Source organism: Convolutriloba macropyga, chromosome 4 (assembly GCF_964194025.1).
Source record: "Convolutriloba macropyga chromosome 4, txConMacr16.3, whole genome shotgun sequence".
Taxonomy (NCBI): domain Eukaryota; kingdom Metazoa; phylum Xenacoelomorpha; order Acoela; family Convolutidae; genus Convolutriloba; species Convolutriloba macropyga.
The window spans coordinates 52,331,065-52,403,153 of NC_134471.1; the positions used below are offsets into that span (position 1 = coordinate 52,331,065).

The 72,089-nt window shown below is 37.6% G+C and overlaps 4 protein-coding genes across 4 annotated transcripts in view; 3 read left to right on the forward strand and 1 right to left on the reverse strand.

Moving 5' to 3' along the window:
- Window positions 1-20,559: 20,559 nt before the first annotated feature.
- LOC142337740 (cyclin-dependent kinase 7-like) lies at window positions 20,560-38,315 on the forward strand. The gene is made up of 9 exons (XM_075387219.1): window positions 20,560-20,748; window positions 25,665-25,778; window positions 25,878-26,007; window positions 27,123-27,207; window positions 31,782-31,906; window positions 32,321-32,464; window positions 32,793-32,987; window positions 37,354-37,509; window positions 37,841-38,315. The coding sequence occupies exons 1-9, from the start codon at window positions 20,694-20,696 to the stop codon at window positions 37,965-37,967; spliced, it is 1,131 nt and encodes a 376-aa protein (XP_075243334.1). The 5' UTR covers window positions 20,560-20,693; the 3' UTR covers window positions 37,968-38,315.
- Window positions 38,316-48,000: 9,685 nt separating this feature from the next.
- LOC142337741 (dnaJ homolog subfamily B member 12-like) lies at window positions 48,001-55,447 on the forward strand. Its single transcript, XM_075387220.1, has 3 exons — window positions 48,001-48,703; window positions 49,078-49,233; window positions 54,638-55,447. Exons 1-3 carry the CDS (start codon window positions 48,034-48,036, stop codon window positions 54,994-54,996), a joined length of 1,185 nt encoding a protein of 394 aa, XP_075243335.1. The 5' UTR covers window positions 48,001-48,033; the 3' UTR covers window positions 54,997-55,447.
- A 1,571-nt stretch (window positions 55,448-57,018) lies between these two features.
- Window positions 57,019-63,843, reverse strand: LOC142338499 (uncharacterized). The gene is made up of 4 exons (XM_075388281.1): window positions 62,863-63,843; window positions 58,596-58,729; window positions 58,054-58,180; window positions 57,019-57,353 (listed from the first exon to the last, which is right to left on the reverse strand). The coding sequence occupies exons 1-4, from the start codon at window positions 63,009-63,011 to the stop codon at window positions 57,137-57,139; spliced, it is 627 nt and encodes a 208-aa protein (XP_075244396.1). The 5' UTR covers window positions 63,012-63,843; the 3' UTR covers window positions 57,019-57,136.
- Window positions 63,844-65,048: 1,205 nt separating this feature from the next.
- LOC142338500 (large ribosomal subunit protein bL12-like) overlaps window positions 65,049-72,089 on the forward strand; it is a 21,149-nt gene continuing 14,108 nt past the window's right edge. The window contains exon 1 of the mRNA XM_075388282.1: window positions 65,049-65,321. Within this exon, the coding sequence (XP_075244397.1) occupies window positions 65,100-65,321 (222 nt within the window). The 5' untranslated portion in view covers window positions 65,049-65,099. The remainder of the gene's footprint in view (window positions 65,322-72,089) is intronic.

The following is a 72,089-nucleotide window of genomic DNA, read 5'->3' on the forward strand; positions in this document are numbered from 1 at the left end:
GATTCCTTCAGAGCAGATGCCTCACACAATTTTTCAAATTTTTCTCTTGAACATGTTGCTCAAAGCATAAGAAGCACAACAAACGAGAGCCAGGACTCTTCAAAGAAGAGTTCAGATGTACAGAATTGATTTGTCTCTGCAGCAAAACCTATTGTTGCTACGACGTCATGTCTGACAAGAAAAATTTAGTAGCAAAAGTCGGAACAAAAGAACTCTGGAGGAGACTGGAGACGAGCCAATGGAAAAACATTGACGAGTGATGGATAAAATTCTCAATTTTACTTCGACAAACAGAAGGTTTGGAACAATAAATCATTTTGTTGCTACATATGAACAGACAAAGAAAGGGCTATCCTATTTTTATCCCAAACGAGTAGTTCTAGCCGGCGGTATTCCTACCGAATCTCTCAAATTGTAGACCTTTTAAAATAATTTTTCTATTTGTTCTTTTCTAATATGTGAGATTTTTTAAATTATTTTGTCTTGTTTTGTTTTTGAGAATTTTTATAATAATCTTTATAATTTTTATCTATTTTATTCTGCTATGATTTTGTAGTTTGATGTGCATAATTTATACTCTGTCGGTTAGTTATAACTTTTCCAATACATTTTTTTAAAAAAAAACGCTGTCATTATTAACCAATCAAAAGAGAATAATTAGAACACTTTGGAAAAAATATTGTAACATTGTACAAAATGCTCAACATTTTTCAAAATATATCCCTGATCCTATACCTAATCCTAATACATGTCATCGGCTTTAACTTATCATAATAAATGTCAGCGGCTATACATAATCCTAATGGCTATAACTAATCTTAATACAAGTCGTTGGCTATAACTAATCCTAATACATGGCGGCTAAAAATAATCCTAATACATGGAGATTCTATTCCTATTCTTAATACATGTAGATTCTATTCCTAATCTTAATGCATATGTTTTCTACTCCTATCCCTAAAACATGTCGGCTTTACTTAATCCTAATACTTGGGGATTCTATTCCAAATCTTACTACAAATAGCCTATACTTAATCTTAACACATGGAGCTTGTTTTCCTAATATTAATACATGTAGCCTAAAATCTAATTTTAATACATTGCGCCGGCGATACCTAATCTTAATACATGCAGATTCATTCCGAATTTTAATACATTAGGGAGGACCCAAATTCCGAGAAAGCCGCTATACCTTATCTTAATTCATGGGTCCTCACCCCCCCCCCCCCTTCACCCGGGAGGGTCGCTCACTATATTACTTCTGGTAAAACACTCAGTTGGATACTGATTTTTAGTCCAGATCTCTTCGATTTTTCTTAAGAGCTTGATCAAAGTAATGCTAGTACTGTTTGCAATGGAAAACTTATGTACCGTCCCTTGAATCACATTTTTCTTATGTTTTAATGGTGTACAGCTCCGGAAATTTAAGTTTATGCCCGTATCAGTCGATTTTTGATACCAATGACAGCTAATTTTTACACTTGTGTTCACATCTCAGAACCCCAATTCTCCATTACCGTTTACAATTAAGTTCAGATTTCGGAACGCCCGTACTCCATTACCGTTGGGTGTCTCAAGCGTGAATTTACAAACAATTGCATACAATTATTTATAATTTACTTACAATTAAAATATAAGTTTTTGTGAGGAGAATTTTCATACTGAAGTTAATCCCTAGGGTTCACCTTTACAGTGCAAACTATGTCATTCACTTACCTCTTGAAATATTTTAATTCCTTTGATTTGTGTCCTCTGTTGTACCTTTTTCTGCACAAAAGGAACAGAGGCTTACAATTTCCTGTTTGTTTTGATACTCCGTGTCAGTGGTATTTTGGCATTTTGCATGTAGTAATAGTAGTAGTAAAAGACTTAATTTTTAAAAAAATAATGTTTTAGAAAACACACATGTATGAATTATGCAAGACAAAATGTACAAAGACACTTGATAAAAAGTGAACACGATTAGTTCTTATCATAATAAATTGATATCGTGGATTTCAGGTAATTGCCGAGACAATTTTTCTTAGTTTTCAATAACAATCCAAATGAAACGATTTTCAACTAGATGAGCCCGTTTGCAGCTCGAGTTGCTCGGATGAAAACAATTTCTTCTGAAGATACCTTGCGTGCTGTAGGGACGCGAAATTGCCCATTCGAGGAAGATCGTGTTGGCAAAGATGCAAAAAGAAAGCTACAATACATCATTGGCCCAGTTGTAAAGCTTCCACGGGAAAACAATGTCATCTATGATTAAGCGGTAATACACAGGCAGTAACTGAAGGGATTCTAAACCTGAAAAATATGATGAGCGGCGTATTATCCAACGAAGAACGTTATACTGAAAACGTTTAATTTTGCGTAGAATAGTTCAGGACGGAGAGCAATCAGGAGCACTGTATAATAAATTAGACAAGATAAGAGATCAATATAGCAAAAATTTCCTGTGAATCGACAGTGAAAAGGGGATATTGCGCTACAGGAATTCGAAAATTTTGTTGCAATTTAGATACTTTGAATCTAGGTGAGCTTTACAGGATAGCGTACTAGACACAATAAAACCCAAATCTTTGATTTGTTTGTTGAAAGTTAGGTAGTCAGACCCTAGAAGAAAATGATCAGACTCATCATTCCCACCAAAATTAAGTTTCACATTTTGATGGGTGTAATTGTAGACCATTCAAATTACACCAATTAAATTAGGAGTTTATGTCTTCTTGCACAATGAAGATTGATGAGATGCTGAATATTTTCAGGTCATCAGCAAAAAAATAAAAACATTTGTTTGCTACTATCTTTAACAAAAATAATGAATAACAAACGACCAAACACGTTGCCCTGAGGAACTTCAGAAGTAAATTTTAAAGGCGAAGAAAGGTTTTGATTAATATTTGCACATTGAGAACGGTTCGTTAGATAAGCGATAAAAAGTTTGAGAAATGTTGTGTTGAAACCAAAAGTCGAAAACTTGAATAAAAGTATTTGATAGGTCATAGAGTCAAAAGTTTTTTTTTACGTGGAAGTAGATAGAAAGGGCAGAAGAATTGGTATCATGTGCTGAAAAAACAGAATCAAGATAGATTATCATCTCACTTATTGCAAAACGTGATTTCATAAATCCATGTTGTTCACGTTTGATTTGATGCCCTTTTTTTTGGGTAAATAAAATTAAACAATAATCTTTTAAGTAACAAGGAAAGATTAGGAGGGATGCTAATGGGACGATAATTAGCAATATCATTATGAGGACCAGATGTATGTAAGGGAGTAACCTGTGCCATTTTCCAAAAATCAGGCCTATATTTGGTTTTGACAATCCATAAGAATGCTCGAAAACCGGCGCACAAAGAATCTTCGCACCTTGGTGAAGGAGGAATGAAGGTAATGCATCAGCATCAGCAGCACTAGAATCATGACACGACTCTAAGAGGAGGAGAACATTCGATAAAGAAAAATCAAGTATCATCAATTTGATGGAAGGTTCTTTCAATTGATCACGAAGAGTATGGGAACTACTGTCTTGAAAGACAGAAGCAACGAGTTTATTGAATCCCAAGGTTTTAATTGAATTGGTGAAGAAGGATTCATTTACATGAAACTTAACAAGAGCAAAAGACAAGTTAAAACAAAGCATCTCAGCAGCTTGTAACATTGTCAAGTTGAAGAAGGATCAAATTGTTTGGTGAATAATTCTTTATCTAATTCGATAGAATCTAATCTGAAATCAATAAGTTGAGTTCTTTCAGTTTTAAGGCGAGTAAAAAGCAAGGAATACTACTTAATTGCCTAAAAGTGGTCTCTCTTTGATTATTGAGATGAATAGTATGTGATGAATAAAACAGTGGAGATTTCAGACAAACAGCGTGTTTCATTTTAATTGCATAAACAAAAACGTCAAAAATTAGACTGTACCAAGTATCAGGAAAGATAGAATTAACAGAATTAACATGCGAGAGGACCGTAAAAAGAGGTTGCTGATTAATATTGAATAAAAGGGCATTGAAAAAAGCCTTTGAATAAACGTTCCGAAAAGATATTGTCCTTTCCGGGAGTTATGGTAGAAATAAATAGTAAAATGGTCTGAGAAAATTTGTTTTGCTACCGTAACTGATAGATTAACAACGTTAATTAAAACAAGATCCACGATGCTGTTAATTTAATGTGAAGGTTCAGCGACGAACTGAGTCAGATTTTTCTCAAAGACCATTTCAAAGAACCAACATTCATGACATGAGGATGACCAGTAGTTTGCTCAATTAATGCTGGGAAAAGGGAATTCCTCTATAAGATAAGAATCATGATCGCAACCGTAACCAAATTGACCCAGTAACAAGTCGAATCTAGTATTGTAGTACTGAATACATGCCAATAATTAGTAGTATTTGTAGTAGTAGTAGTAGTAGTAGTAGTAGTAGTCGTAGTAGTAGTAGTAGTAGTAGTAGTAGTAGTAGTAGTAGTAGTAGTAGTAGTAGTAGTAGTAGTAGTAGTAGTAGTAGTAGTAGTAGCAAAGACTTTAGGGATATAACATGGGTTTTCACCCTTTATGTCATTAGTGAGTAATTTTGGAACTATGATTACAGTTCGTGCATTGGCAGAGTATCCTCCAGGTACATAGATTGGCTTCGTTGAACTTTTCAAAGAATTTCCAAAATTGCTGCGTTATTCGTTGGAGTTGGAGCCTTGTCTGGTTCGTTCGTTGGTATTACGTGATATGTAGTCTGCTTTTTTTATATCATTTTGTGGTCATTGATGACGCAGTACAGTAGGAGACTGTGGAGTTCGAAGTACATTGAGAGTGGCAATAAGTTGAGTTCTTTGAGTCTTTCTTTGAGTATTTCTTTGAGTCTAAGTTAGAGATGTCCACTGAATAGTTTGATGGTTTTGGCTGGTTGTAGATAAGCACAAAGAAGACAGTTTCTTACATAAAACAGCGCAAGAATTAGCAAAATCGAAGAGAGAAATGATAATATAAGGAACTTTGACGGCTGAATTAGAGGATTGTGCAATCCGCAGGCCCCCATGCTGGCAGCGATTGCAATCTAATCTGGCAATAATATTGATGACCGACCACAAAAATACTTCAGAGTTAATGATGTCCGTTTTTAACCAAGTTTCGGTCAGACACAGTGAGGAGATAGAGTTCGAAGCGCATAGTTTCAAAATATCGTAGCGTTTTTCTGGATTGCATATTAAATCACAGTTTTTTGGGAGCACAATTATAAGTATGTAGTCAGTTGGATGTTTTATCAATAAGCGTATTTTTGTAGTTCAATTTTAAATTGTTGTTCTGAAAGTCTTGTCTATCTTTTCACTTAACTGTGATCATATGATAACGTTTAGGCAAAACAGCCTTTTCCATTTGACGAACTGCAGAAGATCAGAAATTCTTGAAATACACCAGATGTTTGTATTTCTGTAAATAATGACAGTGGGCAAAACAGTCTTCCCTAAAATAAGAATTTCAAGTTGCAACAAGAATAAGACGACAACCTCTTTGACTAGAAGGAATATTATTGTTGTGTAGTTTTTGCACGATTTGCGCTCGACTCCTTTTTGCACGATTCGCACGCGAATTTTGCATTTGAGCTAATACTTCCAGGTATACTTTTGAATTTTTTGCATTTGAACTAATACTTCCAGGTATACTTTTGCACTTATAATTTTGCCTCTGAACTAATACGTGCATTGGCTTGATTTCTTAATTATAGCAGATCTCACAATTTTATTTTCTGAGCAAGCTTCAAATTCAGTCTTAAGAACAGAATTTCGGAATTTAAATGAAGTTAGGCATCAAGAGTTTAAAAAAGTTTCAGGTTAAATGTTTCATCAGGGCAGCCGTAATGGCCCTTTCTAAATGGTATAAATCTTTGGACCTAGCTCTCTTCACTACGCCCTGGGAAGAAACATCCGAGAGAGCCGACAACTTCCAGAAGTCATCACGAAGTCTGGCTACAACCTGCATCCTCAAGCGAAAGATGAGTTGACTCAATCGACTCCCCAAATCGGCGGAAATCATCCTCTGGCACGATTTGATAAACAACTCCATGAACAATCCAATGTCTGACCCCCAGAAGCCCCCTAACTGCGGAACGGCTAGTCACCGAAGTACCGAAGTTAAAGCGAAAACTTGTTGAAATAGTTTTTTGTGAACGAGCGGGAGCTCCCAACGTTTACAAGGAGCTAAAGGAAACAAGAATCCCCACTCTAAACGTCGTTTGTCACCTTCTGTCGAGACGAAAACAGAAGGATCGACAGCTGATAACCGAATACAGAATACTCCGTCAAAAACCAGCCCTTGAAATTAAAACCCTCTCTTTTGTCAAGAAAAATGACAGCAACTTGACAGCAATCATCAAGAAACGACAAAGCCCGTCGCAAGCCCAAAGAGGATAGAAGAAAGAGCAATCGAAGAGGTACTAAGTAAGTGCTTCATATTAGAAGTTTTTGCTGGTTTTGTGAAGTCCTAGTGATTAAGTTCCTTGGCACTGATCAAAACCAATCTACAACTTTACACCAGTTGTCAATTCTAAGTTTCTTTTGTAAGTACCTAGTGATTAATTTCCTTGGCATCCATCAAATTGAACCTAGAAGCTGAAATAGAAGATCTCACGTCATGGGTAGAAACTGCAAAACATGCAAGCGAGGCATACCGGCCCAAGAGAAAACTTACTTCTGCGTATCTTGTAACACCCACATGCATCTAACCACTGAATGAAGCGCCCTTTCACCTGCTGCTATAAATGGAATAATAGAATTGGGAATGAATGCGATGCTACTGTGCAACACCTGCGTTGAAAACAACGAGCGAGACAATTTCATCAAAGGACGCGCGCTAGAAAGTATCTCTGAGAAGCTGGAATGCCTTGACGTAGGTGATAAGTTAAAGAACATGGAAAAACGACAAAAAGGACTTAGTTGATTCTAAAATCGGAGAATCATTGCCGACCACTTGCCACAAAGTGGAGAAAACATACGCAGCTGTCGTCGCCGTGGAAAAAACCACGAGCGGGTAACCCAAAGGAGCACAAAATGCGGAGGCCCAAAAATCAAATCACAATATCAACTAAAGTTTCAGAATCCAAGGGTTAATAGAAGACCCATCGAAATCTAACTCCAAAAATTTTGTCCCAACGAACTCTGAACTGGTCGAAATACTGTTTACGATTGGAGCTGAGCCACATGTTATCGAGTTCAAAAGACTTGGCAAATTCGACCCCGAGCGCAAGAAACCTAGACCCTTTCTGGTCACGGTAGCGAATGAACATCAAGCACCCCTGACATTGGCGAAAAGTCATGAACACAGGGAAGATCTCACTAAGCGAAAAATTTACTTCCTGCCTGCTCTCCCGCGAGAAGATGCAATGAAGGAAAACCTCATTCTGAAAACAAGACGTCAACTACTCAACCAAGGCGTTCCTCGAGAGAAGTTGCGAATTCAAAATTTGGAGCTGCTCAATGACGGAAAAAAAGTTCACCTAGAATCTGAGAAGACCGAGTCTTCATGACAAGGTTTCCTCAACATTCTTCAACTCAACACACGAAGTCTGGTAAACATCGACCGAAGAGCAAAACTTGCCAATGCAGTCCGAATAGCGGACTACACTGTCATATGTCTCTGCGAAACCTGGCTGAACGAATTGATCAGCGATTTGGAACTACTTATAAATGACTACAACATATATCGAACCGACCGTACACTCTTGGGAGATAAAAACGCCCACGGCGGTAGCCTCATAGCAGTAAAAAACTCTCTAAACTCTGAGAAGATCAATGCGGATCTTCCCAACTCATGCCTAGCCTGCAAAATTTAACTTGACAGATCTGAGGTGATAATCTGTTTGTTCTACAACCCACCAAATGGCAGTGTATACCGATATAATATCAACAATTTCCAAAAACTCCTTAAAACCCTTCCAAATTCAAAACCGGCCCTAATCTGCGGGGACCTAAACTTCCGGGATGCAAACTGGAAAACAGCAAGCAGCTCTAATGAAGAAGAAAACGAAATCATCGAAATCATTGACGAAGCTCTATTCAGACAAGCCATTGACTTTCCGACCTGTTCAAATATCACCCTTGACGTGGCCTTCTATCGCAACTGTATTCTCTTTGCCGAAAAGGATCAGTCTTTCAATAGGACATACGACTGCACTGATCACGATGCGATCCATCTTTCGATCGAATGCCCAGTAACTGAACCGAGACCCGTACTCCAATCATTCAGGAATTTTTGGAAACGCTGACTACAATGAAATGAATAAATTTCTCAAAGACAAACCATTCCAACTTATTTGCCATACAAACGTCAACACAACGTGTGAAGAGTTTTACCAATAAGTCAACAATGTGGTTGAGACATATTTACCTCGAAGAACCAATCATCGCCAAAGCCTCCCCCCATGGATCTCTGTTTTCACGTCAAATCTTATGAAAAAACTGAAAAAACGCAGAAAAAACTCCTTGTAAAGAAACCAACGAGTTACCAGAAAGCAGCAGTCATGAAGCTGGAGAACTTGGTAACCGAGTCAGCCGAGGCAGACAGGAAAGACTACCAGGAGAATTTAATGTCCACAAGAAACACCGACGTTATATTTAAACATCTGAAAAGTCTCAATAAATCTCCCAGCCTTCCGAAGCAAATCGTGAGGGGTCATAAAGTGAGCACACTTGTCCAACAAGTCGACATTGTGAACAAGTTCTTCCATTCAGTTTTCTCTCCAAAACAACTATTCAGTATTTCTGACATCAAAACGAAAAATCCTACATTGTGAAGCTTTAACATATCGGTTGAAACAATACATTCCTTTGTGTCCAAATTGGACATTACTAAATCCAGTGACCCGAATGGATTCCCTCCGGCCTTCTTCAAGAAAACGTCACGGCAAATTTCGGTCGTCCTGAATAAGCTTCTGAAGGTGATAAAGAAGCGAAGAAGGATACCGGACACGTGGAAGACAGCCGCTTTGACGCCAATCCACAAGAAGGGAGACAGACGCTTTGTACAAAACTACCGTCCAGTGTCCCTGCTGGACATAGAAGGTAAAATCCTGGAAAAGTGCTTCTACGTGGCTCTTTACGACCACTTTGCCACTTTCTTGACAAAGCACCAGCATGGATTTGTTAAAAATCGGTCTGTTTTCACAAACATGATTACTTTCCTGAAAAAAATCCACGACACACTCGATAACGATCCAAACTCAGAAGTTATTGCATTCTACGTGGACTTCTCGAAAGCCTTCGATTAAGTACATCATTTTGAGCTATTAAAAAAATTGCAAATATTGGGGTAAGAGGATGTCTCCTACAAGTTCTCATGGACTACCTAAGCAACAAGAAACAGTTCGTCAGAATCGATAACACATGTTCCGGTGTTCGAAACGTTACTAGTGGAGTTCCTCAGGGCTCACTACTAGGCCCGCACTTGTTTTGCATCTTAATCAACGACTTACCCGACGCGCTGAAGTTCTCAGACCCATTCATCTTCGCAGACGACCGGAAAATCCTGGCGATTGGTAAAGATCATTGGACCATCCAGGAAGACATAGACAGCATTGCAACGTGGGTCAGATCAAACAAGATGGAGCTGGCACTGGACAAATGTGCTCAGATAACATTTCGAGGGAAAAAACGGAGTTTCGATATTGTGGGTGAAGATTTGACAAATGCAGATACAGAAAAAGACTTGGGAATTCACATCAACGATTACCTGGGCTGGAAAAAACATATAGAAGAGCGACTCAGGAAAGCTAACAAAGTACTGTACCTCAGACGAAACGTCGCAGTATAAGTTAAACCACTCATCAAACTTGAGCTATACAAATCACTAATCCTAACCGTTTTGCTTCACCTGCATAAACCCATCACAAAGCGAGCTACAAAACCTCGAACGCTTTCAGAAGAAAGCAGTGAAATGGATCACGGGAAACAAAGGAGTGCTTTACATCAGTCAATTTCGGCTGCTCAACATTCTCCCCTTGCCTATGTTTCTCCAAGTGAACGAACTACTTCTACTTGTAGTAAACCATTGAACTTAATGTATGACATGCTCATAAAATACATAATGAACACACAATTCAAAATTTTTACAATAAATGGGAGAACAAAAAGATATGGCTGCTAAGAGTAAACCGGATTTTAATAAAATAAAGAAAGCATCATAAATAATGATCGGAATCGTCACGGAATGTCATCTTGACGGGAGACGTCAAGGAAAGTTTGTTCTTGACGGGATTTGTCAGGCAGGTACACCGGTTATCTGTTAGTTTAACTAACAAGGACCCTTGCAGTAGAAAATAACTTTGAGAAAATCCCAAAGAGATTAAAGAAAATGGGTAAAAATAACCTAAGATTAATAAACCATTGATAAGACTGAAACCAAAGACCATATTCATAAATAAACCTTACACAATCGTGCTGCCTCTCTGTAAATGCTTTACATCTCTCATCTTCACAAAACTTCTAATATTTACAAGCAATAGATCTAACTTTGTATTAAACTGATTGTACATTTACATCTGCTCAATTAAATTCAAATCTGAAACTTGGAAAATTTTCCTCAGTAACTCCAAGGTTTAAAGTGCTTTAGAAAAATCCCCAACGCAACCCGTAACTGTACACAATGCACGGTTATTACACTGGCGACAGAGATTTAAAAAAAGTTAATATTTTGAAAACTTTAATAAAATTGTCAGTAGGAAGACGCAAATAAAAAATACTTTAACCCCGAGAACCTGAGAATCAAATTATTCTCGAGAAAACACAAGATTTGGGATAACAAATCAACAGTTCTACCTATTTCCACCAAAGTTTGTGGGAGTCAGTTCCAGAAGTCATAACAGAATCAGTCGCAAGTGAGAATTTACTGAAGTGGGGCTAACTATTACTCGTTGGTGAATAGAGAAAATTGGTTGTGTGGAAAAACCGCATGATGCCAAGTGAGTACAAAAAAAGAGTTTTCTCTAGTTGTTGTCGTTGGTAATCGAATCTGATCGCCACTGCGTTAGTCTTGTTAATCTAGGTTAATCTTTTTTTTCATTCGATCTTAGTTGCGAAATTGACTTGTAGATAACGAGGGGCATAGCAATCGAAAAAAAACTGCAGGATATTTGCGTTGTAAAATGAAATAAAGCAGTTGCGTTGTTTTGTACTCTGAAAGTTATATATCGACTTTTTCTGAAACTACCATTAATTGAAAAAAAAACAAAAAGCAAAAAAAAGTTGATCAGGTAACATTAAGCAGGAGAAAGTAAAAAAAAGAGAATTTAGGTGGGACAGTCATCTATAAGACTGTAAATTAAAACTTCCTTAAAAATTAAGAAAAATAAATAAATAAGTAAAAAAAGAAATACCGTATTGAAATAGGCGTTAGATTTTTATAAACAAAAGTTTTTAAACATTGAAATAAAGAGAGTGCTATAGGAATTCAAAGATAAAAATAGAAAACACCTTCCAGTGACAATCTACATGATAATTATTTTAAAGAAACTATTAATTTCAACAAACTTAACAAAGTTTTAAAAGGGCACGATACAAGTAGGGGAAAAATAAAATGGCAACGGGCTCAAACTGTAGAATGCTTTTACCGGAACCATTTACCGGTTCAAACGACTTGGAAAGTTACGTGACGCGTTTTGAGCTATTAGCGGAAATACAAAAGTGGAAAAGACTCTATCGCACTCTACCGCAAGCTACAGGAGAAAATTATGATGAATGCATTAAAGCTTTTCGAGAACACTACGGCGAAAAACCGGTCGTTTTCCGGGGACGGCTAGCTCGCCGCGTACAGCAATCAGGAGAAAAACTGACAGATTTTCTGGGAGATTTAAAGCAGTTGGCTTTGAAAGCTTACCCAACGGAGTCGCAAGGCATTAGAGACCATCTCGTTCTGAGAAGATTTCTAGAAGGAATCAACCATAGTCAGGTGAAGTTAGATCTCGGAAAGCAAATCGGCGACAAGGATATGACAATTCAAACAGTTTTGGAAAGAGCATTGCATCTGGAAGCTGTAACAGGAATAGAGGAGGACGAGCAAACACCAAAAGTTGCGGTAATTAGACGAGATGAAACAAAAGATTTAGTGGAGGCCGTCACTAAGCTTGTGAACCAATTGTCAGTAGATGACAAACAGCGAGAAAACCGTCAAAACCAATTTAGGGAGGAAGAGGTTCCCGGGGACGGTGGGGTGACGACAGAGGTGACAGAGGACAGCAACAAGATCGTAGGTTTAATGATCGGCGGCGATTTCCAACGCCAGGACCTAGTCACCGAGACAGATCTTTTGGAAGAGAGGAACCGTCTAGGAGGAACGACAGGCAGGGTTTCAAGTGCAGAGCCTGTGAACAAGAGCAACACTTTTTGAGGAGTTGTCGAAATTGTTTCCGATGTGGAAGTTCCCAACACTTGAAAAGAAAATGTCCTTTTAAAAAGAAAACCACCGAGAACTGCAATGTCATTAGAGTTTGTTCGACAAACACAATTAATGTCTAAACGCAGAATTTATACTTCATGGGAACAGATGTGTTGGATTAATAGACATGGGAAGTAATTTATCGCTTTTGATATGGTCCACATACGAAAAACTGGGAAAACCGGGAATTGTACAAACATACACAAAACGAGTGTTAACAGCCAATAACTCAGCTGTCAAAATAATAGGCAGAGTAACGCTTTTGGTACAGTTGCAACCAATACTACCGGAGGCTGAACAAGAGTTTGTGATAACGGCAGACGAAGGTATTGAATGTCTGCTGGGAATTGATTTCCTGAAAACCAATAAATGTGTATTGAACTTACACTAAGAGAAACTATATTGCAGTCACTTTAAAATTTCAATACCGCTCACCACAGAGAAAACGAAAGGTGTTCAAGTTTTTGCAATTGCGGGACAAACCACTTATATACATGTAAAAACGAAAATCTAATGAAAATTAGATTAGCTGATGAAAACAGAGAAGAAATTCCGGGAGTGGAAAGATTAGTGGAAGCAAATGAAGATTTTGAATTAAAGATTGGTTTGCTTTTAGCCGCCTGTATGATATCAATGAAAGATGGTTGGAGTTTGATGAAAGTGTTAAATCTAACGGACGTACCAGTAACCGTGTATAAAAGCACTAAAGTGGGAACTTACTTTGAAAACAAACAGAACTTAGTTGTGAATGGAATTTTCACAAATCAAAATAAGCCAAAAACATTGGAAACATTTCAAATGGGAAAACACGCAAACTTGGAAGGTTCTAAACTAAATGACCATCAGAAAGAGAAAGTACAAAAATTGTTCACGAGACATCAACAAGTCTTCTCACGAAACTCAAATGACTTAGAATATTGTGACAAAATTAAACACCAGGTTAAACTCAACAAAGATGCACAGCCGTGAGGATCTAGAGGATGCAAAATTTATTGAACCAACCCATTCGTATTGGGCAGCACCATCAATAGTGGTGAAGAAGAAAGATGCCCGCTACAGACTAGTTGTCGATTACAGAGGTTTGAATAAACAAATCGAGAAAACCAGTTATAAATACCGCTACCAAGAATAAATGACGTTATTGATTCTCTAGTCGGAAATTGTTACTTTTCCAATATCGATTTGACATCGGGATATTTTCAAATGGCACTCGATGAAGAGTCAGAGAACGTGACAGCTTTTGTAACTCCAATGGGACTCTACAAATGGAAGAGACTACCTATGGGTTTGGCGTCAGCGCTAGGAGTTTTCCAAAATTTAATGGAGTTGATCATGTCGGGACTCTCCAATGGGGTGGCTTTAGTATACCTGGATGACATAATCATCTTCGGTAGATCCTTTGAGGAGCATCTCAACCGCCTAGATCTTGTACCTGGGCGACTTAAAGACGCTGGATTGAAAATAAAAGGCTCAAAATGCAGGTTTTTTCAGGAAAAGATTCATTTCCTGGGACAGAGTGTATCAAATAAAGGCGTTGAAGTGGATCTGGAGAAAGTAGCGGCAGTCAGTAAAATGAAAAGCCCACGAACAAAAAAACAATTGAGAGCTATATTAGGACTAGTAGGCTTTTACAGAAGATTCATACAAGATTTCGGAAAAATGGCAGAGCTGCTTTATAAGCTATTAAACAAAAAAGAACGTTTTACTTGGAGCAAGGAATGTGAATCAGCAGTTGAACAACTAAAACAAGCTTTACAGAAAGCACCAATTTTGGGTTTTCCGAATGACACGGATCCCTATACGTTAACCACCGACGCCTCCTTGTTTGGCATTGGCGCAATTATTTCCCAAAGACAACAATGGGGTGAAAGAGTTATTGCATACGCAAGCAAAACGCTCAGCAAAAGTCAACGAAACTATTCTGCGACAAAACGAGAACTTTTTTGCAATAGTTTATTTTACTCGACACTTCAGAAATTATCTTCTGGGACAAAAATTTTTAATTGTTACTGTCCATAGGGCCCTCACGTGGTTATATGTTTTTATGGAACGGATTATTGGCCAGATGGATAGAAAAGCTCGGACATTTTTACTTTGAAATCACACACGAAGCGGGAAAAAAGATCCCTCACGCTGACTGTCTGTCAAGAGTTCCACAGACTGAAGACCAAGTCAAAGAGTGCGATCAAGTGAACCAAATAAATACGGAAGAAAAAAATATCTGGTCCATTGGACTAGGGAAATCTGTTGAAAAACTAGTTGAACATCAGAAAAATGCAACCGACCTCATTATACTGAGAAACTGGATTGAGAACGGGAAACGCCCTCAAAAAATATACATGGCAGGAGCCTCTAGAGCCCTGTGGAAACTTTGGACTGATTTCAGAAACTTACAAATTGATAATGATCTAATCAAAAGATAGAAACGTATTGACGACTTTAACAACTTAACACAAATAGTCATTCAGAGATCACTTATAAAAGAAATTCTACCTTTCCTTCATGAACATTGCTGACATTTTGGTATGGCCAAGACATTTGATCGGGTTCGAGAACGGTTCTACTGGCCCGGGATAGAAAAAGATGTTCACGAGTGGGTAAGTTCTTGCAAAGTATGCTCTCAAAAGAAGTCTCCGCACCAGAATCACATTCACAGCCTGACAACGTGTACACCAAGTCATCCGGTTTGGCAAGTCGCCTTGGACATTATGGGACGTTTACCTGAGTCCATTGGAAACAAATACATCTTGTTAATTGGAGATCAGTTTACAAAATGGTATGAAGCAATTCCCATGAGCAACCAAGAAGCTTCAACGGTAACTAAGGCTTTTGTAAACGTATGGGTTTCAAGGTTTGGTTGTCAGGCAAATCTCCATAGCGACAAGGGCAGTAACTTCATGTCGAATCTTTTCAAGAATATGTGTAAAGAGCTGGGAATTGACATGACATCAACAACAGCTTATCATCCTCAAGGAAACGCAATGATAGAGCGCACCAATCGCACAATTGAAGAGAGTCTTGCAAAATATGTGGGTGAACATCACAACACCTGGAGCGACTATCTTCCGCTAGTAATGATGGCGTACAGATCATGAATTCACTCTGTTACCAAGTACAGCCCCTTTTACCTCCTTATTGGACGATCATGCGCGCTACCGATTGATTGCATGAATCAAACAATACAAACCAAAATCTACCCAACCTTGAGTGATTACGTTGGTTGCTTGAAAGATGAACTACAGACGTGCCATGAACTGGTTCGGGAAAGCATGGACGTGGAGCAAGAAAGACAAAAAACCTAATATGACCGTAGCACATTTGGACCACAATATGAAGTAGGTGATTTAGTAATGGTGTTCAACCCCACAATGAAAACTGGCCAGACAAAGAAATTTACATCCTTTTACAGTGGACCGCAAGTAATACGTGAAATAATCAACGATCTAAACTTTGTTATTGAGGATGTGAAAACTAAAAAACAAGAAAAGGTCCACTACGATCGACTCAGACGTTTTAACAGTAGAAGTGCTACCACTGATAAAAAAGAACCTAAGAAGGCGAAGAGTGAACCGAGAACATCCCAAAACGACGTTACAGAGGACAATGATTTTGTGGAAATTGAGGTAGTTGCTCCAAAATTGAATGACACAAGAAGAAGAGAAGTGAATCCTGAGGAGAATAATAGTCAAATTAACCATAGTACTGAAGCTCACAATGAGACAATCAAGGAGGAATTGTTTGAAACACCAATGGGTAGGAGTGCAAGAAAATCACTAAATACTAACACAAACAACAAAAGCAGAAGCACAAAGATACCTGCGCCTAAACTAGCCACACAGCAGAAACGGGATAGCCTGGTGGCAACATCCGAAAGGAGTGAAGGCGAAGAATTTCCAAACAGAAGCACGGCTTTTACTTTGCAAAGTGTTACCGAACGACGATATCAAACAAGAAGTACGTCGGGAATAACAAAACCACGGAAATTCAAAGACTATTTTTTATTCAAGGATAACTATTCAGATGGACAATTTGATAATGATGTATTTTTTTTTTAAAAAGGTGATACGACAACATGCATAGGGCATGGAACCAACATTGGAACGTGCAGCTGAACTGGAAACTTCTCCAATTGGTTAGCATAGTAGGTTTTTCACAATCCTTGGAGATTGTGGGCTATGATTTTGAGAGCATTCTGCAGACGCAAAAATTTGCCATGACGGAACGAAAAAGCGAAATGTCACACATAAATGAGGAGCAGGTAAATAAAGGAGGAATCATCTACGCCGAGATCAGCAGGAGTAAACTAAAATACTGCATGTACAGGGCTGCATATACGGTAACTGTGCTGAAAAAAAGTGGTTGGTATGACGACGCAACTTACTTAAACGAAAAATCACAAATAATTCCAACGTTTTACCCAATAAAAGAATCAATCTGCCAAAACCTATGGCAGGGCCACAAAGCGCGGTTACCGGGTCTCGGTGATTTTGAATTCAATGCTCCTAAAGAAGTCCTTTATGAGATGAATAATGACAGAACCGACGCAAAGTTGGTTTAGAAGGTATCAAAAACATTCATGAAAGGCGGAGATGAAAAAGGAGTGAATTATGTCTACCCCGTGGAGTTGATCAATCCAAAAGGTGAAACACAGAAAGGTAATATCATGATAAAAGCTGAAATTTTCTTGGGGACTTTGTTCATTGAAACTAGAGAAGCGAATGAAGGAACATGGTTATGTTTTAAAGACCCTTTGAAACAGGAGTAGACCTTGTTATATCAAGGAGACACATTCGAAATAGATTCAGTACAATATTTTTCCGACCAAGACAAAAAACCAAAAGTACTTGACGAGCACATTGGACAGAAAAAGAAATTTAGTTGTTCAGTTGAAAAACAGGACAGAACAGATAGACAATTTTCAGCTTTTTGAAACAAACCACAGAAATTTGTTATTAGTTATTAAATTATCACAAAGAAATACTGCACAGAGCTATGATTTTAACGACACCAATTAATGGAAACTGACATCAAATTTTCCTAAATCAACAAAACGCTCTGGGTACACACGCAGAAAGAACGGGAGGAACACTTTATGTCCATAGGTGCGCTAAAGTTATCGTACTTGTTGTAGAAAACCAGTTTTGTACCGAGGAAGTACCAATTAGGTTATCTTCTGACAATAGTTCAGAAGGAATTAGATACACGGACCCTATTTCTAGAGTATTCTATAAAAATTTCACGCTAATTAATTGCAGCCCTATGTACCCGAACGCTTTTGAACTGCAGAATGGGTCATAGATAACATATGGCAGACGAATACAACTGATTGATAAACCCAATGATGTGCCTAATTACAGAGTTAACGTCAATTGGTCAACCTCCGCGACAATGGAGGGTTTTTCAATGACAATGACCTTGAACTCAGCAAGAGGGCCCAAAGATTAAGGCATTTGAGAAAAACGATTACAGGAAGAGAAGTTTTCCTGGGACAAGGAGGTTTATATGAGCATGAGACTCTAGAGTCTTTCAACGCGGACTTAAAGTACACTCATCAGTGGCATGAATTGCTGAATTTTGAATAATTGGGTATTGAAGTGAAACAAATCAGGCATGTGGCCATGGAAATAACCATCAGTTTGATGACTATTTTTATTGGATCTAATACCATATTTTGTTTGGTACGCGTGTTTTTTTCAATCGATATGCTACGCAGTGGCACCAATCCTGTAATTGCACTGCAACCCATTAACCCAATGGGGGAACTAGGTTATTTTCATCATCTAAAACAACGTACTAAGGAAAAAAATTGACTAGAAAAAGAAAAGTGGAACTGTGTGATGGTAATACAGACATTGTAATTATAAAAGCAAAAAAGGTTAAATCTGTACCAGATAGGACAGAAATTGAGATCGACACATTAAATTAAGTTAAATGTATGATATGTATGAATGACAGAACCAAAAATTTGCGATTATTGCTACAATCTACCCGAGTTGGCGGAGGTTTGGGATGTAGCCGAAACAAAGACAAGGTCAGGTCAATAGTCAGGCACCAAGTGTATCGGATTGTTGGAGTAACCTCAAGTAAAAGATACGTGGTGCCATTGACGCAGCTGGAACCACCCAATATAGTGGATAGAGCCGCAATTAGTGTTATGGAATTAAATGGGATGCATCAGAGAATCGAGGAACAGCAGAAGAAATTTGAAAAAAGCGAAATGCTGGGAACTGCCGGGGCTCGGCTCGAAGAGGAGCTCCGGCAGTTAAAACTTGAAAGTCAAAGTTTAAGCGATCAATTGCTTGAGACCAAACGACCGCTTGAATACGCTGGGAATTAGCTGGAGTCCTGTAGGAGGCAGGTGGAAATATTGAAGAAAGAGTTGGCGGAGGTTTGGGATGTAGCCGAAACAAAGACAAGAGAATGTATCGCTATGGTGGATGAGCGGGAGTGTTTAGCTCGGGAGTTGGAGAATGCCGAGATAGATATAAGAAAACTAAGGACCAAGGTAAGAACAGAACAGACCTCAAAGAAGGTCATCCAGAAGAGACTGGAGACGATCAACAAGCAGAGCCCTTTCAGTCGACCTCTGAATTTTAATGAGCTTCTATTCCTGCCACAGGGGGCCACAAGACTATCCAGTACTATCCAGAAACATTTCAAAACGTTGGCAATGCTCTGTCATCCGGAGAAGTGTGGTCGGGAGGAACTGTTCAAAATTATTCTCCAGGCAAAGAAAATTATGAAAGATGAGGAGGCCCGTAATATTTATGACAAGCACGGGATTGAAAAAACAGAGGAATATATGAACTCGAAAATGGACCTTTGAAACTCTTGCTTGTGAGTGAGTGGAACACTCACATTTTCAAAGAGGGAGGCATTGTAGTAAACCATAGAACTTTATGTATGACATGCTCATAAAATACATAGTGAACACGCAATTCGAAATTTTCACAGTTAATGGGAGAACAAAAAGAGATGGTTACTAAAAGTAAACCGGATTTTTACAATATAAAGAAAGCATCGTAAATAATGATGGGAATCGTCACGGAATGTCATCTTGACGGGAGACGTCAAGGAATGTTTGTTCTTGACGGGATTTGTCAGGCAGGTACACCTGTTATCTGTTAGTTTAACTAACAGGGGCCCGTCCGGTAGAAAATAACTTTGAGAAAATCCCAAAGAGATTAAAGAAAATGGGTAAAAATAACCTAAGATTAATCAACCATTGATAGGATTGAAACCAAAGACCATATTCATAAATAAACCTTACACAATCGTGCTGCCTCTCTTTAATTGCTTTACATCTCTCATCTTCACAAAACTTCTAATATTTACAAGCAATAGAACTAACGTTGTATTAAACTGATTGTACATTTACATCTGCTCAATTAAATTCAAGTCTGAAACTTGGAAAATTTTCCTCAGTAACTCCGAGGTTTAAAGTGCTTTAGAAAAATCCCCAACCCAACCCGTAACCGTACACAGTGCACGGATATTACATACTTGTAAAAGTCATGAATGAAAGCTCGCACTGCATCGAACTACCTGACCTCACCAGCGCCAATGGAGGCACGAAAGAAGTCTTTCGGCTACAGAAAACAAGAACGGAAAAAGCTAGAAGTGAATTCACCTTCCGAAACTGCAGACTCGCAAACCGATTAGAGGAACATGTTGAATTCAGTAGACCTCACGGACTCAAGAAGAGACCTAATATGGGAGTTTGTCAATAAACGATTTTGCGATAAGAACGTCTGCACTTGGCAAACCTTTTGCGACTGCCATGTATGCAGAAATAAATGGACTCTTTTAACAACTGACGACTGGGCATAAATCAGCCCTGCAGCAAACCCGCTGCGAATCCCCAACAACAACAACAAAAACAAAATAACATCTGAATTTGGCAAGTTGCTTGCAAGTGCAGCCGTTGCAAACATCATTTACACTTATTCCTGGGTATGCTACACTAATCAATAATAGTGTCTCTCTTTCTCAATGTTTTAAATCTGAAGTGAGGGAGAGACGCCTATCAGCTGGATCGTCAACAACAGCAAGAACTGTATAAAGGAAAGGGCTCAGCAGTGATGTGGCGTTTTGAAACTTGCGTGTGAGGGTTCCAAGTTAGAAAACAAAATCTCGGTTTGCAAACTTATTCTTGTTTTTCAGATAAGTTGATCCACGTTCTCTTGTTTTATTCGACACGTAAATTGTTTTGGAGTGCCAGTGTTTCTTCAGATGTTTATACCGGCTTATTCTGTTTGCTTCAATTGGTGATTGTAGGCTTTCTGTGGGCATGGACTCGAAGCAGATTAGTCTGCCTGAAACTGAAGACGGTGATCGTCTCGAAGGTAAGAGGCACTCCAAATTTAGTTAATAATTTAAGACTGAATACGATCTACCCACTCTCTAATTTACTCCAATATGTCTTCTGACCGTATTCGAAAGATACCTCGTTTATGTGCCATGCATGATAAAATAATAGAGAATTACCAGATAAAATTAGATTCAGGACAATAACTAGAAAGGAACTTTAACCGGCAATTGATCTATGGGCGTTGAACTATCCGGGTTTATGAGATAACAGATATAATAATGCTCTGAAATTACAATTTGAATTATCTCATCAAGTAAGAGAAATAAAAATTGGAAAACGTTGCATAAATTCTATCAAGTCTGTCTTTAAATGCAAGGAGATACTAACCAAGCTTCAGACAAATTAAGCTTGTGGACCTGATAATGTTGGAAATACAATCCTGAAAAACCTGCCAACCCTCTCAAAATCATTGCATATAGTTTTCCAAGCCGCTTTAAGTGAAAAAAGCTTTCGACAGCGTACCACACGACAGGTTACTAGAAAAAGTTGAAGAGCTGCAAATCGGCGGAAATTTCTTGAAAATCATTGCAAGTTACCTCACTGAAAGAAAACAATATGTAAAAATTAATGAATGTAAATCTGAAATTTTCCCAGTTACTAGTGGAGTCCCGCAGGGGTCACTCTTAGGTCCTCTCCTATTTATTATATACGTGAACGATCTGCCAACTCGAGTCAAATTATGTGACGCTTTTGGGTATGCTGATGATTTCAAGTTAGTATCAACTCAGCCAGCTGATATCCGAACAGATCTAGAAGCCATAGAAAGCTGGTGTGAAGTGAACAAAATGAAGCTGAATGAAAACAAATGTTACGTCTTACCAGTAAAACAACAGCAAAACAGCGAATACCCTTTCCAGCTAAATTCTAATTTCCTAGAGAGCAAGTTTGAACAAAAAGATCTGGGTGTCATATCTGCAAAACTCTCTTGGAGAGCAAATAGTCTAAAACGATGTCAAAAAGCTTCGAAAGCTTTCTATTTTCTCAAGCGAAACGTATCGGTTTTAGCAAACACTAGAACAAAACTTAATGCTTACTTGGGAAATGTCATACCAGTAATAATTTATGCCTCAATGGTTTGGTTTGTTAACAAAACAGAATGCAAAGAAGTAGAACGTATCCAAAAGAAAGCCACGGCATGAATTCTCAGTAGTTGGGAAATGAACTATAAAAGTAGAATGGCAAAACTCAAGCTTCTGCCACTATCATACTACTTCGAACTCCATGATTTACTAATTCTTTTAACTTTGTTGGGAGGCAATTAACATCAATTTGCCAATAAAATTAAACGAATGTGCAGTAAATACACGACGAAATGAGCTCATAGCAATTGATAAAACTCGTACCAAAAACGGATGAGAATTTTTGGATTAGATCCAGCAAGCTACTGAATATCATTATTAAAAGCGCTGACATTGAAATAAAGCAGGTTGACAAACAATATCTAACAAAAGTTTACTGGAATTACTTCGAAAATTGCTACTCTGAAGTCAACTCCTGTTCTTGGACCTTGCTCTGCAATTGTGGCAGCTGTAACACAATTCAGAAAGTGGTCAACTCTACCCCTCAATGATGGGTGCAAACCCTTGTGCACACTACACAGAAGCCTAAACTCTCTCTCTCTAAACACAGAATCCAACTAGATGCACTGAAACAAGTCAATATCTAATCGATCATTGTGTTGCCTCGAAAAATCAAGTTACTAGGCACCTTACTAACTCACCGGGTGATAAAAATGTGTTTCCAGAAAGATTTGTACGCTTAACTACACAACAGGAATCAATTTCTCAAAGTTGACGATGGGTTTTCTAGTGTCCAAAGTTTCAAAGAATGTGTTCCCTTGAAGATTTCTATGATTACCTACAAAACAGAAATCAATTTCTCAGAGTTGATGACGGTTTTTCGAGTGTCCACTCGAGCAAGAAATTCGTCACCAATGGAATGCCAGACCGCTATGGCGCACCAGGACGTTATAATCGAAGGCTCATTTCCTGAACAGTGAAAAGTGGGCCAAATAACTCCTGTACAAAAGGGGGCAGCGGGGACGTTTATGAGATAACAGATATAAAAATGCTCTGAAATTACAATTTGAATTATCTCAGCAAGTAAGAGAAATAAAAATTGGAAAACGTCACCTGCTACCGACCTATTAGTCTCTTGTGCTGTGTGTCGAAGGTATTGTGCGTCGAGAGACTAATCGTCAACGAATTGTACCACTTTACTCAACCTAAATTGCAACCAAGTCTGTTGGATTCCGAAAAAAGAGGTTAGCGAGATGGCAAATGCCGATCTATCAAAATGCACAAACTATAGGACGATGGAACAGTAAAGGAGCTAGGAATTATCGACCTTGATTTCGCAAAATCATTTGATACGGTGGTACACAAAGTACTCATTCATAACAAGAGTTTGGAGTCGGCGGGAAACTACTGAGACTCTTAGCTTCATACCTCTACCAGCGCGAAGAACAAACCCAAGTAAATTGAACGGTATCAAATTTCCTACCAGTCACAATTTCCATAAGGCTCCTTGCTTGGGCCTTTACTGTTTCTAATATTCATCAACGACTTACCCGAAGAAATAAGCAACGGCTTTGGATTTGCTGATGACTTTAAAATTGTCGTTACCAGCAAACACTAGTCAATCAAAGAGAGAAGCAATAACAAAGTGGTGCAAATCAAACGGCATGAAACTGAACGTCAAAATTGCCCAATTCCAAATCTGAAGGGGGACCTTGATAATACCTTGTGTGACCTTGCGCGACACTACGCAAATAACGCGACAAAGCACCAGGAGTAAACTCAGCATCCCAAAAATTAACTACAGAAAATGGAGACAACTTCTTTGCCAGATCAATTTCCTTTAATGTTCTGTCAGGACACCTTAGCAAACAGAACCAACAAAGGAACCCTCACGAAAATATTCTGGAGCTTCTTTATCGACAAATATGATGGAAACAACCCCTGCACCTGGAGACTTCTGCAGATGCAACAACTGTAACCACAACGGAAAGCTGACATCAATCAATGCAAACTTCAAATTAAGCAAACTTGTCTGAGTGCAAAACCTTGAGTAATCTCTAAATAATATTCTACTACTACTAGTACCGCAGGGGTCCGTGCTATGTTCGTTATTTTTCTGCATCTTTATCAATGATTGGTTCTCAAACGGTGTGTTCAACTTGCTTGTTTACCTCGTTCTTGTATAGCGTTCAGTATCTATATCTCATGATCCAGCCTTCAAGATCTTGATGTCTTCAAAAAAAATGATCGGATGGATCTGTGACTCTCTAGGAGAGTATGTTACCCAGCTGAGAGTATTGAAAATCCTACCTGTGCCCCCTATATGTTCAGGCGAAAGAGACTCCTTCAGTCACTCTCTTGTGGAGTCGAGTCAATGACGTGATAATCTCGCCTGAGAAAAAAATTGAGGTCAATAGAACCAAGGACTTCTTTAATCTTCCGATAGTTCGAACTCAGAAGGCAAAAAGCGAATTCAACTCCAGCCAATATGTCTGAAGAACAGAATCATGAAAACAATGTGAAATTTTGTTGAAGAAAAATTCTCTGAAATCAGTGTCTGTCTGCACAGCAGCTTCTGTGTGTCCGTTCCAACCGCAGGAACAAGTGAACAGTTCTCTATAAGAATCTCAGCGGAAATATCTTCAGAAAGCGGCTAAATCCTCAACAAAAGCAGCTTCTCAAGAGTTTATCCAAAGAAACATGAGTGCAAAGTTAACAAAGATCTTGCTGCAATAGAATGGAGGAAACAACCATTGTAATGGTGCTGACAATTGCTTTGGATCTTTTCCTGCTGTTTTTGAGAAATGTTCAACCATGCAAACATGGTTGACAGAATAGCTCAGAAAATTATTATTGAAAAAGTGTTGGGCGTCTATGATTCTGACACATAAGAACAGGTTAAATATATACTAGAATTAGTAAACAGAAAACTGACAAAGGAGCACAACATTTTTTATTGAGCTTTTCAAAAACGTACTATTCTTTGAGCTTTTTGTTGCCCACGTACTAGGAATAATGAAAACTGATATCAGAAAAGGAGTAATTATACTGATAAGAGTAAACATAACCGAAGTCAGAACTGAGAATGAATATTTTTTCAACAGTTCGTGATGAAATAGTAATCTTTAACACATTTTTCGCAACGCTGGGAATAAGCAATTATCCAGATGTTGCTAGTAATGTTTTGACAATATATTTTACCGGTTAATTTCGCGTTCAGGACGTTAATTAGAAAAGAAACCTACACTATATCGATCTACTCTTGATTAATTTCTTCAAATCGTAAGTTTGTATTCGCAGTTTGCCTTGAATGAATGCCCGCGCACATTATCTTTTTTCAAGGATCTGTTTCCATACCTACATATAATACGCAATGTGCATTTGTCATTGATATTGAAGGAGGTGAGCTTTGATATTTTAATTTTGCAGTCGTAAACTCGAGATTTATCAAAAACATTGAAATTCGTTTTCAGTATATTCAACAAAAATTGCCTGCTGTGGTGCCCCTGCTGTGTTTGCTGCCGGTAAAGAAAAATCTTTCCTTATCAAAACGCAATCAGTTGTGACCGAATACTGCTAATAATACTGCCCGTATTTATAAGCAGCATCTCTGATCATTATGAAAAGATACTCATTATCAAAGTATAATAAGAATTGCTTTAATACTATTTGTATCTCAAAGAACTATATAATGGCAGTCCTCGAGGACCGAGTTTACGAGAGCCGCCATAAGTTTTACGCTTTTGCGGGGCTGCGACCTTTGTCTCCGGTGATGTAAATATTCTATAAGGCAACACTTTGCAGCTTCCAACTTCTGTAGCGTGATGCAACTTTCAACTCATCGGATTTATCAATTTTGACTCATTCTCAGGGAAAAATACTTCTGTGGCTGGGGCTGTAGCCGATTGGGACAAATGGGAGGAAAAAGAAGACGAGATTGAGTCGGAGGGACACTCACTGAGATACGAAAAGATACAGTTCCTTGGTTAGCTCAATTCGACTGATTGAAACGCATTGTCGTGCACAATCCTGCATTAATACACAAGTTGTTGAACAATATGAATAGTGCGAATTTTGTTACAAGGTGAGGGTCAGTACGCGACTGTGTGGAAAGCAAAAGATTTAGAGAATGACAACAGGATAGTTGCAGTTAAGAAGATCAGTCAAGGCTCCAGGGAAGAAATGAGGGACGGGATCAATCGTACTGCGATAAGGCTAGTAGCATTTGCTTTTCCATCCTCCAAATGTTTAAAACTTCAACGGATTAGGCGTCACAAAATACGGTGTCCAAGTGCAAATTTTTAGTGCTTAAATATTTTTGCAGACAGTTTTATTCTCTTAGTTAATGCAGGTTTTTCATTATTCGATTTTGTTAGGTTCTCTGACCGTGTTTGAAAAACAATCTTGGAAGCGCTTTCAAATTTTAATATCGAAATATAGAAAAGTGTAGTTATTGGACATTGAACGCACATGTAACCTCTCTTCATGATGAATATAGTGTATTGATGTATAATGCGCTTCGAATTGAGTAATTGCGGAATTTTACAGCCCAAGTTTTTTATATTAATAATGATTTTGGGGCCATCCACAAAGAAGCAGCTGGGCAAAAAAGCAAAGAATGATGATACAGATATTATAAGGTGACACTAAAGTGTTCTACATACCCTAGCTATTTTACCAAAAAATTTTTGATGGCTGTCATTAAAAACTCGGTACTGTGATCTGTATGGAAGGTTAACCTCATCATAGCTTGAAGCCTTAAATGTTTTAGTAGGAAGTTAGACATAGTTCATGACTCCGGATGTTACTGTCTGGAAGCAGCATAATTTTTAATACTATATACTCCAAGTTCAGCAGAGTAGCGCCATCTGCACAGTAACTGCGTTAAAATGGCTGAAACCAACCACTATGCAACCAATGTAAATTACTGCTTTTAAAAGCTCATTCAGAAAAAATAGCGAAGCATTTCTAGCTCACCAGTCATCAGAGTCACTGAGAATATCATCGAACTACCGTCACCTTCGTACCATATGGTACTGGTGCTTTTTGGTACGAAGGTGCTGCTTTTTAGAAATCAGGTCCCTTTTCGTTTCTTGAATTTTAAGCGGATGGATCAATCATGCGCCGAAATTATTATAAAATATGAGATTGGGTGGTCGTATTTGCTAGGTTTTAGCATATTAAACGGTTGGACTCGTACAATGAAATCTCGCGTTTTCGAAACAGGTGATTTTCAAATGATTAAAGGTGGTTAAAAATTCGAATGATAGTAAGTTTGTCGTCATGAAATGTTCAAGAGCTTTAGTTAATGTGTTTTATTCCATTACAGGGAGATCAAATTCATGCGTGAACTGAAACATGAAAATGTTCTGGGACTTCTGGACGTGTTCGGAGGAAAATATAATATGAATTTGGTGAGTGGAATATATCTGGATAACATAGAAAAGAGTAAATGCCTAACATACACATCGTTAGGATAATGAATGAATGAAACAGGACTCGGCTTCTTGATCTAGCTTTATTGCAACTCTCTACATTTTAGTCCCAAAATTTCCGTATAAATTGGCGTATACATTTCAAATCAAAAGCGACAAAATTGGTTTCTGTTTTCGATTTATCCTATTGTAGTGGCCACCAATGATTAGCTAGTCTTGGTTGCAATATGATTTTGCTGTATTTAATTCAACGGCTCAAAATTGACTGATTGCATCGCAGCCTAATGCAAAACGTTTTGAGGTGTGAACTCGTTAATGTAAAAAATCGGACACGTACGGTACATTTTTTAAACCACTGACATACGGAAATTTTTTTCTTCAGTTTTGTTTTGCGAATTATAGCTGTTTTTTGGGGATCTGCGAGGTGTATTTAAGCTTGCGTTGAATCAAAAATTTTCATTGATTCTGGTAAATTAAAAGACCAATTCGGTTTTTGTGCCGCGGTGTTTGCGCTAATTTAAACAGAGATTTTAAATTTAAGTGCGTTCCTCGTTGCTGCTGCGGTTGTATTTAATTTGAATAGTTTATACTGGAACTGTGAAGTACGACTGACTTTGATTCTGATGTGTTATACAGAAATTTTGCAATGGCTGAAATCAGTAGCTTGGTTTTGTCCCTCAGTTGGAGGGCTTATGGCAGGTTGTTCTTGTGAATTTTTTTGTAGTTTCTTTAAACAAATAATGTTTTGAGCGTTTTTGCCAATCAACGATGCAGATTTGTTAGAGATTCAATAGTCTCTAATTGACGTCTCACCAAAACTGTAGGGTATGTTCGGACTGGACCCCCACCTTTTTGACTCTACCTATTTCTTAATGAGGATATCGTCTTTAAGTTTATGCTTGGTAGTTTCCTCAAGTGGTTGGAGAAAGTCCTTCGACGTTAGTAGATATTATACTGTGAAGTCTGTTGTATTATCAGACAGCCATGTTGAAGCGTCCTGAACGCCGTGCTCATTTGCATTGATCAGGAACAGTTGCGTTTTCTTTCTGAGCATTTGCTGGCAATATTTATTATAGCTGCGAAGCTGTAAGCTGAGCGTAGCTATATTGCGGTGCTCTTGGTTTTTTTTGTTTCGTCGTCTGACGCTTCATTTTCGTTTTACATTTGTTCTAGAACATTCTGTCTCGTCACTGCTTAAATGGCTTTTTCGCGCTTGATTTCACGCTTTCTGCGTGACCTAAATTGCGGTTATTCAGAAACAGAATCTGTTCCTAAAACAAAGTTGATTGTAAGAAAAAAGATTGTATGGTCCGATAGCCGAGTGGTTAAGGCGACTGGCTGTTAATCCGGAGATCGCCGGTTCGAGACGCGACAGGGAAAATTTTTTTGCACCCAAAAACAACCTCCTTTGAAATAAACTTGTAAGTGTTATAGGCGGCGGCGATAACTATTATCAACTCACTTCTGTATCTTTTTCCATCTGTATTTTACGGCACGCAAGTCTATTTCGCAGCTATTCCGGCAATCTGCCGGCTATGTTTATTAATAGCTGCCGTCAGCCTCTCAACGGCTATTATTTAGGCGCAAAGAATTTCAATTGTATTTGGGCGCTGTCTTTTTTGAAGTCAAATTGGAGTAGTGATTTTGGTCACGCCGAAACAGGAAGTGGAGCGAAAAAGCGAGTAGTTTTGCGGCGTGAAATTTTTTCACTCTAATTTTGAAGTAGAGTGAGAAAACGGTGTTTGAACGAAAAATCGCTAGTGGTTTTTGGTTCACATGCAGCCATTTCACTTTTATTTATTGCTCTCAAACGAAGTTTGCAGCAATTATATCAGTCCTGTCGGTCTTTTTTAATGCGATTTTTTGCTTGACCAATTTTTCGTCTAACGCATTTGACTTTTCGTCCTGAAAAACGATCATTTGACTTTTCGTCTCGTTGATTGGTGCTAAATGTTGATACTCATCTAATATTAGAAATTTATATTGTACTTTGTTTCCTAAATTGTATCCAACTTTCTATGCTTTGTTTATAAAGGCATTAGATATTTACAATCTATCTTTTTGCCAGTTGCGCTAGAGTTCTCTACTTAAAAAGATAATCTTTACATGTTTAATTACTCTGCAACGAATTTTGAAGCAATTATAATAGTCCTGTTGGTCTTTTTTACGACTCGAAGAGGAGTATTCGTAGTCTACAGGTTTTTAATTGCTCTCAAGCGAAGTTTGTAGCAATGATATTAGTCCTGTCGGTCTTTTTTATGCGATTTTTCGCTTGACAGATTTTTCGTCTGACGCTTTTGACTTTTCGTCCTCAAAAACAGGATAAACAGGTAGCGCCCAGCGGGCATTAAGTGCTCTCAGAGCCTTTCAGCTTTGTTTCACCTCAAAATGTTTTCGAGATTTATACTTATGGTGTGAAGGGCGGTTCTTGAAGGGAGATTGAAGACACCCCCACTGATGACCCCCCCCCCCCCCACTGTTGCCCCACCCCAGTGTTGCCCGCCCATCCCCCATCAGCCCCTGTTTTTGTTTGAAGCAAATTTCTTTTTCTCCCTATTGCATTTTTCACATATGGCATTTTGACTTTGATTTATTTTATTATGATCTGATTTTACGATTTTCTTCGAAACGGTTTTCCCAATTCACTCATAGTCCGTTTTAGGTCTAGTTCTTTGTTTAGTCAAAGAAATTTCTTTGATTTATTCATACGTCGAGCATTGCATTACCGCCCCATCAGCTGCCAACCCAATCCACTCTCCCACGTACCCCAAACTCACCTACCCACCCATCAACCCCCACACTTACCCTCCCACCTAACCCACACTCACCTACCCGCCCACAAACCACTATGTACCTACCCCATAGTCACCCCTCTAACCCCTGCCTTCATACCCCACACAAACTTAACCCCCTCCATCTACCTGCACAGTTATTCTTAGTTTCATTAAGCAAATGTTTTTAATTGCTCTTAACGAAGTTTAGCAATTATATTAGTCCTGTGGGTCTTTTTTAATGCGATTTTTCGCTTGACCGATTTTTCTTCTGACCAGTTTGACATTTCTTTAAAAACGGGGTAAGCAGGTAGCCCCCAGCGGGTGTTAAGTGCTCTTAGAGCCTTTTAGCTCACTAGCTTCCAAGTATGCGATTCACAGAAACTGTTTGGGAGACTTATTTTTATGGTGTGACGAGCGGTTCTTAGAGGTTGACCCCACTTTTGCCCCACCCGCTTTTAAACACGGTTGCCCCACAACCCCCCTTCAGCTCCCGGTGCACCCCACCCCCCCCCCCCCCCCGCTGCGCTCAACTCGCGCCCCTTCATTTAGGCTAAAGCTAGCCTGGCTATACCGTGGCTAGCTGCTGACAAAGCCAACTGCTCGCCGGTCGTTTGAGAGCAATTTGCCCGACGTTAGTCGGTTATGTTTTGGGTTTTCTTTATTTGATTTTTCTGATTAGGCTGCTCTGTGGATTATGTTCTACGACTATTCGCGTTATTTTTTGTATTTTACTGGTTCCTGTTTTAATGCAAATCTTCGCTTAACCGAGTTTTTAATCGACTTTTACGCCCTTAAATTTTTGACCAATCTGACCTGAATTTCTCTGATTTCTTATTTTAAGCAGCTGAAGTTTAGAGGCGGAAGTTTTCTACTATAAATCAAATGAAAAATGCGCTAAAATTAGTTTTTTTTTTACTTTAAGTCTTAGTAGTGGTATGAGAATGACGTCATTTGAGGCACCTTAGTGAACTTCAAGCCCCTGCTCCTTCCGACTACCCCCGCCCCCTCCCCCACCGGCTGAAACGGTCTGTAATAGATTAGAGCTCCTACTTGTCGTTCGAAAGCAATTCTTCCAACGTTATTCGATGATGTTCTAAGTGCTTAATTGCTCTTGAACGAGGTTTGAAGCGATTGCGGTAAACGTGTGTTTTTAATAGAAAATTTGGATCTATTCTGTTCCCCCACCCAGCTTAGTGAAATGTATTATTTATGACCCCCAGGCACACGTGCATTATTTGTACATAGTAACGTGCTATATAACAACACATAATTTGTAACTGGAGATCATAAAAAACACGGGGGGGGACAGATTAGATCCGAAAAATTTTGCTTGACCGTTTTTGCGCATTTGCTCTGAACATTCTTTGATTTGAGTGACATTTCCACACTTTAGTTCATAATATTTGAGTGATCTAAGTTGCTCTCGTTTTGAAAGAATGTTTGTTGTTTAAAGCACTTGCGAGCGAACAGAAAATGAAGGCACTGTAAATGAGGGGTTAAGATGTCAGACTGCCAACTTGGAGGTCAGGGGTTCGAATCCCTGTGGGGTCTTTTTTTGCACCCATAAAAAGTTTCTAAGCTTCGCCCCCTCTAAATTAAACTGCCCTCCTCTGTCGTTCGAGAGAAATTCAGCTGACGTTAGTCAGTTTGTTTATATTTTGCCTAGCAACGTGAGATACTCTCCAATTTCATCGAATTCAATTCAGCCATTAAAAATTGATTGTTTTAATAAGAAAATGCTTAAACCGTTTCAAGAAAAGAATCCGTGTTATGTTGCAGGTGTTTGAGTTTATGGAGACAGACCTTGAGCATATCATCAGAGAGTCGGATATCATCATAACAGAAGCGAATATCAAGAGATACCTCATCATGATACTCCACGGACTGGAGTATCTATACGCCAGGTTTCGAATCTCATATTTTACACTGTTGATAAATTGAATTTGATCACCTGTAATTGCTGTATTTGAACCCTTGTAGTATATGGTTATTGCAATGGATAGTAGTAACTCTTCACAGACTATAAAAACCACTATTAGTGAAATATCGAGTATTAGTTTGTTCAAACAAGCTTATTAAAACAAAAAACAGTTTTTAGAAGAGAAGTGAATAGTTTCTATAGCCCCTGTATATTGTATTTAAACAAGAGAAATTAGTTTAATTACCAGCGATTATCACCTAAAAGGACGTGCGGGAAAAATTGACAGATCTGAAGGCCAATAGATATGTTTGAAGGCGTAGCGTATAGGGGGAAATAACGGAAACAATGTAACTTTTTGTTGTTTTTGACCATCTGCTTAATATAATCTTTTGTTTAGATGGTTGTTGCACCGCGATTTAAAGCCAAACAATCTCTTGATAGATCCAAATGGTGTTCTGAAGTTAGCTGATTTTGGATTGGCCAGATTCTTCGGCAGTCCCTCCAAACTCTTGACGTCAGAAGTTGTAACCAGGTGGTACAGGTGAGCAATAAAGCTATAGTTTATAGGGCTATTTTTTGTTGTTTTGTGTTGTAAATGATTTTTGTTGAGGAAGCGATGAGTTCTTTATGTTTAACAAAAACAATGAAGATTGTAATCTAGATCCCTTATTTTGTAAAAGCCAGCCAGACTTTTTATCTATAAGTCTATAATCCTGATCTTAAAGTCTTTGAAAGTTGCGTCAACATTGCCCACTACAGCTATTAATTCATACGTTGTGTGAGAACGGGAGAGGAAAAAGTTTCTCTTTTTCTGTATTAAGCTTCCAGAATTCACTTTATTCATCTCAAGCTTCCTTGTCTAATTTCAGAGCGCCTGAGCTTCTTTGGGGCGCACAGCATTACGCTACTGGTGTGGACATGTGGGCGGTCGGGTGTATTGTGGCTGAATTACTGCTGAGGGTACCGCTTTTCCCCGGTGATTCGGACCTGGAACAGCTAAATAAAATTTTTTCACTTAGGGGAACGCCGACTGATGAGGAATGGCCAAATCATAGAAAACTCAGGTGAGATACCAGTAGATGTATTAACAAATCTTTGTGCCCCTTTGCAACAAACAGTACCCGTTCTATATTAAAACATAATGATATTCTGTCTAATAATACATCTTAAGTAACTGTGAGGGCGGGGGGGGGGGTCCTGTTCATATTGATGTAAATCAAATCTTTAAAGTAAACCAGGAGGCTCGTTCTTGTGCGTTTGAACATGATGTTCCGACCCGCGCTCATCTACATTTTTGAAATAACTGTCAACCAAATGAAGAGATAATCAAAAATAGATCTTTGATTTTTAAAAAAATGTTACACAGACTACTGAATGAATTGCATAATGCCATACCTCATTACAGCGCTCACGAGATCTCACGCCATTGATAAGACCACGGGAGAAAAAATTAAACAATAAAATAAGCAATAAAAAAAGAAAAAAAAATCGTTTTACGGCAAAAATTCAACATCTTAACTTAAAAGAACCTAGTAACAACATAAAAATACAATCAGAAAAAACCTTAACTACGCAAATTTATTCTTTCGTCAATACAAAACAGATGGGACTTTATATTAAAGAGACTAGGTTACAAATCGACAAAAAGAGGCAATAATGAGGCGAAATGCAAAAATCAACCAATATTTTTTAAACCAAATATTTACAAACATCTTAAAAACCATTAGCTTCTAACAGAAAAAATTCTTCATAAATTTACTGAAAAACATTATAGAATACTAAAAATATTTCTAAAACCAATAGAATCCGTCTTTGGTTAGATTAAGCCACAGAAACGGACTAAAGATTAAGAAAAATTGAAAAAATTACAAAAAATTTGCCAAAACAAATTATTGAAGCCATTAAGATCTTTCGCTTTCATCAGAATATTATGTTTTTTATTTCAAAAGTTAATTAATCTTTTTCAGTTAAAACTGTACTAAAAGATAAAGTATGTTCACTCAGACCTCATTTGGAAATTATTGGGTTCTGTTATTACGTTACGAAGTAATATCAAAAACCACTTCAATTTTCGTACTATATGGAAGTGGATGTGGCCCCTCAGTTATGCGAATTAGAAACAAATTGACAAATATAACAACAAAATTAAAAAATTTTGAAAACAAATAATATCAAAAACTTAAGTCTATTTGCCATAAACTAACTGCATTGAGTATTTTCATTCGTTTGACGCTCAGTTAGAAGCTTATGATACCTCTCAGCGCTCTACGACTACATCATCAATAATTCATCACAATATGTCGTATGACTATGAAAACGACAACAATTAAGGCAAAAACCAAAAAATCAGTAAAGTGCGAGAAGACAGTGTAGAAGCCATTAAAAACCATACGGTTTTCTCTGCAATTTTTATCAAAAGTCTATTGAAAGTCTTCTCTATGCCAATGGGAATTGCCATTAATACGATAATGTGATGAGATTTCAAAAGTTAAAGAAATTTATGAAAAGTCGTGGAATCCAAGTCATGATGAGAATAGTTAGAAGATAAAACGCTAACCAGAATAATATTGCTTGAAGTAGAAAGGAAGTGGGTCTTGTCAACAGTGAGACTGACTTAAAGTTCACAGAAATAAGTTAAGATTGGTTATTTTTTGAAAAAAATAATTTTTGAAAAATATATTAAAAGTTTTCGAAGATATTCTTTCGAAAAAAAAGTGTTTTCGACAAGTGTTAACTGCCGTTAGCTCTCTAATCAGATTACTACATAGGTTCGGATACTGCTCTTTGGGAATCCTATTGCACTTTTAGTCAAGGAATCTGTGTCATAGGACTACAAAATTTTAAAATCAGGATCTATAAGTCTGATCCTGATCTTAAAGTCTTTGAATGTCGCGTCAACATTGCCTACTACAGCTATTAATTCATATGTTGTGTGAGAACGGGAGAAGAAAATTGTCTGTTTTTCTGTATTAAGCTTCCAGAATTCACTTTATTCATCTCAAGCTTCCATGTCTAATTTCAGAGCGCCTGAGCTTCTATGGGGACGCACAGCATTACGCTACTGGTGTGGACAGTGGGCGTTCGGGTGTATTGTGGCTGAATTACTGCTGCGGGTACCGCTTTTTCCCGGTGATTCGGACCTGGAACAGCTAAATAAATTTTGAAAAAATATTTTTCAAAGAAAAATTTTCAAAAATATTTTTTCAAAAAAAAAGTTTTTTTTCGAAAAGTGTTAACAGCCATTAGCTGTCTGCTCAAATTACTACATAGGTTCGGATACTGCCATTTGGGAATCTTATTGCACTTTTAGTCAAGGAATCTGTGTCATAGGACTACAAAGTTTTATTTAAATCTCAAAGAAAATCAAAATTTCATTAAAAACTAGTCGCAGCCATAAAAAGAGTGGTTTCTTAAAACCAAACTATTTGTTCATTGGGCATCAATTGACTTCAAATAAGGTTTGCCATGAAGAAAACCTGGACTTGAAAGGAAACTAGTCTCAAAGTGACTTCAAAAAAATTATAAAAAAAAATTTAAAATTGTTTTTAAAATATCAGCTCTCAAAAGGAAATCGATTTTTTTTTATAGAAAACTTCTTTATGAGACGATACTAGCCTTTTAATGGCCGTTCGTCTGTTAGAAACACAAGATTGTTTCATTTTGTAGCATAAAAAGTAATTTTGAATTGATATTTTTATAGGAAAAAATTTTGAATTTGAGCAAAAAAGTGAACAAAATCATGCCAAACATCACGTGTTCACACAAAACTTTAAACCTCGATAACTCCTCGAAAAACACGAAATTCAAAAACCCTTTTCATTCCGAACTTTACGCTGGACGAGCTTTTTAATGATATAACTCACATTTCTCTACGATGAATATATCGATCGGCCAAAATTGTCTGTACAAAAAAAATCCTTTTGAGTATATAGTTCCTCCCCCCACAAGTGGGGTCGGAACGACTAGGATAAGAAACTTTCAGTGTATCTGAGCGTCAAAATGTTAAATGTTTTGCTGCTTATTGGCAGTTCTGTGGTCAAGTTAAAAAGCGTAGACATCACCCAATGAATTCAATAAAAAATGCAGCTTTGTAGCTTTTTGTCTTTTTGGATCTATTTTGTTTTGACCCCCCCCAGATTTGTTTTTTGACTTTCAATTTAAAATCTTTCATTAGTTCCTGGCAATAATAAGGCTGTAATTCTTCAGACGTCAGTCGAAGACCATAATTACTGGGAGCTATTTGACCTTAAGTAATTTGATAAAAAGTGCTTCGGTTATTTTTAGTAACTACCCTCCGCCAACTGCTTGCAGTAGACTGCCAAAGAGACCCACAGTTGGTCAGAAGAGGAAGAAGTTCCAGGCTGAACACGGCTCAATTGCCAAACGTCTCTTCAGTGATGACAGTGGTTGACTTGTGCACTGGCAATAATTCAAGCTTATGTTTTTATGCCTCTCCAGATGTTTCTACGTTTCAAGTTGATTTTTCAACAATGTAATTTATCATGGAAGCGCAATCAGAACGCAAGAGATCTGTATTATTAATTTTAAGTTCTCTTGGTTTTATCAGAATGGGATTTGCTGAGAAGGGTTGCGGTGCTAGAAAACCTGGACTTGAAAGGAAACTAGTCTCAAAGTGACTTCAAAAAAATTTTTAAAAAAATTGAAAATTGTTTTTAAAATATCAGCTCTCAAAAGGAAATCGATTTTTTTTTTAGAAAACTTCTTTATGAGACGATACTAGCCTTTTTATGGCTTGTTTCATTTTGTAGCATAAAAAGTAATTTTGAATTGATATTTTTATAGAAAAAAATTTTAATTTGAGCAAAAAAGTGAACAAAATCATGCCAAACATCACGTGTTCACACAAAACTTTAAACCTCGATAACTCCTCGAAAAACCCGAAATTCAAAAACTTTTTTATTCCCAACTTTACGCTGGACGAGCTTTTTAATGATATAACTCACAATTCTCTACGATGAATATATCGATCGGCCAAAATTGTCTGTACAAAAAAAATCCTTTTGAGTATATAGTTCCTCCCCCCACAAGTGGGGTTGGAACGACTAGGATAAGAAACTTTCAGTGTATCTGAGCGTCAAAATGTTAAATGTTTTGCTGCTTATTGGCAGTTCTGTGGTCAAGTTAAAAAAGCGTAGACATCACCCAATGAATTCAATAACAAATGCAGCTTTGTAGCTTTTTGTCTTTTTGGATCTATTTTGTTTTGACCCCCCCCCCAGCTTAGTGGATTTATATCTTTTACGCCCCCAGGCGTACGTGCTATTTTTTACATAGTAACGTGCTATATAACAACATATAATATGTAACTGGGGGCGTAAAAAACGCTGAGGTGCAGCAAAACAGAATAGATCCGACTTTTTTTATTTGCGTTCTTTGAGAAAAATTCTTTAAAATCCCGTTTTGCTTTAGATATTTTGTGCAATTCAAACCCCAGCCTTCAACTCCGCTGGGACATGTTTTGCATACGGCTTCAGATGAGTTGCTTTCCCTCACAGAAGTGATGTTGGCTCTCAATCCTCTCCAACGACTCTCTGCATCCAAATCGCTACAAATGACCTTCTTCAGGTACTTCGTCCAAAAAATATTCGAAATTGCTCTCGAAAGAAATTTGTTGTGATTATTTGTGCCCATTATAGGTTCCCTTTGTGAATTTGTTGGTTGCTTTTTGGGTCTTTTTTAAAAAATTTTGACTTGTCGATTGACAGATATGTCGAAAGATTTTTTTTGAAAAGCTTTTGTTTTGAAAAGATTTGTTTTTTGACTTTCTATTTAAAATCTTTCATTAGTTCCTGGCAATAATAAGGCTGTAATTCTTCAGACGTCAGTCGAAGACCATAATTACTGGGAGCTATTTGACCTTAAGTAATTTGATAAAAAGTGCTTCGGTTATTTTTAGTAACTACCCTCCGCCAACTGCTTGCAGTAGACTGCCAAAGAGACCCACAGTTGGTCAGAAGAGGAAGAAGTTCCAGGCTGAACACGGCTCAATTGCCAAACGTCTCTTCAGTGATGACAGTGGTTGACTTGTGCACTGGCAATAATTCAAGCTTATGTTTTTATGCCTCTCCAGATGTTTCTACGTTTCAAGTTGATTTTTCAACAATGTAATTTATCATGGAAGCGCAATCAGAACGCAAGAGATCTGTATTATTAATTTTAAGTTCTCTTGGTTTTATCAGAATGGGATTTGCTGAGAAGGGTTGCGGTGCTAAATAAACTGTCAAAAATTATTTCTGTTGAACAGGAAAATTCCAGTTATGTTGAAATTGCTTTTGAAACTTTTAATTTTGTTGAAAGTGATTTTCTGTTAATTACTGAGAAATTATTTTGTTGCTGCATAATTATTTGAAGTGATGAGCTGTTTCGTTTTGTTTTTGATCTGAAAGTTTTTTTAGTTAATTATACTTCAAAAACCTCAATGCTTATTACAAACTCTTTCGGAATAAAGCCTGTCTCAGCATAAATAGTTGATGATCTGTATGTGGAAAGGTCGTCAATTTTTTTTCATTAAAATATAGTATAGAAGTCAAGTTGTCAGATTATGTACAATGATACGGAGAAAGGCCGACTTTCTAACTGATCTTTAAAAGTTAGATAAAAAAATTCCGCGAAATAAGAGAACTGAAGAAACGTGGCAGTGTTGATTTACGTCTACAATTTTTATATCATATGTCACCTTTAAAGTGGTCTTTCATAAATTTGCGATGCCAAAAAATTGGTTTGTAGCAGAGCAAGATCCAAATTGAGTGGTGGTTTTAGAATGAAATCAAGAACTTTATAGTTGTAAATTGTGTGTAAATTGAGGTTATCGCTCAATCTAATTCCGAGTGATTTGTCATTAGGGCGGAAAATAGAGGTGGAGTGGTTCCATTTTAATCTTTTCAACCCCAGTGACAAATCATACAATCTCTCAGAATTAAACTGGGCGGTAACAACCTCAGAACTTTCAGAAACCAGTGACGATGTGCTAAGATTGAGGGTTTTTGGTGGTCAAAGTTCTTGATCTTTCGGCATCCTCGTCATTGCGTTTCTCTTTCTGCTGAGTTGCAAAAAATGATTTGCCGCCTGTTTTCAAGCATAAAATAAGGAAGCCGTCCCCGGCAAAGTTTAGTTTTGAGTGCACGACACGTTTCTGGATCCGTTCAGTTTAACACGAGATAATTTTAAAAATGTCTTTATTTATAACAAGAGGCTCGCACAAGAGGCTCGTGCGAAGCTCAAATTGAAGCAATTTTCCCCGAGTATTTTTGAGTTCAACTTTTATTCGAAAACTGAAAAATTTTGGATAAACAGAATGCAGCGAAAATTATTTTTCAGTGTAAAACAACCTTTCAGTGTCTGCTAATGGGAACCCACAGACAAATCAAATATGTAACTTAGAAATTATGGTCGACAACTGTGACAATTGGCACAAAATTCAGCCCCTATTTATTACCCCAAATTACCGCACTTTTACTTTCATAGTGATCACATTTAATTTATAACTTCCATGACTTCTCATGACATCCGATCATTACTCACTATTTACTCTGATAATTTACTTCTTCAAAAGATCAAGGGTCAATAGATCCCACATAACAATATGAGAAGTTGGGGACAACTCATTTCATAAATAACCAAGATGTAAATTAGCACGTGGATGAGGTATGTATATCTTTTACTTTAAAATATTAACATTATACTTTCAATACTCCTCCTATCATGCTAAGCGTTTGTTCCGAGAAGAACATCACGAAAAAGATATACTTTGGTCTTTCCCAATGCTTTTGTAAGGGTGTCTGCTGGCATGCGATCGGTAGGTAAGTAGTTTAGCTATAATAGTCGACTTTCGACGAAATTCCGCTGGAAGAGCACTTTTAACGCAAAGTGCTTTTTCTTTCCGTGATTCATCGAATTTTTACTAAGAGCAATACAAGCTTGATTGTGTACAAAGACGTTTACTGGCTGATGGATTTCTAAATCTAGTTCTCGTAATAGGTTTACTAAGTGTACGGCTCTGCTTGCCTCGACTACAGCGTTAAGCTCAGCTGCAGCTGTTGAAGTAGATACACTTTTTGAACCTACTAGCCCAACTGATTGCACCTGAACTTTGTTGGGTTTAAAACAATAACCACCTGTACTTCTTCTATTGTCTATATTGCCTGCCCAATCTGAGTCTGAAAATCCCGTCAACTCGAGTTTCTCGCTTTTTCTAAAAATCATCTTCTTACTTTGTCCCTTTTAGGTAACGTAAACACCCTTTTGCTGCATTTCAATGTCGCCTTCCAGGATTTTCTACAAAAGAACTCAATAAATATCTAGTCTACTTGTTAATGCCAAATAGTTCAAACTTCCCACTATACCTGTATAATCACATGATTGCATTTATCTATGCTCATTGCCGCCTATTTCTGGTGAATTCAATTTTGACAGTTTCCGGCTAACATCTAATGGTGCTTCCAGTGTCTTTGATTCGCTCATGTTAAACTTCTCTAGCAATTTTTCAACATAAGTATCTTGACTTAGCATTATTTCGTTTTCTGTTCGGTCATTTTTTATATTTAATAACCAACTAAGATCTCCGTAACTTCTAATTTGAAAACTCTCACTAACTTTTTTTCAGTTTTCACAAAAGTCTTCCTGCAATCCTAATATCACCATATCATCTACCCAAAGACACACTATTCCCTCTATACCATTTTCACCTTTCTTTAGAAAGAGACACTCATCTTGAAATGCCGCTGTGAACCCTAATTGGCTGCGAAAAATTTTGATTGTTAAGTACCAATTTCTACCGGACTGTTTTAATCCAGATAAACTTATTACCCCAAATTACTGCGCTTTTACTTTCATGGTGATCACATTTAATTTATAGTTTCCATGACTTCTGATGACATCCGATCATTACTCGCTATTTACTCTGATAATTTACTTCTTCAAAAGATCAAGGGTCAATAGATCCCACATAACAATATGAGAAGTTGGGGACAACTCATTTGGTAAATAACCAAGATGTAAATTAGCACGTGGATGAGGTACGTATATCTTTTCTTACTTTAAAATATTAACATTATACTTTCAATACTCCTCCTATCATGCTAAGCGTTTGTTCCGAGAAGAACCTCACGAGAAAGATATACTTTGGTCCCAATGCTTTTGCCGGCATGCGATTGGTAGGTAAGTAGTTTAGCTATAGTAGTCGACTTTCGACTAAATTCCACTGGAAGTGCACTTTTAATCTATCTCCTCTTTCATTTCTTTAGCTTCAATAATCATTTCATTTTCGTTCAAAGTTACGTTCCGAGATGTTCTAACCTTAAAGATCCCATTTGGAATATTTACAAGATGAGTCTTTCTATCGTCTGAAGACTCCAAAATTCCCTTTTGGGAAGTTCTATCAATCTTGCCTCGGAAACTTTTTTCAACTTGAACAAAAGCTGAACAACCAAACACTGATAGGTTCTAAGTTTGGTTTCCTCTTGTACATTGCCTCAAACGGTGTCTTCTGAATACCTGAATGGAAACAAAAGTTTTTAATTTCACTTGCAATATTAAGTGCATATATCCAATACTCTTTTTCTATAACTGCCTGCTCTTAAAGACATTAGCCATTGGGGTGATTGTCCCCCAATTCCTCTGAACTTTTCCGTTTTCTTGTGCGGTGTATACGCTGCCGAGAACTCCAGTCTAACACCTTTTTGTCTACATAATTGTTTTATGTCATTTGAGACATATTCCCCTGCCCCATCACTTTTAAGGTTCCTGGTTGTCCTATGTCCACAAAGAAATGTTCAACTTTTCGAATGGCCTCATCCCTTAACCTCAACAATTAAAGTTTTTGATACCTGCTAAAACTATCCATAAACACTGTTGCGTACCTGAGGCCATCGACCGCTTCCGCTTGGATGGGTCCTAAAATGTCGGTATGGACTATTTCTAGGACTTTGGGTACTGGAAGCTTCTTTGATTTGTTTAACTGACTTATTTCACAGTTTGATAAATCGTGCTCGCTTAGTTTTAGTCCCACTACGTGATCTTTTAGTTTTTAAATGTCCTCAACATTATGGCCCAGAGGCTTATGCCAAAAACTAAGGGGATCTCCGTTTGCTAAATTGCACTGCTCTGAGGTTTCTGCGTAATCAATGTTGTTCCAGATAAACAGACTATCTCTTTCCTCTCAAAGAAAGTCCTACCAAAGAAGACCTCATTGCCTGTTGCTCTAAGTTTTTATACTGATACTAGATTCCTTGTATTGTTGGGAACAAGCAACGCATTACTTAATCTTATTTTTCGCTGTGAACCATTGGAATCAAAAACTGATTTCAACTGTTCCTTTCCCACTAATCAAGCTTTTACTGCTGTTTGCATTAGTGATGGTACCAAAATACTCCTTGTATATATCTATGAACAATTTTTCATCTTTAATCATATGACTTGTAGCACCTGAGTCCAAAACTGGCTCATTTGCAAGGTTGCTTTTCGACGTTTGAAAGAAGGAAAGAACTCCTCTTCTTCCTCTAAAGTCTGCTCCTCAATTAAATTTTCTGAACCTCGGTGGTTCTCTTACTTTGACTTACAATTTTTTTCTCAGGTTTTTGTTGCTTTCTACAAAATTTGACTATATGTCCGTGCTCACCGCACTTAAAACATTTCATTTGGGAAGCTTTGGTTTGTTCATGAAATATTTTCTTAAGCCTACAGTCTTTTGCGATATGTCCCGTTTTCTGGCATTTGAAACATTTCCTTTTATTATTGAAGAATACGCTCTCTGTTTTCGTTTTTACATTCTCATCGAAGTTTATCCTGTCTCGTTTAATTTCCTCTAGAGTTTTCTCGTCTTTGCTGTACTTCACATGTGTTGCGACATTTTTTCATTGATCCCTTCATACACTAGTGTTAAGTTGTAATTCATATCATCTGCTCTGGTGAGATAATCTGCCATACTCACTTGAAGTCTTTTTAAGGCTCGTTAATTGTGCTATCAATTTGTGTAGTTGAGGTCTCTCGAAACTTTTGAAGCGTTTACACAGTACATCCCGATCTCTAGTGCCATCACCCGTATGTGGTCTAAGAAAAAGATCTTTTGTTTTGTCTGAAGCCTGAATTAACTCGTACCACAAAGTTTTCTGTCTTCTAATTCTTCCCGCCTCTTTTCTATAGCTAGCCTGCGTTGCTCCTGCGAAGAATTATTTCTAACAGTTTTTATATAATCTAGATAGGGGGCGTCTCCACTAAGAGCTTTGCCAACTTTTAAAGAGTGAATACGAGCCTCAAACTGTTCAGCAAAATGCAGGAAATCATCCTTACGCCCGCTGAATACCAATATTTCTGTTTTCAAGCTCATTGAAGATTGTCGTGTTTTCTTTTAATTTCTGTCTGACTCAAACTAACTCTTACCACTAATTGTTCCCTACTGAACCGAAGACTTATGCAACCCCCAACAACTATGTGTTTTGTTTTTCTAAGCTAATATTGCTCTAGGTAAATATTCTTTCGTTAAAAGGGTTTGGCCTGTGAAATCTTGTTCGGACTTAGATCAAAACTCCTTTCCTTTCTACAGGGTTTTTGAATCTGTTGCCTGTTGGTGGCTTTGTTATAGGACGACGAAGCGGTGAGTCATTATGTTTCTGTATCAAAAAAATGCTTTATATTATCAGTTAGCACTTGTTGTAATATGGTACTACTTTTTTAGAGAAACAAAAAAAACACTCAGCAAAATGAGTTTGGTCGACTAAATTAATCTAGAAGTTGGTGTTCTGTTCGAGTTCTGTAGTTTCCTTGACAAAATCGAAAGCAGGACATTGACATTGAGCCAGGGTTTTTCTGCCGGGATTAAGCATGTTGACGATACCAACACTCTCCGAGGATTATGTACTCGAAACCTAATCATAGTCCTTTTTTAGAAATGTTTTACCACCAACTTATTTGTCTTTCGACCAAACTTGTATAATACAGAAGCACAGCACACACAATTGAAAATGAAACGGTTGTTTAAGCTGAGATGTTCTCAGCTATCCTAAGCAATCCTGGTTCCCCGACAACTCTCTTATACAATTAAACCTCCGCGCTCCTTACTGATCCCCTACAGCAGCTCCACTCACTCTTGACTTCACAAGCAGAATCCACTGCTTAGCTACGGAAACTTACCACTCCACTATTGAAGTCCCCAAATCAGGTACGCAAGCTCTCGACTCCACACAGATGAAGTCCCCCAACCAGCTACACAAGCTGCTCACTTCACAAATGAAGTCCCTCAACCAGTTACACAAGCTTCCAACTCCACAATTGAAGTTCCCCAATCAGCTACACAAGCTTCCAACTCCACAACTGAAGTCCCCCAAACAGCTAAACAAGCTTCTTACTCTTGCTTCTTCTGGTCTGACTTGGCCACTTCTTGACTACAAGGCTTGTCTCTCTTGTCCTCTCTGTCTTCCTCCCCCATTGATTTCAGCGACCCTCTATTGTAGCAAAGAGGACAAGCAACAATGTTATTTTATTTACGGGGGGTTGATTACCTAACGTAGACAAGCTCTGGGCTCAAAACCTGTCGGCTAATGTGAACGCAAAGACAAATCTTGTAATCGAATATTTAAATTAGAAATGATGGTTGACAACTGTAGCAATTAGCACAAAATTCAGCTCCTCTTTATAACCTCAAGTTACCGCACTTTTACTTTCATGGTGATCACATTTAGTTTATAACTTCCATTGCTTCTCGTGACATCCGATCGTTGCTCACTATTAACTCTGATAATTTACTTCTTCAAAAGATCAAGGGTCAATAGATCCCACATAACAATATGAAAAGTTGGGAGACAAAGTTCGTATAAATAGCACGTGTTAGCTTCATTCATTTCATAAATAACCAAGATGTAAATCAGCACGTGGATGACGTACGTATATTTTTTCTTACTTTAAACAATTAACATACTTTCAATACACAGGAACTTAAGGATCATTAAGAGTAACTAGTGACAAAGAGTTTTATCCTTAAAAAACGAGCAGTAAATTGCTCAACAAGCTGATGCGATCATTTTACACACTAGAAACAGCGAGAAATTAAGCGACCGGACATCATTTAGTGATCTCAAATGATTTAAAATCTCATAAAGAGCAAATGCTTAAATCACACTTATGAAATGATTTTTCGAACTTTTACTTTTTAATTGCTCTCGAACGTAATTTCAGTGGATTTTTGTAAACGTGTATCTTATGAAAAAGTTTTGCTTGACCGTTTCGTTCTAGATTATTCTTTTGACGTTAGATCTGTAGTGGATTTTTCATGCTTGACTTCTTGATTTTTGCTTGACCTAAGTTATTCTTATTCAGAAATTGAGCTTTTTGTTAATGTGATGGTAAGCTAACCTATCCCAAGGCAGTGGTCGCCAAGTGGTTAGTGCTTCAGTAATGCGTTTGAGATCGGGGGTTCGCACTTTCCATTGATCGGAATTTCTTGCATCCATAAAATTTCTAGGCTTCAGCCGCCTCTGATTTAAATCGGCACCCTTGACGTTCGAGAACAATTTGTCTGACGTTAGTCGGTTTATGTTTTCTCATTTTAAATGTTTTTGTTTTCTGATTTATTTTTAACCTATCAGTGTCTATCGAAAAATAAGAAACCATCCAAATTTCAGTAAACGGTTAGGCCTAGTTTTGTCTTTATGACAAGAATTTTATTTCAAGCCGTTTTTAATTTATACCTATCTAAATTTTCCCACACTAAGGAAACTTTTAATTTTGCGTAGTTTAAAGAGATTAAGGTTTTTGACACGATTGCGCTTGAACAAAGGTTGAAGCAGTTAGTGTGAACCAATTTATGCATAGTTTGTTGTTGACCTTTTTTGCGCTGTTGTTGCAGAACATTCTGTGACTTCTCAGGTGACTTTTTCAGGCTTCAGTCCTTCATTTTGATTGATTTCAATTGCTTATATTCAGAAATAAGTTTGTTGCTCATATAAAAGTAATTGTTAGCTGTTGATTCTCATAACCGTTGGAGCTTAGTGTTTAAGATGTATGGCTGTTCTCCTGGAGGTCTCGGATTCGTACACCTATGAAGCTCCATGATATTTTTGTTTTTGCACCCATGATGTTATTTCTGAGCTACATGCCTAAATTATATTGCCCCCTCTTGTTAATCGAGAGCAATTCATCAGAAAATAGTCAGTTTATGTTTTATCAAGTAATATACATTGGTGCGTTCTAGCTTTTCTTGACTCAGTTATTTTTATATGAATATTTCAACCAATCATCAGTAGATCAATAGAGTTAAGTGTAGAAAACGATGACACTTCTTTGTTTTTCTTATTGTTTGAATTTTTTTGATATGTGATCAGTTCAGCTAATTTTGTGTAAAATAGAACACATGACTGAACTGAGGGACGAAGTATTTTGGGGGGTATGTATTTTGCAATAATTTAGAAAAAAATATATATATTTTTAAGAAATAACTTAAAGGGGAAACCTATTCAATTTCGATTTATTGCGTTTTCTGTAATGTTTAATAGCCGCCCTCATCTTCTCAGCCGGCTATTATAGCGCTCCTTTTTTTACTTCGTCGAACTTTTCTTTCACTTTAGCCATTTTGCCGCTTTTTCGACATTTTGCGTGAAATTTTTTTGACTTCTCTAGGCTAGTTTCACTCTTCTGTCATTCTGCTAAAAGTCCTTCTTTTAAACAGCAAAAGCAGCTCAGCAAAGCAATTCAAAATGAAGAGAATCAGTATACAAAATTAAAGTCAGAAATAGAAACGGGATAAACCCATAAAGCTTTAGTTACTATCTATGATGCTTATTGTTATTGATACTAGACCCTGTAGCCTCTCACTGAGAGACAGGAGTATGTTCAATTACGAAATGACATCAAAATAAATCGTCCTTTAAATGTTTTTATACAAAAATGAATTTTTGTTGATATTTTCTTTTCTTTCAATCCCAATAGAGTTATGGGAATCAACGGCGGCTATTTTCCGGCAATCTGCCGGGTATGTTTTTTTATGTCCCCCAATGAATAGTTTTTAAGAACTTACTGCCAATCAAACCCCTAGAAACAATATACAGGGTTACAATATAAAGAATAAATTTGAGTAAAAAGTTTGCAGAAATTTTTTTTTTACTATTTGTGTTCTTTGAAGGAAGTTTATAATGATGACTTTTGTGTGACCTAAAATGTTCTGATGTCTGAGATTGCTAGTCAAGCGGAAGCCACTTAAGTTCTTTAATTTGAATGGAACTATCAGTAACAATAAAAAAGAAATTAGGTTTAAAGAAAAAGAAAGTTTTTTTCCTTTTCTCGAGGACTTGTAATGTTTTTTGTCTCAATTGAACCCTAATTGGTCAATTTTGTGAGTTTAAATTAAGTCATTTTTGGAATGAACTAAGAGATATGGGTTTCATGTTGATAAATAGCTGCCGTCAGCCTCTCTATGGTTATTATTTAGCTGCTCTTTTTTAAATTCACTTTATGAAAAGCTTTTAATGTACAGTTTCTTGCACCATGTGTTCTATTCAAACATCTATCTAAACAACTATCTTAACTAACTAAGCTTCTATCTAATCAGCAAAGAGATTTGGGTTTCAAGTTGATTGTAATTTACCACAGATATTTAAAAGTAATGTTTTCTAAAAAAACAATAGATCTTTTTTTCAATGGAAAGAAGGAAAGATTTCTTTCCTTCTTTTTCTATCTAGAAAAAAATGTTCTCATTACTCTCACATTCACAGCGAAAAAAAAAACAAACTTGACTGGCAACTTTTTTTTGTTTATTTCAAATCACAGGTTGGGACATTGTGCAAACTCACTTTACCGATCCGCCTCTTTTCCTATTGATATCATGTGTTAGCTATTTTATCAGGTGAATTTAACTAAGACTCGTTTGCACTCAATTCTTTATAAAGTTTTTTGAAACACGAAAAAGATAAGATTTAAGTTTTGGAAGCTCTTTAGCTGTTATTAATTAGTCTTACAAAATCAATGGAGGGCAATGGTCATCACTTGATCAACATTACCATGTAAAGTTATGCAGTAATTCTTAAAGCGCTTTCGTGTAAAAGAGCTTGAAAATTTTTTTATAAAAGGAGGACGGTCAAATTTTATGGTTGTTCTTCAGATGGCATGAGTGAGGGAACAAGGTACAGATTCAGTGGAACCGGCGGTACATACAGTACAGCTGCGGATCCCCCTCTCTCATCCCGCAAAACGCAGTCCCCTCATTCCAACACAGACTCCACACCTAACGGGACTGCATACACCCACGCATCTAACAGTAGTTACACCAATTCACACTCAAGTAGTAATAATAGTAGCAGCAGTAGTAGTAATAGACATCAAGCAAATCACAGTTCAGATTCGGCAAATGCCACGAGATCCAGTACCACCTCAACCTCGTCAACTTCTGGATCCGGGGCCGCGACATCGGCAAGTGATTACACCTCAGAACAAGCGGCAGAAGTACAACGCTTGAAAAACTGCAAAGATTACTACGACCTGTTAGGCGTTGCCAAATCAGCCTCCACTGAAGAATTGAAACGGAAATACCGAAAACTGGCGCTTAAGCTACATCCAGACAAGAACAAAGCACCAGGAGCGGCAGAAGTTTTTAAAACGATATGTAATGCTTACGGAGTCTTAAGCGATCCAGATAAAAGGCGGAGATATGACCAGTATGGAGCCGAAGGTCCACAGAGAATGTCGAGTAGCCGGCAGTACTCCAGTTATTCAGACATGCATCATGGCTTTGAACAGGAGTTTGACCCTGAGGATATATTCAACATGTTTTTTGGAGGTAGGGGTGCCATTTTCGAAGCAAAAGGATTTCGATCGATGCACTTGAATGTTATTTCTAATTGAAATATGTTGTATAATTTACGTCTGTTCTAATTGAGCGTTGAGCAAGAATGCATTTAAGCTGTTCAATGTCACAATCTATTAATGTGATGCGTCTGAAGAACTTGATAAAAATGAATAAAGTTCCGTGATCATTCACGTGAGGAGAACAAATTTTTAGGGAATCTACTTGATCGTTCACAACGAGAAAAAAACTAAAGCAACTGGTAATTTATTTTCGCACTCGGTCTGCTTTGAATATAGGCTGTATTTTTCTTTTTGGGTCACTGCGCGTATGATTCAATCGGAATATAAATCAATATAAAATTTCAGGCATGGGTGGTGGCACGCGAGTGTACACTTTTGGCCCAGGAGGGGGTCTGTACAGACAGAGACACCACACGAGGCGGCATGCTGGCCACAATCATCATGGACATGCAGATGACCAAAACACTGCTGCTGCAAACTACGCAGTCTGGATTCAGCTAGGTACCTCCCTTTTCTCATTGCCAATCAATTAAGCTGGTAACTTCGGAATTCACAAAGGCTCAAATGGAGCAAAATAAGATGATGCCTTTCTTTGGAACTGTCTCCTCGGCAAACCTTTTTGCACGCTTCAAACTTGGGTTTTAGAGATAACTTGTTTTAGTTTTCCTTGGGTTTTAGTTTCTCAAAAAAATTAGAAACTTGATTTTTTAAAAAAAAGTATCGTTTTACTTCATCAACTATAATAGTAGTGCTAGATATTGTTTACAGGCATAGTTGCTGGGGATAGCATAGGATCAATCAAATTTTACCTTATAGTAATTTTTATGACAAAATTGCACGCTGCTAAAAAATGAACTATTAAATTGATTTTTGTTCCAACCCCACTTAGTTGGGAGAGTACATGCTCAACTGCTTTTTCCTTCAGTCAATTTTGGCCGACCAATATATGATGTAGAAAGACATGCGTGATATAATCAGAAAGTCTATGGAGCTTAGATTATATAATTAAAAAGATTTTTAGAATTTCGTCTTTTTGGAGGAATTACTGGGGTTTGAACTTTTGTTAACATTCGGCGGATTTTCTCTATTTTGTTCACTTCTTTGGTAATTCAAGAATTTGAAAAACTGCATAAATATGTTAAAATCGTTAATTTTTTTGACAAATGACACCAAATCGCCCTTTTTAGCCCCCTGTCTCAAATTGGCCAGGAAAACAGACCTGAGAGCATCTTTAGAAACTCAAATGAGGGCTGTTTTGACTGTGCTTTCTAGATGATTGTTCTGGAGTTAAACTTTGCCGTTTTGTCTATTAAAATCGATATTTAACTAAATTTCATTTTTTGTATTTGACATTTTTCTATGCAGGATAAGCTTGTTTCTGTACGCTTGGTCCTTAATGTTGAGGTGCGCTGCTGCTCAGCCAGTATTTCAAAAAATTTTCACTTTATTTCAGGACTTGACTGCTACGGTTTTCTTAAAACCTGTTCACATGTTTCATTAATAGCCGCAGAACGATAGCTGAGGCTATTATTGGCCTTCTTTTGGTTTTTTTGTAGTCAAGCTTTTTGTTACGACCATATGACGTCAATCACTTCAAATCTGCTTTTTGTTCATTGGTTCATGCAATTTCAACTAAATTGCGTGCGTGGTGTCATTTTCATTCTCATTGGAGCGAGTTCTTTGTTCATTCGCGTGATGAATTGGGTCACATGTGACTTCCTCGCTCTCCAAAACGACTTACTCTCTCTGAATTTGACTTTTGTTTACCTTAATTCAATGAGATAAGTTCAAGTGAATGTGTGTCACTCTAATTGATGGTAATTGCTGGTAGTCTGGTAGCTAATAGAGGCAGCATTAACTCAAACAGACTCTTAATCAAAATACATCTCATAATTTATCAAAAAAATTTGCGGATCTACGAAGCTTTTGTGGTTATTTTCTGCCAATCTGCCAGCTATGTTGTACTCCATTTTGTCGACTTGTAATTTTGTGTTATGAATGACAGGGTTCATATCTGCTCTTTTTGTTTGCAGCTGCTCTTTTTGTTTGCAGCTAATGTTGACAAAGTCAACGCTGATGGTCTAGTTTTTTAAGCATTTTTAACTTCCCCTTCTTTTTAATTGTCTCGTTGTTTTTACGCTGTTTGGCTTAGTGGAAATAACAAATGATGTTGGCTGATTAAAGTGGGTGACAATTTTGTGCGATTGATTGTTTTTTTAACTTTGACGCCGCTTGTTATTTGTCGATTTGCGTGTTTTGCTCATTTTGTAACCTTGTTTTCTTACGTACAAGCAGCGGTAATTTATATAACGTTGTGATTGGTTGTAACTTTGATACCACTAGTTTTCGAAAAACAGTGTCCTTTTTAATAGCCGCCCTCATCTTCTCAGCCGGCTATTATAGCGCTCCTATTTTTTTTTTTACTTCGTCGAATAAAAAAATGTTTCGCTTTACCTCGCCTTTTCAACATTTTGCGTGAAATCTTTTTGACTTCTCTAGGCTAGTTTCTCTCTTCTCTCATTCTGCTAATAGTGATTTTGAACATCAGTTGCTCAGCAAAGCAACTCAAAATGAACAGAGTCAGTATAAAAAATTGAAGTCAGAAATAGAAACGGGATAAACCCATAAAGCCCAATTTTAGATGCCCGCTATTTGAACGTCGTTCCTGTAAGTATTAGTTACCTCTCTCTAATGCTTATTGTTATTGATAGTAGCCCCTGTAGCCTCTCTCTACGAAACAGAAGTATGTTCAACTACGAAATGCCATCAAAATAAATCGGACTTAAAAAAATGTTTTTGTACAATTTTTTTTTTCAATATCTTCTGTTATTTCAATCCCAATCATGCTTATTGGAATCAACGGCGGCTTATTTCCGGCAATCTGCCGGGTATGTTTCAGGTTGTTTCCCTGCACTTCGATGACTATGAAAGGCCGTTAAAACGGTATAGAGGCCAATATTGAACTCAATGGGTTTGGCTTTTTTCGATTTGACTTAAGGTTTTTTCTGCCTCGATTAGTGTTACGAAGAGGCTCCAAGAGGTTAAAGAGGCTACTTTTCCTTGACTACTACCGCTGAGGAGCTCGATAATTTTTTGTGAGGGCTTCTGTTACTTTGCTTTTTTTGTGGCTTTTAGATCAATTGTGTGAACAAATTTTTTAACCTATTTAAGAGGTACCATCCTGTAGGTTATAATTTTAACACACATGATCTTTTTAGTTTTGCCAACTTTCTCTTTTTGTCTGTAGTTTGACATTGTTTATCGCATGGGCCTTCCAAGAAGTAACAGATCCAGTTAAAAGCTATTAGTTCTTATTATCTTAACAACATTTCTTGAACCAATTTTTTTTTGTATTTGCGCCTTTATTTTATTTGTTACTCCTAACTCGTGTCCGGTGTCCTGTTGTTGGTATTGGAATGTAAACTGATATGTTCAAAAACTTTAATTATCGTCTATTTAATTAAAGCTTAATTATAATCAATTAACTAAAGTTCTATATCATTTTGTTCAGTTTACAACTTATGCTACATCGCCTAATTTCAAACACTTTTACTAATTTTCTACTTTTTTAAAATTGTATTGCCACTTTGTTAACTTTGTCAAATGGTTGATTGGTGGAAATAGAAAAAATAGTGGATAGCTTCTATTATTAAGTACAAGGAAATGGGCAAGGTTTTTATATATATTTACGTGTTTCGTTAACTTTGAGGCCACTAATTTTCGAAAACTATTTGATATTGACCAATTGTCTTTTTCGGCCCTTTAGCTACTCTGTCTCATTGGTTCTGAACAGAGGTGGTGTATGTTTTCTACGAACTTTTTGCGAGGTATTATTCAACACGTTGTAGTTTGTTTTGTATTTTTCACACACACTGCGTTTCGAAGAAAAAGATGTTATTTTTTCATATTCGTTCTCTTATTGTCTACTATCCGGAATGTATGGGCCTGAATATTTTTTTACTTCTTGAGTAACTTCTTCACTTCACTTCTTCATTATGGGTGATTTCAATTGCTCTCTTTCCGAAATGAAGTTTGTTGCTAATATAAAAGCGGTTGTTACCGGTTGATTCTCAAACCATTGTAGCTTAGTGATTTAAATGTCTGTCTGATATCCTGGCGGTCTTGGGTTCGAACCCTTATGAGGACTGAGTTTTTGCACCCATAAGCAGAGCTATTCCCCTAAAGTAAATTGCCTCCCGCCTGTCGTCCGAGAGCAGTTCATCTGACGTTAGTCGTTTAGTTTGTTTTGACTATCAAAGTCTGTTTTTATTTACGTTATAAATGTTTATAGTGAAATAAATGTTTATTGTGAATTCTCTAGACTATTTAGGTTTTTGGATTGTAAATCATGCCCTGTCCTTATATATATATATATATATATATATATATATATATATATATATAAATTTGTTTTCTACTCTAATTCCTCGCGAACAAAGTTATTGAGCTAAAATTTTTCTCGACCGTTTTGACATTTAACTTGAGCCTTGTCAAACTTTTGTCAGCGATCTAACTCGACTTTCAGTCTTCAAAAAGGAGAAACTCAGAAACCCCCAACTTAATAAATCTCTGATTCGCTCACTCATGGATTTTCTGAGCTCTAAGGGTGCGGTTTGTTGAAGCTGTTGAGGCACGCTTGAGAAGACATTCCCTACCCATAGCGCTTTTATTATTGACCTGAGGCTACCTTCTCTGTGCCTAAGCTAGCTACAACCAAATTGAACCTCTCGTTTGTCTTTTGAGAGCAATTCGTTGGTGGTAGATGGTTGTTTTTTTGACCACTTTTTCGACGCGCCGAGAAGTAAAATGGGGTACTTTTTGTGGCGTCTACCGCTCGGCTACTAAGTTTTTGCGCTTGAGGCCTTCTTGTACCTGTATGAAATTTATTTTGAGCATTGTTGATTTGTCTCAATGATTGACTTCTGCGCTCACTTGATAATTCTTAATTGGGAATGCAAAATCTAATTGAGACTGCATTTAAGCGAACCAATAGAGATTGGTTTATTTGAGAGACATTAATGTTTTTAATTTGATTTGAAATTAGGAAAGCTTATCTGTTTAGAGTCTGTTCTTTTGGTTTAATACTCAAAAAGGTTTATTTAATAAAAAACAATGTATCAGATTTGAATCAAAGGTTTTACTTTGTTCAAGTTTTTGGCATTCTTTTGAAATAAAACAATATAAGCTCACTGTAACTAATATCACGCAGACGTCTGTCTTCATTTGAGAATCCATCAGTTTTAAATTACAAAGCACGAACTACTCTTCAATAATTTAAAAGTTAAGAATTATACATCCGCTTCATTTGGGCCACAATTGAGCCAAAAATTAGGAGGAGTGAGATCGGAACCGAGCATCCTTGTTTCTTTTCACACCGAAAATTGTAGTAGTCACGAAGAAAAGAAATATTTATGTCAGTAAGCGTTGAATGTGATCTTTACGTTCATTGGCAGCAAATCATTGAATTGAATGTATTAATAATTTCATGTCTGATAAAATTGTAATCAATGTGATGCGAGCAGAAAAATTTAACCCGATATTTCAATTCTTTTTGAAGTTGACAGTGGTTACTTTTGCTTTCGCTTATGCTGTTGATGAGTTTCGTGCGTCTTATTTCAAGTTTAATTTTTCGTCATTTTTTTAAAAGAATTATGTAATGTATCCTTTTCTGAATCTCACGTTGCACATGCAAAATTTTACTGCCAGAAATCTGCAAAATTTGTTGGGTATGTTTTTACAGTCCAAACATGATGCCCTGAATAATAATTAAATTGCATTATTTTTTAAAGCACGAGATGAGGTCTCGACAAATATTCAGTAGTGTGTGGTAATTAAAGATGTTCTATGCGGATATTCTATGGGTATATTAGTTAAAGACACGGAACATCTTGAATTTGTGTTTTAGCCCCAGTTCTCATCCTGTTCCTAATGTCTGCCCTCTCAGCATTTTTCGCCTCTGAGCCCGTCTACAACCTATACAGGGAGTCGCCTTACATAATCGAACGACAAACCACAAATCTCAAAGTGAAGTTTTACGTCAAGCCAGATTTCTCTCAAACCTTCAAATCAAGTATAAAGCAACTGGAACGCGAAGTGGAAAACGACTACATTAATCTGGTTCAGCAAAAGTGTTATCAGGAAAGACAGAATAAAGAAAATACAAAGTTAAGAGCCAGATATTTCCGAGATGCGAAGTTGTTGGAGAAAGCTGAAAAAATGGATACGCCTAGCTGTACTCGATTACGAGAAGTTTACGGAGGGTGATAATAAAATGTTAAATGCGCAATTTTTCGACAAAACGCCAAGTTTATATGTTTAATCTACGTTTTTTGTATTACCCATCATTACACGACTTTAGATTGACGTGAATAAATCAACCCGCTTTGATTTTTTTTTGTGGATAAAGAAGTTGTTTCACGTTGAAGGTGCCCATTTGTTTTCGGATGCCAGTTTGAAAACCCTGGAATGAACTTGAAATGCCTCAAGATAGCGAATCCTATTTTCTTGTGCTTTTGTCCAGAAATTATATTTGAATTGATCGATTTTGCTGATAATTTATATGCGACCTTTATTATATGTATATATAATCAATCTCCTATTCTAATTTAGTGCTGAAGGAACGATGGATGATGTATATCATGATTTGAATGTTTTATTTCGTGACATTGTTAGACATGAGAGAGTCCGTTGTCATTAATGAAATGTTTCCCACAAACTTTTATACCAACAGAGTTGTAGGCTTATCGTCTTCTGGGAGTTACCAGGTCTGAAAGTTTTTTTGTGAACTGGTCATATTTCGAAAATTTAGTGGGTGGAGGGATGTATCATATGCCCAACTGGTTTTTGTCAACTCAATTTTAGCTGAGAAGTATATTTGTAAGGTTTAATTAAATGGATTTTAGCGTAACAAAATTGATTGAAAGTATGGAATTTTTCTCCCGAGGAGTCATCGAATTTGAAAATTAACAAAATTGATGCATTTTTGGCTCTAAATGTTTCAACCTTTATCTAATTTGCTAACTATAGGCCATTTTTGCCATATTTCAACAGCAAAGATGTACGGTCTAAATTTAGTGAGGTCTTGATTTTTAGTAATTGCGTTTAATTTTTTTAGTCATGCACGTAATACAGGGATTATTTAACATGTCATGCAAATCGTATTGTACTTCAAGTTCAATTTTTTTGTCAAACCATTGAAATTATGCCCGATCACCAGAAAGGATATGACCCACTAATGAATCTGATCGGGCTAATTTGTATAAGTGCGCTATACTTTTCAATTTTGTCGAACGTTATTTGAAGCAGTTGTTCTAGTCAAATGTGTCTTTTGGTTTAATTTTTGCGTGAACTATTTCCCCTTTCGACACAATTCTTCACAATTGATTTTCGCTGGATTCCTTACTCTCAAACAAAGTTCAGCAATTATATTAGTCCCATGCAGTTATATTAGTCATATGGCCCTTTTAACTAACTGTTCCTCCTCATAAACGGAATGAACAGGTGACGCCCGGAGAGCTTCAAGTGGCTGAGCAGCTCTTAGAGCCTTGTGCCTTACTAGTCTTTAGGTATTCTCCGAAACTGTTTCGAGGAGACAATTTCATTGAGTGAAGAGCTGTTCTTAATCTTAAAAAAATGACTCCCCCCTCAACACCCCCCCGTCCAACCTCCTTCTGGCGATTTGGACCCCCTCTCGTCGCGCCCTCCCAATCCTTCCTCTCGCCTTCGCTTGACCCCTCTCTCTCCCCCATTCCGATCACCCCACTAGTGCTAGCATCCCAGCTCCAGCCAACCTCTCATTGGTCATTTGAGAGCAATTCGCGCGACGTCAGTCGTTTTTTTTTTCAAAATTGATCCCATTGCGCTTGTTCTCATTTGCGCTCATTCAAAATTTCCAGCTGTTTACTACTAGTAGTCAAATAAAGAGCTCCGAAATGATATTGTTGCAAAAATTTATTTTGTGGTCTATAATAAACTATAGTAACATTATGTGAGGCCCTTTGACTATCTCGCGCTCCGCTAGCCTTCCATCCCCTCAGCTGGCTACGAAAGAATTGAGTCCCCGCTTGTTGTTTGAGATCAATTCGTCTGAAATTTCTCGGTGAAACTTCGAGCAGAATAAACGTTGGAAATTTATGAAAGTGGGTTTGAATCAATTCGTATTTTAATCAGATCTGTCAAATGGTCTGTCTGGTAAATGAAAACTACATGAAATGTTGGAAAAATTTGTTGATGTTCCGAAATTGAACTCATATTTAGAGAGGCTCTGTTTTTATTCGAGGGAATAAGTTCAGAAAAAAAATCAATTCGCAATACTGATCTAAAAATCTGTTGACAATTTATAAGTATAAACAGTTTATGATGACAGTCGTTTAGCACTGATTAGCAATTTGTGGCTCCTTCTGAGTTAGTACAATTTTCCTTTGGGAAAGTAGTCGCATTGTGGGTCGGCGTATGGGTCGTGTGCTGGACTAGCCAGTGCCATTCTGGCGTGTAATACTCCGTCCAATCTGGCCGTGACTGGGCTGCTCTTGAGGTGGAATGTGATTCCAGTGATTACGAGGGAGGCCATAGTTGCAATTATGAAGATGATCAAAGCTGGGAAAAGTCGCTTGCCCAGAGCTCTGCAAGATATAATTTTGCTAATGGGCTATTTTTTTTAAACTTTTAATCAATCTTTTGGAGAAATTTCTACTACGGTACTGCCAACAGTAATTAAGACAAATATTTAATGCTAAGAGGACTCGAACCACGGTCTAGTGTGTTAACATGTACATCACATGCTAGTAATTTGGCTATGGTGTTTGTTGGAAAGCAATTTGTATGAATTTTTTTGTTTTTCTATGGATGTACTGTGCTATATGTTGCAAAATCCGGTTGCTAGAACATTTTCAGTATGACCTTATAAGGCAAGTAGGTTGATCATATATTCTTTTTGAATATAAAAATAAATCTTTTTTGGAAAACTGTTTGATTATTCTAGTGTCAATTATACTCGTGCGCTATTTAGTGCAAGTCCGAGTCATTGTAATACAGTATGTTAGATTTTTTTAAAACAATTTCTGGGAGCGGTTTTTTAGATATAATATGGCTGTCAAGTTGATAACAGCCGAAACCATAATCAACCATAATATAAGATTAACTCGTATCCATAAGTTAAAGTTGCAAAATAAAAAGTGCCAAGTCAATTAAAATGGGCGTGGACGGTTAAAACGTAAATGAGTTAGCAATCAGATTAGGTGATGTCTTAAAGTTTCAGTCTTTGATCTTCTGAACTATATTGGGTTGTGGCACTGGTTGGTTATATATTTTTACTTAACATACCTTTGTTCGCTGGGTGACTTGTGTGTCTGACTCATGTCAGTTGGTTCTCCCTTCTGATTGGCTGAGATTGTAAACTGGTTCTCTCCATTGCCTGTCTGAAAACTGTGTGTGTACACTGTACGATCGCCTGCAATAGTCAAAATCTAGTCTTTAAATTTCAAAATCTTTTGATCAATGTTATCTGTTTATATATCAATCACACTCTCTCGATTTATCAGATTTATCTGGATTTATTTTTTATTGGTTTTCATTTTGCTCTCAAATAATGCTTCTGGCAATACTCCTGTCCTGTCATTTTTTCTTAAAGTAATTTTTCGTGCGACGGAATTTTCGTCTGCCCATTTTCTTTCATCACAACACTTAAATAACTTTTTACCTGGCTTCTTGAGCTTTCCGTTTTAAACTCGTTCACAGTATAAAACAGCGCAATTTAATCGACCCCCTTCCTGCCGGTCGTTTGAGTGCATTTGGTCCCATATTAGTGGGTTATGTTCATAATATTTAGATGGGGGGATTTTCGTGGTTGAAATGGGATAGTAGACCTGGAATGATGACATTTAGCAAACAGTTGCTGAGTATATTGGGCTTGTCTCTCAGCTCAGCCAGCTGTCTCATAGCATGGGCATAGACACCTTTCTCCACGTTGTTCATGGGACCATAAGTCTCTCGCTGGTAGCTGAAATGATGACAGTCGTGATCTTTGTGTTTTTTTGTGTTTTAAATTGCAATTAACGAACTATTCGATTTCAAACTTCAGAACTTTTGAAACTACGAACTGCGAATGAAACTTAATGGTGGCTTTGTTGTAGAGAACCCTATTATTTACAGACTTGTGCCAAACAAAAAGTTAAATAGGAAATTCAAAATTTTGGGTCTTTCCCATTATAGCCCCCTCAGAAAATTATAGCCCCCCAAAAATCAAGTTATAGCATACAATTAAATTCATCATTTATGCTTACAATTGTTGGTTACAAGTTTTTGTTTTGTTCCAGTATCGAATGCTGGAATTTTCCAATCGCCGTCATTATTTAATGGAACGGGTCCAGGTTTTTTCGAGAAACATGCTTTCTGAACAGGAACTCCGTCCGCAAGATACGAATCAATCATATCCCTATTAGTCCCATGCATTTTTTTGTTTTTTGATTTTGCATCCCTCCACATTGACTCAACGCTATTCGTGTGTGCGCCTGTCGTCGCATCCACAAAGTTTTCAGAATTGTTTACGGTTTGATGACTGTATGAGGGATGCTTGTCGAGAACTTTATATGCAGACCATAAATCCGAAATTATCGTTGACCCAGGCTCAACATAGTTTTCAATGCACTTCATAAGTGTGTCAATTCCGATTTTCAACTTTTACAACGAAAGCTTTCTTTGTCTCACGACATATTCCTCCAAAAACCCAAACTTGTGGGTACACTTGGCCCGGCCCCTGTTTGATTTACGTTTGGAGAAGAGACTTTCATCTATCTCAACGATGCAATCTTTTCCACCAATTTTTTCCGAATTGTCTATCATCAGCCATGTGCAAACCTCCCTCATGTACATGTTGAAATCCACAGCGGTATTCTTGGACATTCCCAGCTGGTTTTTGCACTAGTTGATTGTTGCAACATCAGTGCTCCATGCGTATATGAACAATAAGATTTTGTCAAGTCCCATTCGAGATCCAGCCAACCATGTTCCAGTTCTGATACGGTAATCCACTCGGCATCCCCTGATTTTGCATCGCCATCTATCCCGTCGCGCTAGTTGGTCGTCAGGGCTGCTTAACAGCATCTCATGCCCGTTAGGGCAATGCTTCACTTGAGGGATTATATCATACTCTTGAAAGAGCGCTATTGTTTCCCATTTATTTTTGCAGGTTTCTACAATTTTCATTAAGTTCATAGGAGCCATTTCGTATTATCTCTGTAGCAGCTGAAATGCGGTTATGAGAAGTCAACTAAAATCAATTATAATGGGCAAGCCCATGTCATCATCCGGCGGCTCGCCTACAATGATTTCTGATTTTGTGTTAAAGAAGTGGTTATTAATTTCAGTGGCTCGCCTACATCGATTTCCGATTTTGTGTTAAAGAGGTGGTTGTGAATTTTCATCTGGGGGGCTGTAGGTTACATGCCCACTTAGCTGGGGGGGGGGGGGGGCTATGATGGGAAAGACCCAAAATTTTTATCGATTTCTGGGGTCACTTTACATCGATTAAATCTATTTTGTCGTTAGCATTTGCTTTTCCAAACACTCGACTGATTTTCTAAACGAATTTTCATCGCTGGGAGATCATAGACCAACAAAGTTCTCTGACGATTGTCTCGCTTTTCAAAGATGAATGTAAGCACTGGGATCCGCTTGTTGCTGTTTTAATCCTTTGTGTAAAATCATTTCGTAAAATGTGTTCTACCAATAAAGTCAAAACAAAATATGGCGAAAAATCAGAATATGTAAATCGATGAAATTTTTTGCTACATTTTCTTCGTCTGTCTGTTGTTATTTAAAAAATATTTTTGTGGACGTTTTTATTTTTTAATTGATTTCTACGTCCCTAATTTCTCTTGTTTGCTATAAATTGCTTGCATTCAATTTTAAGCTGCTGTGTCAATTGCTTGCAGTTTACTTGCAAAAGCCAAAGGAACTATTGGTTTCGTTCTAATTTAAGTCACTATATTCATTATAATCTATAATGAGCTCTTATTACAGTTTAAAATTGTGTCTGTTTAGCTTCAAAAAGAAGCTATAATCCTCCACCCGGCTTATCATTTGAGAGCATTTCATTTGACGTCCGTTAGTTGTTTCTTTTTGTCAACCGAAGATTTTCATTAGTCTTATATGCCAATTAAGGTTATCAAGTTGTTTATGAAAATACCTCGTATTCTTTCCGGTCGCACTCCTTAATATTTAACGCAGATTAGTTTACATATAATTACATGGCTCATTATTTTATAATATATTTTAATATATCCAGTCACTATCTTAAGTTCGTACTGCAGCGACAATCAAGCTGGAACAACTTTTTCTGCGCTAACTTTTTCTTTCTTAACGAGCCAAGAAAGTTTGATTTTAATCTGATTTTATTAAATTTTTTCCAGGACTACAATCAAGAAAATTTTGTTTTTAAATTTCTCGAAGCGGAAAGAAATCTGATCAAGATATACCCTTCTCATCGTTTGAAGATATCTAAATGTTTTTGGTGGATTTTTCGTCATAATTTTTCATGTTTTTCAGACGTTAATATGATTCAAAAGAGCATATTTTTAAAACCATTTCTCCAGTTTCTATAGGTACTTGCATTTGTGACGTCATTTATTTCTGCCATGGGCATAAAATTCCTTCATTCGTGTTTTCTAATGTCTCAAAATGTATTCAACTTCAAGTACTCGTATTCTTTAATTTTGTATCAATGTTTACTTTTACATTATTATTTCCTAGAACTCATCCTAGAAAAAGAACGATGAAATTTACTGGTCCATGGTTTTTTAGATTCAAAACATTTATTATAAATCTTCGCGTTGTCTCTTATTTTTCAATTTCTTCAATTTGCGGGTATTGAACTCAATTCAAGGAACATGTGACAACCTTTACTTTCATCAGTTTTTCGGATTTTGTTTTGTGATGATAACCTCCGTTTTTACGATTATGCACCCAGGACCGTGGTAAGTGATGAGATCAAAAGCTGATTAATTGCTCTTAAACGAAGTTTTAGGCAATTATTGAGGCGATACATGTGTGTCTTTCATCATGCGAAATTTTCGTTTGGCCATTTTTGCTCTTTTGTTCTGAAAGATTCTTTCGATTGAGTTTTTCACGCTTGATTTTTGGGTGGCCTAAACTTGTCTGATTCAGAAATTAAGTCTTGCTGAAATAAAAAGTGATTGTAAAATAAGCATGCACAGGGGACTGATGGCCGAGTGGCTAATTCTTTAGTCCAGAACTGCGGATGATGCGGGTTTGAAACTCACACCCATAAAAAACTATCTGAGCTGCAGCGCCTGTGAATTAAGTTTCCCCGACTTTTGTTCGAGAGCAATTTGTCCGACTTTAGGCGGTTTATATTCGTATTTGAGTAGTTTAGTATTTGAGAAGTTGAGTAGTTTTTAATTGATAGGTCACTCGAAAAGTCAATAATTGGTGACTGTTATTCATTGAGAGATTTCTTTTCAAGCAATCCACTTGCGTCTACTTTTGGAATGCTAATTGCTCTCAAACGTGGTTTATGTCAATTTTAGGGTTCTGTTTGTCTTATACAAATTTTATTTTGACCAATTTGAATTTCGAGTGACGTTTTCACACTTGAAGTCTCGATTTGTGTGTGATCAAGGTTGCTCTCATTCGGAGTTTGAAACAGCTGAAGTCCATTGGAAATTTACTACTTAGTGACACGAAATGGGTTGAGAGAGGCTAAAATAAACCTTGACACTTCCCGCACCTCCTGTCGTTTGAAAGTAGCTCATCCAATATTAGTAGATTATTTCTGTTTGCGATTTCTATTAAAATCTTTTACGTTGTACTGGGTGTTAATATTGAAAAGTTACTATTTACACTAATAAAATACAGGCCCTCCATCTCAAATGCGCTTTAAAAATGTTGTTTTCTAAATATAAATCGCAAAGAACTCACAATTCTTTTTTCTGGGCGCTATCTTGCCAAAACACTAATCCTAAAATAAAATGTTTGAATATTATGGCTGATGTGTTAGAATGTGTTCAAAGAGTAAAAAGGATATTTAAGAATCACTGTCTGTTATGAGTATGCCGTATCAGCAATACATGATTTAATTTTTTCGTCCGAAAATTTAGTGCTTTGTTTTCGTACCTTAAGAATGTAAGTATGACTTCTGCATCTAGACGTCCCTTGACTTCTGAAATTGGAATTGTGTCTCCTGCGAATCCGCTGCTCAACATTTCCATGGAAGAGGAGATGGTTTCCCCGTAGTTGTGTTGGAACTCGATGTCCGATTTCATTTAAAGCGTTAAAAGTAGTGACTTTTGAATTAGAAGTTATTTTTCTCAGCTGAGTTCTTTTTAAGTTGAAGCAAATTAAGTGATTGAAGTTTTAGAGGTTGTTTTAAGCAACTGAAAGTGTTAACTCTTGTGCAAAAATTAATTGAAGTTTTCTGCTATGTAATTTTAGCCACGTTTCTGAAGGACAATGATTAGAACCTGGGAATTAAAATAATTAATTCGCGATTGCTTGCGATCCACAGGTTCTATCTACTATGAAACTTAAATTTTCTCGTAACTGTTTCGCAATGCTGATACTGATAACTTGAATGAACGCTTAATTTGATCATAAAGTCAAGAACAAATAAACTGCAGTATTGCTATTGTATGGCCATAATGATAGAATGAAGTTTCGTAGAAGCGGCTGATTGACCCAAGTTGAGGTCAATTTATAACCAAAGAATTGATTACCCGATAACTAAGAAACAAATTTCAGATTATGTCAAGCCATGTGTCATAGTAACATAGTGATTAAGTAGTTAAATGAATGTCACAGAATTTTGCTCTGAAGTATACCAGAATTACTGTATGAGAAAGTAGTGATTTGTAATGTACGCACTATGATAGATAGTTTTATTCATCAAGTTTATTTGGGGGTGGGGGTGATTTCGGGGTTAAACAAGTAAGCCATAGCTGCGCTTTCTCAAACACACAATTGTATTGTACGGTTTTGATTGGTTTGAATAGCCATTTTTGATGTTAAACACGTGTTTTGACCATCGGTATGGCAAACTTATTTTGTGCTCTCTTAATTTAGATGTGTTGGTATTTCTGAAATTGTAGATGTTTGAATTTGGTCTATATCTGAATTTGCGGGCAAATAGTTAATGTCGAGTGATTAAGTTGTTGGATGTGGGCTACTGTGCCCGATTCAATACAAGACGTTCAGTGATTTTGAAGTAAATAGCACAGTGAACTCGAGAGAGGAATGCGTGTATGTACAGCCAAGTAGAATGTGCAGAAAAGCTACTGACAAAAAGAAAAATTTAAAGATTCTTCGAGGGGCACAGAATTGATTCCCCTGTAACTTTTTTCTTGAACAACCATATGTGCGTGTTCGTTCAAAGGCATTGATTGATGACGCAAATACTAGCCTCTATAGCCTGATTACTCTCAACTAAAACGAATAAAACAAGTGTCTGTTTTAAACTTCGGTTATTGTTGGTAATTTATTTTGAAGTGTAACAAAAGTCAGTTAAACAGGATTTCATTGAAGTTTTAGGGGTTGGGGGAGGGGCAGTATATGAAACGAACGAGGAAATTTTTCTACAGCTTTTTAGAATTTCCGCAATCTATGTTCTATATCATTTACTTCGGTTGTATAGATTGTTAGCTAATGCTTTAAAAAAAGAACAATCCAGTCAATGTGATTTTACTTTGTTCTGTTTTGTAGGTTTTCGGAAAGTAAACCTTCTTGGCGCAAAACCCGGCAGGTAGTTGAACGTTGAAATTTTGTTGGGAAGAAAAAAAATGCAGGCTCCAATAAACTTCGGCTTATTGATAACATCAGACTACAGTATAGAACAGATGGACCTTTGAATTGTCTTGTGACTTCAAAGTTGATTTTAAGTTGTCGTATTGTCTGGTTCTGTTCTCTTAAGCTCTTAATTAAGCTGTCCCGGTTATGTTTTTAACTGTTGTCCAAGGTTCAATGAGATCAAAGAGCTCCTCGCTTTATGTTCAATTATGTGCTCTTAATTGGAGAAAAGGAAAGAGAAATCGTAGCGATTGCAGTTAGGCACTTGGGTTCTAAGTAAGCGTAAGCTAGGGAAATGGAATTAATAAATAACAAACATCAGTCTGTTCTGATGGACACAATACTTAGTGGATTAGTCAGTATGGTGACATTTAGTGCACTGCACAAGTACAGACTTCATCACCTGCCGAATGTGAGTCGCGGATGACTATTTCATGTGCATATTCGTTTCTGCTACACCAGGCATGGTCATTTGGGATCTCTTATAATTATATCTTTTAAATTTAAAATTCTTTCAGATTATATTGTGGCCTTTTGCGTGTGTACACGTGATTTTTGTGTGTGAAACAATAATGACGTTGATGAGACGGCTGTACAGACCTATTGCAGTAACTGCCTGTAGATATTGCAGTGCGGCTGCATCTGCAGTGCCTCAACCTTCAGTGGCATCAGAGATCCCTACCGACTCACCAGTGCATCTTGAACAAGTCGGAGTTCCTGATCCGTCATTGCAAGGAAGTGTCTTAGATACCCCTCCCTCTGATAACGAGACCTCAAAACAGTACAGTTCTAAGGTAAGGAACGGAAGTTTGTTGGAGATTTTGATGAGATCTGCCCTGATGATCATTATCGAGCATGAAGACTCAAATAAAACTTATAAAATATTCACTATCTATTAATAGAATGAACTCAATTCTGATTGGACAAAAATGTAAATAAAAAGTATAAATACGAAATGCATAACACGAATTCATTCATTCATTCTTCAATTGATTCTTGTGAAACTTAGTGCTATTTTCCATCCTCAGAACTTGTGAAATTTTCTCATCTTAGCAGAATACCGGACGCTTACGAACCTAAACACTTGAGAAAATATTTGAAAAGGAAACATAAAACTGCACACGGAACCTAAATATTAGTAGGAAACTCCTACCAGAATAACCTTGCAGGGAGTTACCATATGGCGACAGAGATCAAGAGCGTCATTCTGCAACACTAAAGAAACGGAATCAGAGAAAAATTATCACAGCTGAAGCTTCATAAAAAAAACAATTGTCTCAAAATTCATGTTTATCTTAAATTAATGTTTATTCTTTTGGGAAATTTATCACTCAAAAACAAGCAAATTCTGGATGCCGTGTTACAACTCCCCAATGTCAAAATTGTTCCACCGATCTCCAAGAGGTATGGAATATTCATTGTTAAAAACAAATCAAACTCAACAAAACTTAAACTCCAAGAAGGTGATATACACGAACTCATAGAAGCTAATACAGGAAAAACCAGCTTAATCACCTCACATAAACCAATACGCCAGACCTGCCCACTTTGTCGATTGAAAACAAACGGACAAGATCAACAGGAGAATTGTTCTTTTCACTCATAAAATACAACAACAGATATGGCCGCGCCGCACCCACCACACGTATCGCTCAAACGTTTTGCCGGGCTACCCAACGAAAACTGGGACCAATTTGAAGGTCTTTTGAGAGCAAGCATAGCAGTTGCCAGAATTCCGGCGGATCATAATCAACAAGCCCGATACCTACATTTACACCTCGACGGAAACGCATTAAACTATTATCTACGCTTACCAGAAAATACACGAAACGCCCTTGATGACGCATTAGAACAGTTACGCAACCGCTACTCAGGTCCAGACCAACGGCGTAATTTTGAGTTAGATTTACAGAGCAGAAAATTTGACCCCGTGAAGGAACAACCAGACGATTTTCTAACTGACTTACAACGGCTTGCCAACTTAGCAATCGTCGATGACGTTGGTGCTGGAATCGACCGCAATGACGAGCGGACAAGAAGAATCCGAGAACAATTTATACAGGGGATGCCCTTCAAATACAAAAAAGTTCTTCTCAGAGAATTGGACAATGTCGGAGTAAACGACTTATGCTCTATAGTCAAAAGACGACTTCGAATAGACCAATTAAACCCAGAGCCAGCACACACCACAGCCTTCAACTCACTAACAAGCTCCCAAAACTCTGCTTTTAACCAAGCGGTCGAAAATATAATGGCAGCAGGAATAGCTTCAATTCAGGCATCAGTCTCACAAACAACACCACCAAGATGGCTGAACACCACCCAAAATAAATTTAACAAGCCTTTCACAAACTACAACAGAAATAACACAGCATACAGAACGCCAAACCAAAACAGAAGCTTCTCAGGTTATCAAAACCGCCCTTTCTATCGAGGTAGAGGAAGAGGTACAAACGCGATAAGCAGATACAACAACCAAAGTCAACAATACAACCAGCGACAACGATCTCCCACGCCAATGCGAACTTTTTGCAGGATATGCGCAAGCAACGAGCATACCGCACGTGATTGCACTCAGAGGCAACCACCTTATCGCGATGCAACAATGCCATTCAACCAACAGCCAAAAAACTGAATAACCTGCATGCTTTTTTACAAAAAATTTCTTACTGTACAACTAGCTATAACGAAAACGTCTTTCTAATTCCTATTCAATTAGGCTCAATTACAATGAAAGCCATAGCAGACACTGGAGCATTTAGTAGCGCTATGTCACAAAAACATTTTGATAAAATCTACAATCATTTAACGCAAAAACCCATAAAAAAAGCACCACCCGAAATTACCGTCTCCACAGCGTTTATGCATCAGTCTCAAATCTTATTCACGACAAATTTAACATTCAAAATTGGCCATTTAGAACTCACAGAGGACTTTATGGTTTTTGAGAAACTCTCAGGCATATTACTTGGATTCCCCTTTTTCGACAAAAATGAAATAACAATCGACGCCCACAACCGCTATCTACATTTCCCTGATTTCACATTTCAGCTGAATTTGATGCAGACAGCAGGCTCAAAAACATCAAAACGATTCAATAATAAGCGTAAAATTTATCTAAAAACAACCTCTCGAGTTATCATTAACCCCGGCGAACAGAAAATGATTGAACTCATGCCCTATCAACCATTAGAAGCAGATCACCAAATTGGAATAGTAGAGCCCACAACAAAATTCGAAAACATAGGAGTCTGCCTTACGAGTACGATAAACAAAATGCTAAAGGACAAACCAATTCAACTAATGGCTATCAACACAACGGAAGTACCAATCACAATAGAAAGAAACACACTACCTGCAACCTTCACAATAATCACACCCGAACAAGCTCGCTATCTTATCCCATTAGAGTCCAAGTTGCTGGAAACAAATAATTTCTCAAAGACAACAAAAACCATATCGAAACATATTGAGAAAGTAGCGAAGGGCCAGCTAAATCACATCACAATTAACCACAACGCAAAATATTGGTTTCCAACCCCAGAGACAACTGAAGATCCATCCAAACTCACAGGACTAGAAAAACGGATTTACGAAGAACTCATTCGCTTCAAGAAGAGAGAGTCCATTCGACCACTGGATAATGCAGAGGACCGAAAAATATTCTTGGAATCCTTTAACTGGCACGGAAGTGTCCTAACAGACGACGAAAAGAAGAAGACAGAGGATCTCTTATTGGAATTCAACGATATATTTACAAGACATCGCCTTGACATTGGCTACACCTCAAAATTCTCAGTAAAACTGACGCCTGATACTGATAGACCAGTATATTCAAAAAACCAAAGAGTTTCCATCCACCTCAAAGACGATCTCCTAGTAGAACTCGCCTTATTACAATACTACGGCGTGATTACAACGTTGCCATTCAGTAGATATTCATCACCAATCTTTGCAAAAAGAAAACCGAATGGCAAACTACGAATATTAATAGATCTGCGTAAAATCAACCACTTGATTCGAAATGACTATAACAACAACAATTTCCCAATAGCAACACTGGCTGACGCAGGAAGCCATCTTGCAGGCAAAAAGCTCTTTTGCAAAATGGATGGAAGCCACGGATACTACTCCGTGCCAATGGCCGACGAGCAATCCATTCAACTGCTCGCTTTCAATTTTGCATCGCGAACTTACGCATTTAAAAGATTAGCACAAGGACTGAGCAGAAGTGTTAGCGCATTCAGCTCATTCATGCGACAGAATCTTGACCCCGTAATTACCGCTGACAAATGTTTTCAATACGTAGACGATATTGGAGTAGGTGCTCATGGTCTCCCAGATATGCTGGAAAAACTATCAGCAGTCTTTACGTGCATCAGAGAATCAGGAATGAAGCTAGCTACAGATAAATGCGCCTTTGGTTTGAAGGAAATTCAGTTCTTGGGGAACACGATAACTTCAGAGGGTTTGACCCCCATCAAACAGAAAATCGCGACGTTTCTCAGAACATTCAAGATGCCGAAAAATGTTAAGCAAACAAAAAGAATGATCGGTTTCTTCAATTTTTACAAAGCCTTCATACCAGAGCTCGGAGAAAAGCTGCTTCCTTTTTACAGATTACTTAAGAAAGAAACAGACTTTGAAATAAGAGAGGAACACACCATAATGCTAAAGAAACTGACACAAGATCTACAATCAGCCTGTGAAATATCACTGAGGCTACCGATGACCAATAGACAATATGTCATTATGGCCGATGCATCATTCTATGCTGCTGGATTTGTATTAATGATCGAGGATTACACCCAAACGGCAAACGGAACGTCTGAACACAAAATTTATGCACCTGTAAGTTTTGGATCACGTATTTTCAAACCAAATCAACTCAAGATGTCAATCTACGCGAAAGAATTTCTTGCTGTTCATTTTGCCCTTGATATGTTTGCAAACATCCTTTGGGGATGCGAGAAACCAGTACTAGTCCTGACAGACAACAGAGCTGTCACCAGATTCTTTCAAACAAAGATCATTCCACCAACGCTGTGGAACGCATTAGATCACGTATTGAGTTTTGACATAATACTAGGACATATCCCTGGAAAAGCCAACCTCGCGGCAGATTACCTCTCAAGGATACACATAAACCCGAAGGAGAAACTCACACTTCGCATCAACTCGAAGATACCAATCAGTGAAGTCCAAATTGACACTACCGCCGAAGTCCCGGACAACTCAATTAATACACTCCTGCACGAAACATCCAAGGAAAATACTAGGAAACACTATCTTTTTCAGACCGTCAACGAAACAGACCAAACAGAAATCATTGAGGAGGTTCATATTCAACAAATAAAACCGGCGCAGCTCCAGGCAATACACGAACACAATCCAATGGACGACTTTGATACAACCGGTCACTCGCCATTGAATCTAAGAGCCGAACAACAAAAAGACTCAGACATCAAAAGAGTTATCCTTTGGTTCGAAAGAGGCCCACCAACAACCGCCCAATATCTCTCAGCAGACTTGAAAAAGTACCTGAAACAATACCCAAGACTCGCTATGTTTGACGGAGTGCTACACAGAAAGTTCTACAATCATACGGGCAACAGCTTCATCAAACAATACTGTGTTCCAATTCACTTGCAAAAAGAAGTACTCTTCCGCATCCACAACAGTGTCTGGAGCGGACATAAAGGTGTGTCGCGTACCATAGCCGAATTTCGGAAGCGGTTCTATTTCCCCAATTTCACCGAAACACTAACTGACTACATCAGAAACTGCGTGACTTGTTTACAAACTAAACCTAGTCCCACAGCAGCTTTGAGACCGCCTCTACAACCAATGTCTTCCTTACAAAATTTTCCAGCAGATGTACTCCTCATCGACCTTGTCGGCAAAATGCACCCTTCACCGTACACCTTCATATTATCCGGGATAGATGTCTTCTCGAAATACTTATTCGCAATACCTCTGATGAAAGGTGACGCCGACGTTGTAGCCCGAGCGCTTATTTCTATCTTCCTGAAACATTCATACATTCCATCACAGATAATCTGCGACCTAGGGACAGCTTTCACGTCACATTTAATGAGCGAACTTGCCACAATTCTTGAGATCAAACTCAAACACTGCACATTGAAAGACGCAAAAACAATTGGATTACTCGAAAGAAACCACGCCCCACTCAAACAAATTCTGCGAATAAATGAAAACCAAACGTCTTCTGACTGGCATAGATACGTTGATATTGCAGTATTCATACACAACACTACCTACGCTCCAGCAATAGGGTGTACGCCATCAGACGTATTTCACGGACGCACACCAGTCAACCCACTCGACCTACGCTTTCAAAACACACGTCTTTGGCAACACAAGCCAAAAGCGGATTGCATAAAGGAAATCCAGGATAAAACAACTGAGCTATTCGCTTCCGTGAAAGAAAATCTTATTCATTCATACCTCAAATACAAGAAATATTACGACAGGAAAGCCAATGCATCTCCTCTGAAAGAGCACACTTATTGCCTCATTTTGGACCCAAAATGTACAACACAAATCGCAACTATGAACAAACAACAGAGCAGATGGATTCCTATGTACAGAGTGGAAAAGAGACTCACAAATGCCAATTATATTGTGCGGAAAATTAACACAAACTATACACAATGTGTACACAGAATGCGATTGCGACCAATAAAACCACAATATGAAATCCAAGACTTAGCATCAATCGACCCTCGAAATTTTGAGGCCGATCCCTCAATCCCTGAAGAGGAACGAGAACCTCAGTTCTTTGATAACCAGATCGAGAACCACATCAACCAAGAAGCAATGACTCTACCCAGAACAGTGCCAGAAACGAGATCAATCAGTTTCAATCAAAATGTACAAACAGCGAGCTTCTCAGCACGAGAACCGCCAACAAACCATCAACAAATACAACAGGAAACTATATACGACGAAAACACATTCTTTGTAGAAGGCTCCGTGCCGTCTGAAGCAAGAGAAACACCAGAAACAATAGATGTGGGAGATTACGTCTTTTCCGCAAACAGTAATTTCCCTCAAACAGATGCACGATTTGGCTCACAAAGGCCCTACAACCTGAGACGAAGCGACCACCTTGCATTGGCAAGAGAGCACTCAGTATATAACAGCCTACAAGTTTCCGAAGAAGATCCGCAAGTGAAAGTGATCACTTACTTCCCACTCAGTCATTACCCTGACCCTGACCTCTCCATTGTTTTCAGTGATGCAGAAAACAGCGATATAGAAACTAGCACCAGTGACCCCGAGTCCTCGCTTGAGTTCTATTTCTCAATAGCCTCGGGAAACATCGATGATACCTTCAATTCTGCGGAAACCAACACTTCAATGCCCCAAAACAATGATGCAACTGAACAAACACCAGGAATGGAAGATTCTCTGCGAAATTCAGCAAACGAATCAGCAGTAACCAACTCCCAAGAATATAACAAGGTAGCATCGTACGACGATCCAGTATTCGAAACAACAGAAACTGACTCAGACATTAATTTCCAAGGTCCTAGGCA

Bases quoted from the DNA above. Each gene is read 5' to 3' on its own strand.
- LOC142337740 (XM_075387219.1), top strand. From the start codon at position 20,694: ATGGACTCGAAGCAGATTAGTCTGCCTGAAACTGAAGACGGTGATCGT. The intron at 20,749-25,664 runs GTAAGAGGCACT...ACTCATTCTCAG, and splicing joins AGACGGTGATCGTCTCGAAG to GGAAAAATACTTCTGTGGCT. The intron at 27,208-31,781 runs GTGAGTGGAATA...GTTATGTTGCAG, and splicing joins GAAAATATAATATGAATTTG to GTGTTTGAGTTTATGGAGAC.
- LOC142337741 (XM_075387220.1), top strand. From the start codon at position 48,034: ATGAGTGAGGGAACAAGGTACAGATTCAGTGGAACCGGCGGTACATAC. The intron at 48,704-49,077 runs GTAGGGGTGCCA...ATAAAATTTCAG, and splicing joins ATTCAACATGTTTTTTGGAG to GCATGGGTGGTGGCACGCGA. The intron at 49,234-54,637 runs GTACCTCCCTTT...TTTGTGTTTTAG, and splicing joins CGCAGTCTGGATTCAGCTAG to CCCCAGTTCTCATCCTGTTC.
- LOC142338499 (XM_075388281.1), bottom strand. From the start codon at position 63,011: ATGAAATCGGACATCGAGTTCCAACACAACTACGGGGAAACCATCTCC. The intron at 58,181-58,595 runs GTCTACTATCCC...TGACTATTGCAG, and splicing joins GCTAAATGTCATCATTCCAG to GCGATCGTACAGTGTACACA. The intron at 57,354-58,053 runs GTATGTTAAGTA...TATATCTTGCAG, and splicing joins AAGTCACCCAGCGAACAAAG to AGCTCTGGGCAAGCGACTTT.